Below are 72,089 nucleotides of genomic sequence, written 5' to 3'. Positions count from 1 at the left end.
TAATTCTGAATGGTTGTGTTGTTGTCACTTTTGTTTCTGTTTGGCCTACAGCTGCAATAAAAGAACTAACTAACTAACCAACCAATAATAATAAATAAGCGACAGATAGGGCTGACAATAGGGATGTGCACAGACTGCAATCAGACCACCATGAACCAGGCTAGTTTGAGAAGTTCAATAGTGAACAGGTTCGAACAGGTTTGAGCTGGTTCATTGAACCAACCAGCCCAGCTGATTGGTTCAAAAGAACCAGTTTGAATATCTGTGGTTCAGTCCAAATTTGGGCCAAACCATGCCAACCAGTCAGCACACACCCCTAGTTGAAGAATACCTCTGTTGGAAACATCTGAAAGCTATCACCAGTCATTACTGACCTAGATGGACCAATGGTCTGACTCCATATAAAGCAAGTTCATATGAATATTGTAATTCCTAATCTCCCATTCCTATATACTGAGACATTATCATATCTCAGGCAAGCAAGCCCTCTACAGAGAACTCTGGGCCAGTCATGTATCTCTCAGCCTAATCTATAAGAATATAAGAACAGCCCTGCTGGATCAGGCCCATCTAGTCCAGCATCCCGTTTTGCACAGTGGCCCACCAGATGCCGCTGGAAGCCACAGGCAGGAGTTGAGAGCATGCCCTACCTCCTGCTGTTACTCCCCCTCTCACAGGGTTGTCGTGAGGATAAGATCCTCTCACAGGGTTGTTGTGAGGATAAGAAAAATAACCATGAACACCACTATGAGCTCCTCAGAGGAAGAGCAGGATATAAATGCTAAATGAACGAATGAATGAATGAATGAAGTGATTCTTTTCCACTTTGTAGTCATCATAATAAAGGTCCATGAAAGAGATAACTTTACTCCTGTGAACTTCACTTTTGTCAAGTGATCACTCAGCATTGGCACACAATGAGGTGGTTCCCACAATCAGTGGGAGCCGCCTGGGGAGAGTAAGCGGGGAGAGCGGGCTTAGCCTGCTCTCCCCGAACATGAGCAGGCAGTATGCTCCGGGCAGCCCAAACCCATGACTGCCAGCTCTGTTACAGAGCCGGCAGGGGCTGGGAGGATCGGGGGCCGCGCGGCCCCTGGAAGCTCCAGCATGCCCTGAGCAAGCACACAGGGCATGATAGAGAGACCCCCGAGCCGGGAGGCTACTTTTCAGCCTCCCGATCGAGGGTCTACTCATGAGTTGCCTCTGCACGGAACCACACCATGGCAACTCACGATCACAGAGCCCGGGTTAGCGGAGCACTCGCTCCGCTAACCTTTGCTTAGGGGAGGATTACTTTAGTGGGTTAACCCCTTGGAGGCCACCAGGCTTGCGTTGTGGGACACAGGAGGACCCAGACTGCTTTTCCCCCTCATCCTCACTGGTCCCAGAGTGCTTCTGGTGCTATAGAGCCTGGGAGCAGCTCTGATCATATGGGTGAAGGAAGGCAGGCAGGCAGGCAGGCAGGCTCCTAATTCCCACTAGCCCTCTCTACTCTCAGTGATTTTGGTCTTGAGAATGATTTCATAGACTAAAAGCAGATATGAGCAAGTGAATTAAACCAGGAATTCCTTTCCATGCACAGAACTATTATTACTATGAATATGTACATACTGCTTTTCAACAAATGTTCTCAAAGTAAGTAAATAAATATGATGGTTCCCTCCCCCCAAAAGGGTTTGCAATCTAATAAGAAAGATAAGGTAACCAGCAATGACCATGAGAGGGATGCTGTGCTAAGGTTGGACAGGGACAGTTGCTCTCCCTCTCCTAAATAAGTGAATCATCACTTTAAAAGGAGATCCTTTGCTCAGTTAGCAGAGGCCATTAACCTCTGCTAACTGAATATCCAGTAATGGTAGATATACACATGGATGTTCTCCACAGTGGATGTAACCTCAAGTATTGAGCCGTATGTGCCAGAGAACCTGACAGAATGCCACAAGCCAACCTTTCAAATCACCTCTCACACAGTACATTATATTCACATGAACACACATTATATTCATATGAACACACAGCTCATATATTCATCTGCAAGTGATTGAGTAATGAGTAATTCAGCGATGAGATACAACTATGTGTATGTATGCACTCCTATTAAGACAGTATGTTGTTCAAGTGTTCAGATGTTTGTACATACAGACATATTTTTGTGCGAGGGACTGAATATTTATTTATTTATTTATTTATTTATTTATTTATTTATTTAACACATTTATATACCACCCAAAACTTGTGTGTCTTGCCAGTTTGCAATTAAAATCATTTAAACATTAAACATCCTTAACATTAAAACCAGTTATAACCCAACATTAAAAGTATTAAAACTATACATCTAATTAATGCTATAGAGCCTGGGAACAGTTCTGGTTATATGGGGAAAGCAGGCAGTTCCCCCCCAGCCCTCTCTACCTCCAGCTTTTGCCACCTCTGTTGCCATCCCTGCCTTGGTCACCCCTCTCCGCCGCCAGTGCCACACCCCACTGGTGGCATCCAAACCGCCATCTCCACCACCATGCCCATCACGGACTCCCCTCTCTGCTTCCCGCACAGCTGGAGCACTGTGCCCCACTGGCCACGTTATCATGGGTTTTGGTTGCCATTGGGGGCAGGGCTTGCCATGTACGACCTAAGCATTTTATACAGATAGATATGTGTATTCCACATAACTTGTGAATAAGGTTTGTGTGCATCACTTCTGAATTCATAAATCAAACATTTTTCATTCATCATTTCATGTAGCTGCTATCCTAAAAGCAAGCTTTTGGGAATCAAACTGACAGTGATTTAATGCACAATTTATTTTATTTTATTTTTGAATATACATACCCCAACTTTCCTTCCATTGCTTACAATATAATATAAAATATATACACAAAATATCAGCATATATCAATCACAAAATCAATCAATATAAATGCAAATGTAATTAACATGAATGTAATTGGTGCACATGTTCTTCTTTCTTATAGATATATGGTGTGGTGTGGTCCAGGCCACATCTGGCCTCAAAAGAAAGACTGGTAGATGATGTGATTGCTATCCCTTGCATGTCTTTTTTCAGATACATACCTCTCCTTGCCTCTTCATTTAACACCTTATAAATACTGAAGGAATCTCCCTTCATAGGTTGTGTTTAAACTGTGATACCCACATCCTTCGACAGTAATCTCCAGGAAAGCAGTTGCCTTCCCAACAGTAGAACCACACATTTCTGTCTCAAGAGCTGATTATTCTGCTTCTGCTCACTTGCGAACATTCTCCCCTTAGGTTAGCATCCTGTCAACACAGCTTCTTTTTGTTATGTGCCAAAAGATGCTTTCCTCAGCAACGACCTTCATTTTTATTTTTACCTTCTCAACAATCTAAACCTACTTCACCTCTTGGCAGTTTCCATATTGTCATTTTTTCCACACACTAAAGTAAACCTCCTTTACACATTTGGAATGCCTGCACTCACTCTATTTTGTCTCCTTTCTTTCCCCTCTCCCTTTCAATTTGTCAGGGTAGAGAAAATGTTTCTGACTCTTCAGGCCACATTGCATTAGTACTGTAGACTATGGATTAAAGGCATTGTCATCCATTCCTGGGCTATTTTTCACCTAGAAAGCAGAATTACTTGCATGTACTCCATTCTCCAAATTGTTCTTCTTTAGCTGTTTGTGCTCTTTTGAGAAACGAATTACCATCCTAAAGTGAAGAAATTATAAGATAATTTAATATAAACCGGACCTGCAAAATGGGATTCTTGTTAGCTAACAGCAATAAACAACTCTAACATTTTGGGATAAACAACTCTCTGGTTACTTTTTCAGTTGTTTCAAAAGCCTTATTATGCAAACCCAGATAAAGGCTTCTGCCTGAGAAAAGGCTATTCTTTCAATATCCCAGCATCTTTATATTAACTAAAATGCATCCAGTGATTTAAACCTATTTTTACAATTCAGTATCCTGCCTGAAGCTCACATGCAGAATAACTGAAATGGTTTTAAATCCTTTATCAGATCTGGAACTTAGGTCTTTTTCCCCCTTCTTTCCCTGCACAGAAACCATATAAATGCAGAACATATGATGGGGGAAACTTCTACGTATGCATTCTATAGATTAACTCCTAGGTCACATAATGGAAGCTATCAGGCCCTGCTAACTAGGCAAAGAGGTGCCTTTCTAAGTGGTGAATCTCTTCTTTTTGGTGTGTGGGAAAGCAGTTGTCCCTCTCCAACCCCAGCACAGCATTCCTCCAGTGGCTGTTGCTGTTAGGGGTGTGCATAAAACTGGAATACCCGGTTTGGTTCGAGTCGGTTTGGTTCGAGCCGAACTAGGCCCGGTCCAGTTTTGTGCACAGCTGGAGCTGGGCACCACTCCGGTTTGCGTCTGAACCAGTTTGGGCCCAGATCGATGGGGGGGATATTACACACACACACACACACATACACACACACACACACACTTACCACTTCAGCAGCCTCAGGGGGTCCTGCCGTGGCCACACAGTAGGTTCTCTGGAGGTTCCCTCTTCTCCTGCTGGCCTCCCCCCCCCCGTCTTAAAAAGGGCCATTTTGGTCTGTTTTGAGGCTGTTTCAGCCCTCTCTGTGCTGGCAGTGGGCATTTTGGAACGGCCTTCTTTTAAGACTGGGGGAGGCCAGTGGGGGAAGAAGTAACAGCCAGAGACACCAACCCATGACCAAGGCAGCACCCCCAAGAATGCCAAAGGTGGCAATTTTTTTTTAAAAAAAACTGTTTTCCATGTAGAACCCCCTAGCTAGCCCTGAACCGGTCTGGGGAAGGGGGTTTGGCTCGATGTCAAACTGACTCAAGGTCCGCACATCCCTAGTTGCTGTTGTCTCCTTTGTATTTCAACTTGAACTGAGAACCTTTGGGGGATAGGGAAGCATATTATTATTATTTATTTCAACAGTCAAGACAGGTGTTATTGACTGGTTTGTTTTATCCAGATATCGAGTCCTTTCCAAGGACCTGGGATGGCTGAATTTTATTATCAATATTGTTGCTGTTATTATAGATATCATCTCAGAATATAGGCTGTTCCCAGTAAAGTTGCTTTTTGTAATTGGCTGATGGTGATTTCTGTGGCCCCTGTGGTGTTGAGTTGCTCTTCAAGGTCTTTTGGAACTGCACTCAGGGGGCCAATTACCACTGGGATTATTTGGGTCTTTTTCTGCCACAGCCTTTCAATTTCAATTTATAGATCTTTGTATTTGGTGATTTTTTCTATTTCTTTTTCTTCTATTCTGCTATCCCCTGGTATTGCTATGTCGATTATTTTGACTTGTTTTTCTTTCTTCTCGACTACAGTGATATCTGGTGTATTGTGTGGCAGATGTTTGTCTGTTTGTAGTCGGAAGTCCCAGAATATTTTTGCATCTTCATTTTCTACAACTTTTTCAATTTTATGGTCCCACCAATGTTTGGCTACAGGTAGCTTGTATTTTTTGCAGATTTTCCAGTCTATAATCCCTGCTACCTTGTCATGCCTGTGTTTGTAGTCAGTCTGTGCGATCTTTTTACAACAGCTGATCAGGTGGTCCACGGTTTCATCTGCTTCTTTACAAAGGCGGCACTTGCTGTTTGTTGTTGATTTTTCTACTTTTGCTCTTGTTGCATTTGTTCTTAGTGCCTGTTCTTGTGCAGCCAATATTAAACCCTCTGTTTCTTTCTTCAAGTTGCCATTCTTAAGCCATTGCCAGGTCTTGGTGATGTCTGATTTTCCACTTATATTGTGCAAATATTGACCATGCAGTGACTTATTTTTTCATTTTTCTGCCCGGGTCTTGACATGTTCTTTCTTGTAGGCCTGCTTTGTTTCATTGGTGTTGAATAGTTTCTTGTTCTTGACCATTTTAAGTGCATCTTCTTCACTGTCCTTGATAGAGGCCTCAAGGCCTCTTTTCTCCTCCTCTACTGTTTGATGGACTTGCAGCATTCCTCTTCCACCTGAGCTGTGAGGGAGGTATAGCCTATTGACATCACTGCGGGGCTGCAGAGCATGATTGATGGTCATTATATTCCTGGTCTTACGATCTAGCATCTCTAACTTTGCCTGGGTCCAGTCTATTATTCCTGCAGTGCATTTGATAACAGGTATAGCCCAGGTGTTTATGGCTTGTATGGTGTCCCCGCCATTGAGTTTGGACTTGAGGATTTTTCTAACTCGCCTGATGTATTCACTTCCTATTTTTCTTTTAACTTCAGTGTGTGCGATGTTATCAGCCTGGAGAATGCCCAAGTATTTGTAATGTTCTTTCTCTTCCAGGTTCTTGATCTTGCTTCCATTGGGCAGTTCTATTCCTTCTGTTTTTGTTATTTTTCCTCTTTTCATTATTAATGCAGCACACTTGTCTAGTCCAAACTCCATTGCTATATCGCTACTAAATATACGGACAGTGTTTAGCAGTGATTCGATTTCTGACTGGGACTTTCCATACAACTTCAGATCGTCCATGTACAGCAGATGGTTGATTTTACTTGATGTTTTAGATGTTTGGAATCCGAGGCCTGATTTGTTTAGTATTTGTGAAAGTGGAGTCATGGCGATTACAAACTACAGAGGGGATAGTGAGTCCCCTTGGAAAATACCTCTTTTAATGCTAACCTGTCCAAGTGTCTCGCCATTGATTGTTAACTGTGTACTCCACATGCTCATTGCTTTTTAAAAATAAATATCTAAATGTTTTTGCTGACACCAGTTGTTTCTAAACATTTTAGTATCCAAGTGTGAGGCAATAAGTCAAAGGCTTTCTTGTAGTCAATCCATGCAACACTTAGATTGGTTTTTCTTCTCTTGCCATTTTCTAAAATCATTTTGTCAATCAGCCCCTGGTCTTTTGTGCCTCTGGTGTTTGGGCAATTTCCATTCTGTTCAACTGGAAGCTGTTTGTTAGTTAATAAGTGTTGCATTAATTCATCTGCTATTATTCCAGTTAATAATTTGAACATGGTTTGCAGGCTGGTGATCGGTCTATAATTACTTGGAACTGCACATTTTGCTGGGTCTTTCATTATGAGATGAGTTTGGGTTGTCCCATAATTTCTGCCAGAATTGCACTGTTTCTTCTTTATTTGATGTTTCTATGTTTCTTGTACTTTCTCCTTCTATGCTTTGGTAGAAACGTCTCTGTTTCTATTGGAATTGGAGATTCTTCCTGCGTTGTGTAATTCTGGCTTTGTATCTGCTAATCTTCTTTGACATTGCTATTATTTGCTGCTTTATTATTTCCAGGACTTCTCTAATTTTCCTTGAATCTAGGTGGTATTTTTGGATCAGATACTGTTTAGTGTTTTCATTCTTCAGCTTCTTGTCTTTCATATCTTTCAATTTACTAGCATCTGATCTAAGCCTGGCGATTTTATTTTCTAATCTAATCTTCCATTTAGGTGATGTACTACTTTCTTTTTTTACAGGTCCACTGATCTTATATCCGAGCTCTTGTGTTGTTATTGTTGCTGCACTGTACATTAGTTGGTTTGTTTCTTGCAAATTCTTGGTTGTTATTTCTGCAAGTGCAGCATTGACATCTTTTAATGCCTGAGCAATTTTTGGCAACTGTTTTTAGAGCTGGAAGTCGAACCCTCATGGTTGTTTGGTTCATGCGCTCAGTTATTTTTTGTTTTAGTTCTCTTGTTGCTTTTCTGTTAAATGCTATTCAGGTTTTTGAGGTGAAGGCAAAGGGGAGGTTGCCTGGTTTTGATTTTGGAACAGTTCAGCAACAGTGGCATCCTCTATTTCCAACACCTCCTCCACCTGTACCCAAGCAACTGCTTCAGTTGATGGTAATTCTTCTTCCATATCTTGAGCCTGTGTTGCTCTTTGCAGTTCTTCCAGCTCAACTTCTGTAAATACTTTATTTTTTATTATGAATCTTCTCTGGTCTGCTAGCCTTTGTTCTGTTATTTCTGTATCTGGATGCTTCTCTTTCCAAATTTGGTACATTCTTTGTAAATAACCTCTTCTAGTTGGACTAGACTTGTAATAGCAGTTCATTATTTCCTTGCTGGCATTTTTCATATATTTTTTCTGGTTAAGCGACGTTTCTTCCAGTAACTTTGCAGTCTTCAGTCCTGTTTGCTCAACTGAAGATCCTGAATCCTGTAGCCCACTTGCCACCAGATGTCCAGGGACTTCAGCACCTGGTGCGGTTCTTTTTGACCCAGGTGACAACCAATCCAGTATAGATTTATTAAAGTTACATCTCACCATATTGTTGATGGGAGAGGCACTCTTTGTCTGGCTCCTCTGGTGAGACCTGTACAGTATGGTTGGACTTCTGGCATAGGTCTCACCTTCCTCAGAGCACGCAAGCCCCACAACCTCGCCAAGGTAGTGCCTCACTGGGGGTTGTTGTTGTTGTTGTTAATCAAAGTAAGCCACTTTGAAAAGTGATTTATAAGCAGAAGTAATACCAGGATAAAAGTTCATATGGCTAGCTGTCCCACACAATGGCATCCAGGAATGTATAGGGCTTTAAGAAGACATGTGACCTGGTCAAGATTGTATGGAGATGCCAATTGAAATGACTTGTGCCTCAACATGGAGGATAAATGTGTAGCCACCATGATTTTATCATACAAATTGTGCGTGAGTGCACATATCAGATGAGCCATGTCCAACATATATGTGGAGGAGGCATTCACACATGCTTCCATACATGAACTCATGAGCAGCTCCACACTCTGCTGTAGGTCATTGCATGGAGGTTACTGGTTGCATAAATGAACCTGTGACAGAATGGAGTGCCACCCTGCCAATATTTTAAAATGAAAGAGGAAGTTTGGTATATATATATATATATATATATATATATATATATATATATATATATCTTTTCTGCCCAGAAAAGAAAGGCCCTCAGGGTGGTATAAAACTAAAGCATAAAAGTACATTTTAAAATAGCATTAAAATAATGAAATAAAGCAAACAATTAACAATCAATGAAATCTTGTGATGACCCTAGCATGAATAGTGGTTCTGAGTCTGACCTTGAGGGGGCAGGACCAGCCTTAGACTCAGCTCCAGGCCCTGACACCATTTCAGGGCCACCAAGTGTCTGAGAATTGGAGCCCCCTGAAACAGCATTCTTGGAACTGGTCTCCCCCCCCACCCCACCCCCACAGAAGAGTTGTCCCCTCCCGCACCATTGCACTCCCTGATATCTGTGTACAATCACGGGCAACAGTCTAGATAGAATCCGATAGAGAAGTGAAGGAATGCCAATCTCTGCACCTGGAAGCCCAAGAGGGATTTCCTGAGGTAAGAAATATTCAAGAGCTTGGTCTCTATCTGACTGCTTTTGAAGCAATTTGTCCTGCAGAGCTGTCCATGGTGCTGCAACCTAGCTTGCCTTACTTCACCTCACCTCATTTCACCTTGTCATCTTCCAGACCTCATGGGCTCTAGTCCATGGGAGGGAGCAGAGCTTAAGTAGCACATAAGCAGGAGCAGAAATTAAAAACCATAAATCCCATCAACATAGATTGTGAAGGAAGGACAACTGAACTGATATTGAAGGCATGTCTAAAGAGAACAGTTTTCATGAAATGTCTAACGGTTGCCAGAGAAGAGACCAGATGAGCCTCCTGGTGAAGGGAGTTCTATAGTCTGGGTAATGTGACTGAGAAGGCTCTGTCCCACATTCCCACATGTCACACCTTGAAGATGGTGGGATGGAGCAGGGCCTCCCCCAAATATCCCAATTGCAAGGAGCAGCATGAAGGAACAGGCACAAAATTTATTTTGGGCTCCTGTCTTATGCAACCACCCCATATTGTACTTTGTTTTCTGTAAACCAGTTTACAGATTTACTATAAACAGGACCAGTGTCTGATCAAGACTAAACAGTTTTCTCTGTGCTATTCCTAGAGAGCACACAACCTTTTGGTTAGCAAATAACTATTTTACAAGAAAGTACTGGACAATGACCACCACGTATATGTTTGTCACAAAGCCAGGTGTCCTAGTGAAGTGCTTTGAAATGCTGTTTCTTAATATGTGCAAAAAAGCTGAATTCCATGGCCACACAACTGTTCCACTATAACATAGAAATGACTGGGAGGCAGTACAGCAGAGTTTTCTCACAGCCACCAGAGGCCCAGATGGACACATGAATAGATCCAGAATTGGGCATCATTTATTTATTTATTAAATTTCTACCCCGCCCAAACTTACGTCTCTGGGCAGCTAACAACAATTAAAACACATATAAAAGTTAAAACAGTTCAACATATAACAACACATATAAAAGTTAAAACAATAGAATAATTTAAAAACCATATAATTAAACAAAAAATATTTTTTATTAAAAACATGAGAAAGCTTGGGTTTAAAAAAAGCGCTTTCAAATGTTTTTTAAAAATAGCCAGAGATGGGGAGGATTGTAACGCAGCAGGGAGCGCATTCCAGCATCACGGGGCAGCAGCCGAGAAGGCCTGTCTCCGTGTGACCACCAAATGAGTTGGCGGTAACTCTAGACAGACCTCCTCAGATGACCTCAATGGGCAGTGGGGCTTGTAATGAAGAAGACACTCTCTTAAATACCCAGGACCTAAGCCGTTTAGGGCTTTGATGTATCAGGGTAACCTTGTCCCCAATAAGGAGGTTCGTTCCTGGGCAGATGGAGTCAATAATCAGCCAAATGAGAGGACTTTAAGATCAAAGTGTTTTATTCTGCCTTAAGAACAGAGGTGTTACTTTGGCTTTTGCTCAAAGCAAGACAAAGGAATATTCAAACATCCATACCTTTATACAAGACAAATGCAAAAGTCATCCTCACAAGAAAACAGCATATTGATGCCAAGGTGCCTAACCAAGGCCAGAAAACAAACTCTAAACACATACGCAGGCAGACTGCCAACATCTTCCTAGTCATATCAACCCCTTCTACATATCATCTTCACTACATTCCATAGTCGGTTGCTGTAACCTATGGGGGATGGAACATTACCAGAGAAACATAGTTGTGACAGTGCTTTGCACTGACAAGCAAAGAAACATCTCTTGCAGAGAACCATTATTTCAAACTAATTCAGGCTGTGCAATTCTATGCATTTCTAATTTACTATACATCAGCTTTATACATTATAATTAGCACTTTGTATTTTGCCCGGAAACCAAATGGCAACCAATGTAACTCCATCAACAAAGGAGTAATGTGGTCTCTCCGAGATGACCCAGAGACCAACCTGGCTGCCGCATTCTGAACCGACTGAAGTTTCCGGACTACGTAGAAAGGCAGCCCCATGTAGAGCGCATTACAGAAGTCAAGTCTGGAGATTACCAACAAATGTACCACTGTTTTGAGGTCATGGATCTCGAGAAACAGACGCAGATGGCGTATCAGCCAAAGCTGATAGAAAGCACCTCTGGCCACCGCCTCAACGTGAGAAACTAAGGAGAGGTGCGGATCCAGGCGTACTCCCAGACTACGTACCTGTTCCTTTGGGGGAAGTGTGACCCTATCTAGAACAGGTAGATCAAGATCGTCTGACCCTGCACAATAATAAGTACCTCCATCTTATCTGGATTCAGCTTCAGTTTATTCTCCCTCATCCAGCCCATTACTGCTTCCAGGCAGGCATTTAGGGAGGATATGCCATCACCTGAAGAAGCTGACATGGAGAAGTAGATCTGGGCGTCAGCAGCGTACTGATAACACCCGGCTCCAAATCCCGATGATCTCTCCCGGTTTCATGTAGATGTTAAAAAGCATTGGAGAGAGTATGGAGCCTTGAGGGACACCATACTTAAGCTCAGATTTTGAAGAGCAACAATCTCCAATCGACACCATCTGGAACCTGTCCTAGAGGTAGGAGTGGAACCACTGTAAAACAGTGCCTCCCACCCCCAACCTCCTCAGATGCTCCTGAAAGATAATATGGTCAATAGTATCGAAAGCCACCAAGAGGTCCAAAAGGACCAACATAGTCACACTTCCTCTGTCAATTCTCAATTGGAGATCATCCATCAGGCTGACCAAGGCAGTCTCCACCCCATAGCCTGCCCCAAAACCAGTTTGAAATGGGTCTAGATAATCAGTTTCCTCCAAGACCGTCTGGAGCTGAGAGGCCACCACCCTCTCAGTTATCTTGCCCAGCCATGGGAGGTTGGAGACAGGCCTATAGTTGCTCAACTCTGAGGGATCTCATGCAGGGTTCTTTAGAAGAGGTCTAATAATCGTCTCCTTAAGACAAGGAGGCATCCTGCCCTCCCTCAGAGAAGCATTTATGAATTCTACCAGGCCGCCTACAAGAGCCTCCCAGCTAGATAGAATAAGCCATGTTGGACAAGGGTCAAGAGAACAAGTGGTAGGCTTCACTGATCCAAGCAGCTTGTCCACATCCTCAGGAGTCACAAACTGAAATTGATCTAGTCGAATCACATAAGAGGGATTGTTGGACCCATCTAGTTCAGACATCAAATTAATTGTGGAGTCTCCATCTAGGTTGACCCGAATCCGAGAGATTTTGTCTGTGAAAAATTCATAAAACACATCACAGTGGGTGACTGATGCTTCCAAATTCGGGTTCAAGGGAGGGGGCAGATACTAGCCCCCTCACAACCCTGGACAACTCCACCAGATGTGAACTCACAGAAGCAATACAGGCAGAAAAGCGTTGCTTCTTTGCTGCACGTATTGCCTGAGCATAGATCTTTAAATGTGCTCTATGTCGTAATCTGTTGGATTCGAGTCGAGTCTTTTGCCACTTGTGCTCCAGTCACCTACCTTGCCACTTCTTCTGTATACCAAGGCGCCAATTTTGAAGCGGGTCAGAGGGGACGCATAGGAGCAATCGTGTCTACTGCCCTGGTGAGCAAGTTGTTCCAATTCTCAACCAGGGCATCAACAGGATCACTGACAAAACCAACATTAAATCCTTCCAAGGCTTCTTGGAATCCTGCTAGATCCAATAACCTCTTCGGGTGGACAATTCTAATAGGCCCCTTGCTCCTGCGGAGGTGGGAAGTGGTTGTAATCCCAACATTAACCAGATGGTAGTCCGTCTAAGACAATGGGGAAATCACAGGAGTCCCCACCCACGGAACACCTCCCTGATCAGAGTAAAAGACCAAATCAAGCGTCTGACCTGCAGTGTCCGTCAGTCCAGAGACCACTTGAGATAGGCCCATAGTTGTCATGGCAGCTATGAACGCCTGAGCTGCCCTGGACAGATTGGTCCCGAAATGAACATTGAAATCCCCCAGCACCAAAAGTCTGGGAGACTCCAATGCAAGTCCCACGACCAAGTCCATGAGCTCAGTAAGGGACTTAGATGGGCAGCGGTGCCCTGGTGCCCAAACATAAGTACACACATTCAATATGGTCCGATACCCTAACAGGGGCCCTGGTAAGGGAAATGTCATCCTTATAGACCACAGCCACTCCACCTCCCTGCCCACGTCACCTTACCTGCTCCTCTACAGAATATCCTGGAGGGAGTAACTGGGACCAAACTGGACCACTAGCTTCCCCCAACCAAGTCTCAGTAATACATACCAGGTCAGCCCCTTCATCCATAATCAAATCTCGGATGAGCTCTGGCTTATTTTAGACTGACCTGGCATTGCAGAGGAGCAAGGTGAGGCTTTGTGGGTTGTTGGCAATGCTCCCCGAGGTCAAAAAGCTGGGAATAATAGAAATGATCATTGGAAAGTTCTTGGAATCTGTAAGGTTAAAAGGCAAATCCCACAGAGATTATGTTGCTTTTGTTCCTCATGGTTCCATAGAGATTCCCAGTTTTCTCTGCACTTCTGTGTTGAGAGTTCTCTGTTTGCCTAAATATAATGTCATCTTTCAAGGCCTCCAAAGGAGCTTGTGCGCACTTTCATCCCAATGCAATAAACATTCACAGACTGGAAGGCATGCTTGCGGGTGCCTAAGCCCTACTTATACAATTGAATTGCCATAAACATCCACCTTTATTGTCTCATGAGGAATTTTCTCCTTCTTTCTGTCTCTTCAGCAAATTATTTGGAAGAAAACATTATCACTTCCCACCAAGAGAGACATTCCAGAATAAAATGAAAGAAACACCTACATAAAACAGAAAGGATGAAAACTATATTAGAGGGATTTCAGCAGGAATCATGTGAGTGCACAGATTTCTGACAGGTTTGCTGTCTTTGTTCTGCTTGGCCTGCCTTACTACATGGATAAATGTAGATTTTTACTCCTAAACTGTCAGCTGAATACAATTCACCCATCAATAGCTTTTACTGTACAAAATGGTCTGTACTTGAAGCATTCGTAAATGGTTTCTGCATGGTGTGCTTAGAGAGAAGTGCTGCAATATTTCTCAGTTTCTCACTTTGCAAATTCCCTGATTCCAGAAACAGGAAGCTGACAAAGGCCTGTGCACATTCATAACATCAGGCCTGTGCACATTAATAAAATTTGGAATCGGATTCAACCTGATCTGAATTTGACAATATAGGATTCAGATTCTATGGGCTCTGGTGATGTTGGATATTGGATTGGATTGGATTCAGAATTTGAATTTGAACTCCGACATAAATTCTGCTATGGACTAAACCATATGGTCATAGTGGATTGAAAAAAAAAATCATCAGAAATCACAGGTTGATTCTAGAATGTTGAAACATGCCACACGTTTGGGGAAGGAGATAAGAGATGGCTGTAGTTCATTTGAAGATATTTGGTCAATCCACTGATTTTTGGTGAATTTTTTGGAAAATTCACTTCCCACCTTTGCAGGAGTGAGGGACCTATTAGGATGGTCCACCCAAGAAGGTTATTGGATCCAATATGATTCCAAGAAGCCTAAGAGGAATTTAGTGTTGGCTCTGCCAATGATCCTGTTGGTGTCCTGGTAGAGAACTGGAACATCAAACTTACCAGGCAGTAGACATGTTTGCTCCTAAGAGTCCTCTCCAACCCACTTCAAAACTGACCCCTTGGTATACAGAAAAATTATGGGAGCTGACATGGCAAGGTAGACGACTGGGGCACAAGTGGAGAAAGACTCGACTCGAATCTGACAGACTGCAACATGGAGCACATTTGAATGAACATCTATGCTCAGGCAACGCATGCAGCAAAGAAGTGATTCTTTTCTGCCCATATTACATCTGCATGTTCACATTCAGCAGAGTTGCTTAGGATTGTGAGAGGGCTAATATTTGCCCCTCCTCCATTGAATCAGAATTTGGAACCATCAATTATCCACTGTGACTTGTTTAATGACTTATATGTGGGGGAAATCTCTTGTATTCAGGCCGACTTAGACTGTCTCCACAATTATTTCAGCGCCCAATGTGAAGGTGTCCAGCGATGCCTCTTGTGTGTTTAGGTTGGATCAGTTCCAGTTTGTGACTCCTAAAGCAAGCTGATTAGAATGGTGCAGCCTACTACCTGTTCTCTTGACCCTTGGCCGACATAGGTTATACTATCTGGCAGAGAGGTTATTGTAGAAGGCCTGAGGGAGGGCAGGCTGTCTTCTCTGAGGGAGAGAGATTAATGTTTCTCTGAGGGAGGGCATGCTGCCTCCTTGTCTTAACAACCACAACAAATATTTATATACTGCTTTTCAACAAACGTTTCCAAAGTGGTTTACATAGAGAAATAATAAATAAACACAGTGGCTCCCTGTCCCCAAAGGGCTCACAATCAAAAAAGAAACATAAGATAGACACCAGCAGCAGTCACTGGACGGGTACTGTGCTGGGGGTGGATAGGGCCAGTTACTCTCCCGCTTCTAAAAAAAGAGAATCGCCATGTTAAAAGGTGCCTCTTTGCTCAGTTAGGCAATTATTAGACCACTTCTGAAGAAGTCTGACTTGGATCCCTCAGAGTTGAGCAACTACAGGCACGTCCAACCTTCCGTAGCTGGGCAAGGTAGTTGAGAGGGTGGTGGCCTCCCAGCTCCAGGCAGTCTTGGAGGAAACTGATTATCTAGATCCATTTCAGACTGGCTTTTTGGGTGGGCTATGGGGTGGAGACTCCCTTGGTTGGCCTGATGAATAGTGTCCAATGAGGAATTGACAGAGGAAGTATGACTTTGTTCGTCCTTTTGGATTTCTTGGTAGCTTTCGATACTATTGACCATAGTATCCTTCTGGAAAGTCTGAGGGAATTGGGAGTGGGAGGCACTGCTTTGCAGTGGTTCTACTCTTACCTCTCGGGCAGGTTACAGATGGTGTCCCTTGGAGACTGTTGTTCTTCAAAATCTGCACTTTTGTATGGTGTCCCTCAGGGCTTCATATTGTCTCTGATGTTGTAGGGATGTGCGAAACGTTTTGGATACAAAACGTTTTGTACCCAAAACAGCCTGTTTCAGGTGTTTTGTAGACAAAACAAAACACCCATTTTCCAGATCCAAAAGTTTTGTATACAAAACAAAACGTCCCTGTTTCAGCTACAAAATGTTTTGTTGTTTCGGACCTCCATTTTGTGTTTGACATCTCTTTGAATTTCCCACCCTTCCAGCCTTCTGATCGGTGACCTAAATCATGGGCTGACCTGCTGACAATTCCCTCCTTGTTCCGCATTGGCTCTTTTGCTTCTTGCCACTCTTTACTGACTCCACATTGGCCAAGGGGAGGATCGCTAACCCATGGGGTGCTGGGTTCTGTTGATTCTGTGGTGTTCTGAGTGTAGATTTTCTGGTAGCATATGAGAGTGGATTCTTGTTTTTCACTGAAAATCTCATATGCTACCAAAGAATCTACAGTGAACACCTCAGAAACAACAAAACCCAGTACCCCATGGGCTTGTGTGTATGGGGGTGGTTGGCACCCTATGTGCACTACACAACCCCTCACTCTGGGCAACCCCAGTGCCCCCCAAGTGGAATTATGGGGCTGCTGAAACCTAAACCTCCATTATTCCCTATGGGAGAAATCTTAGACACGTAAACTTCATCAAATCACAACAAATCAGCCCTTTGCCCAATTTCTTTGAAATAATTCTGGAAGTTTCCTTGCCCCTATTGGGCACTACCACCCACCACACTCCACTCTGGGTCATTCCTTTCCCCTTGATTTGAAGTGATACACTTGCTGCATTCTCCATTAGTCCCTATGGGAAAATTCTTAAAGATGTGTAAACTTAAAAAATTCACAAAAAATCAGCCCTTTGCCTAATTCCTTTGAAATTTGGCTGCTAGCTTTCACCCATTGGATGCTACCACCACCACCCACTCTTTTTGCCCTGGGACCCTGTTAAAAAATCCAAATCAATTCAGATTCGGATTCGGAAAATTCGGCTACAAAACAAAACAGGGCTGATTCGGATTCAGAAAATTTGGGTACAAAACAAAATGGGGGTGTTTCAATTCGGATACAAATCAAAACAAGAAAATTCCAAAATGCACACCCCTACGATGTTGTTTAACATCTACATGAAGCAGCTGGGAAAGATCATCAGGGGATTTGGTGCAGGGTGTTATCAGTATGCTGATGACACCCCAAGCTATTTTTCCATCTCAACATCATTGGGAGAGGATATAACCTCCCTAAATGCCCGCCTGGAGGTGGTGATGGGCTGGATAAGGGATAAGAAATTGTGGCTGAATTCAGATAAGAAGGAGGTACTCATTGTGTGGAGTCGAAACTCAGGAGATGGACCCTATCTAGGTTCCCCCTCCCCCCGGCTCCCCTTACTTCAGAAATCAGCCAGCTGTTCTTTGGTCAGTTTTCGGCCTTCCCCCCCTAAGTGTGGTGGTCATTTTGGAGGCCACAGCACCTGCGCAATAGCCCTCTGCATGGCCTGTGCCATTTCTGAAGTAAAGGAGGCCAGTGGGGGGAGGGGGAATGTCTGTGGACCCCCACTACCTTGGACAACTTTCCTGGAGGGGGTAAGATGTTTTTAAAAGATTTTTTTTTTAAAAAAAAAAAAACCTTTGCAAACCCCCGGGGGTTTTCAGTCTGGGGTCAGACAAAAAGGGGGGTGGTTTGGTTTGATCCTGAACAGTCAAGCCAAACCGGTTCAACGCCGAACACGTCAAACCTGTTTGCACATCACTACTATAAAGCCCTAAATGGCTTGAGCCCTGTGTATTTAAGAGAGGCCAGGTTATGGGGTGGAGACTGCTTTTGTCAGCCTGATGGACGATCTCCAATGGGGAACTGATGGAGGGAGTGTGACTGTTTTGTTTCTCTGCAAAACATACTCTATGGTTGTTTCCTTGCAGTGCCTTCAATTTGTCTGGGCCTACCTCTTGCGACTTCTAAGCAACTAGAGGAGAGCTAATGATGTAATGAGAGTTCCCAGTGTACTGGTGGTGCAATGCATGATGGGACAGTTTTTTTAATCCTCAGCAGACCCAGCTCCCTATTTCTGCAGTGGAGACATGGATACCTCAGTTGTCTGGGTGCAGGGATTACAGAGCCAAATGGGGGCTCTGCTCATCTGCCTGCAACAGAGTTGGAGACCTTCTCCACTCCAAACCACCCCATATGGCCGTGTGAATGGGCCTATAATGTGAACAGGCCTATTATGTTTTAATGTGTACATATGTTTTGCTATGAATGGGGAGGTTTGAATGATATTTCATTCAATGGCCCAATCATGTGCAATAAGGACATGTACACACTGAATATTTGTAGCGCATGTAAAGGTGCAGTCATTCATTTAATTATCACATCATATTGCACAGCTCTGTTATTTTTTTGAGTTCTCTTCAGGATGGGTGATGTTGCTGCCTATAAATTCCAGTCCCAATGGGGCATTCTTGCTGAAACACAGCACATCCAAGCCATAGATATCATCCCACTCTTGAAATTTTAAGACACTTCTGGAAGAGCATAAAGGCAAACTGTGAAGCATTTTGTATAGATTTTATCCCATGAGGCAGAGAAACCAAGCTCCCTCCAAGAAGCAGCAAAGTCTTGTGCTGGGAAAACAAATGGATAACTGTTAGTCCAGACAGTAGTGTTAAGACATAAAGAGGATTGGCAAGACTCAGTATTTATTTTGTTTCTAGAGTTTAAATAGTTACTAATATTTACTAAAAGAGAGAGTTGAAATAAGCAAGCCTGGTTGAGTTTGTGAAGAATGTCTGCATGTATTGAGAATGGTATGCGCTGGTGTGAAGAATATTGTCATAAATATGCACTGAGCTGCTTCACAAGACAGCTGATCATGTAGCATGTTCTACATGGCAGCTACTATGTGTACATCAATTCCTCAATGGTTTGGCACAGAAAGAGGAATTCTCAAGCTTTGAGTGTCATAACAACGCCACAAGAAACATACCACTACAAGACTAGTAGCATACAATCCAGGACTCCCTGACGTTATAGGATGGACAGAGCATGGGGTATCTATCTATCTATCTATCTATCTATCTAATTTGTAAACTGCCCCAAATTTCCATCTCTGGACAGTTTACAACAACATAAAATAAATTAAGACAAAAATGAAAATCTTAAAACAATTTAAAACTAGTCTCTGGGCAACAAGAGAGAAGAACCATCCCTGTGTAGCCACCTCATGAGATATTGGCAACTGCAGACTAAGCTCTCCAGATGATCTCAGTGGGTGATGGGGCTCATGGTGAGGAAAATGTTCTCTTAAATACCCAGGGCCTAAGCTATTTAGGGCTTTATAGATAATAATCTACCTATAATAACCCCTGCTAACTTGGCAAAGAGGCGCCTTTTAACGTGGTAATTCTCTTTATTTAGCAATAACTGGCCCTAGATTAACTGGCCCTATCCACCCCCAGCATAGTACCTCCAGTGACTGTTGCTGGTGTCTATCTGATGTTTCTTTTAAAATTGTGAGCCCTTTGGGGACAGAGATCCATCTTATTTATTTGTTATTTCTCTGTATAAACCGCCCTGAGCCATTTTTGGAACAGCGGTATAGAAATTGAATATACATACATACATACATAATCAGCACCTTGTATTTTGCCCAGAAACCTATTGTTAGCCAGTGTCATTCTTTTAGGATAGGAGTAATATTATCTTTCCAAAGTGAATGAGAGAGCCACATGGCTGCTGCATTCTGTACCAACTGCAGTTTCCAGACTACCGGTATGTACAAAAGCATCTCCTCATAGAGCACATGGCAGTAGTCAAGTCTGTACCAGCATATGTACTATTCTTCTGACACTGTTTATCTCAAAAAATGGACACAGCTGGAGCATCAGCTGAAGAAAGCACCTCTGGCCACAACCTCAACCTGGGACACTAGGAAGCGGTTTGGATCCAGATGCATGCCTTCCATCTGGGGAAGTGTGCCCCTTCCCCTGCTCTCTCGTCCACATTCAGATGTTCAGGAGAGCAGCCTCTCTGCAGGCAGTAAGACTGTAGAGAGGTGGGGGAGCTGGCTGTGCGGGCTGTCCTTCTGTAAAGAAGGACAGCCTACACAGCCAATCAGAGAGGGAGGAGTGGAGCTTCCTCCCTCAACTCCAGTTTGGGTGAATGTAGCCTCCAGTGCTGCATTTGGATGAAAAGGAGGCTCCCTGAACCCTCGATTTGGAGCAACAAATCTCACTGCAAACCAAGGATTCTAACTGGAGTCTCGTCAGCACAACTTCAGGTCACATTACCGACGGGACTGGAGTTGGCAGGGTTTGGATGTAATGCTAAGCAAACCGTGGGCCCCTCCATCTCTGGTCCCCCGTTACATGAGGACATGGCCTATGTTGGGATGTTGCTTCCTTTCACATAGCATTGCAAACTAGTTGCCAAGAAAGAAAATGATGTTTTGAAACAATGCTGCTGCTGCAGATGGCAGGGCTTAAAGGAAAGGAAGCCCACTGCTCACCTTTCAAGCAAGGCCCCCACCAATTAATTGAGCTGCTACACTGTATTGAAGCATACAACCCCCTGTGCATCATTAACCCAATGTATATAATTGGTACTGGATCTAGTCCAATCCAATCCAGTACTGATTATTTCTTCAATGCACAGCTCTGTTTGTTGTACTGCAATGCAACCCCCAATACATTGTGAAGATACATCATGATTCAGCACTATGGGAACTGGGAAGTCTATCACTTGCACAAGGGTTCATAATGTAATTTTTTGTGTTACTTTCTCCTTCTATTCATAGAATAGAAATAAACTGATTTTAAGGTTTTAAATTTTTACAGAATGTTATTGTATTTTAACTTTTCTAAACCACCCTGGGATGCTTTATGAAAGGCAGTATAAACACTGAACAATAAACAAACAAACAAATTTGAGGGAGCAGGAAACTATTGGGCAAGTGAAGGTGGTGAAGTTGGAGGAGCAACCATCATAGGAACAGAAGAACATAGGAAGCTGCCTTATACTGAGTGAGACCATTGTTCCATCTAGCTAAGTACTGTTTGACTGGCAGTGGCTCTCCAAATTTTCAGGCAGGGGTCTTTCCTAGACAAACCTGGAAATGCCAGGGATTGAACCTAGGACCTTCTGCATGCAAAGCAGATGCTCTCCCATTGAGTTACAGCCCCATTCCCAACGTTATGGGCAAGGATGCATTGGGCTATATGAGTGGGGAAATGGTGTAAAGGTAAGAAGAGGAAATGGATCCAGAAGTGGCCAGGAAGCCAGAGTAGAGAGTAAAGGAGGGGCATAATGTGATCAGAACAATGAGAAAAAGCAGAGTTTGGTGAGGGGATAGAAAGAAAAGGACACGTTTTTGCTATGTTGTAAAGCAAGAAGTGACATAAATTTGTGCTAATCGCCTAATCACCTCAGTCACAGTGCTTCTGAGCTTATGATCTACATATTATGCAGAATGAGGTCCTGGTAGACTGTGGTGTAAGATTTCTAGTTTGAACCACTTCAGACTGCGGGTGGCGAATTACATTTTTAAGTGATTCCTCACAGTGAAGAAAACCCTGCATGGGGCAAATGAGCATATCAGAGAGAGAGGTTTATTTGAAACCTCTCCTTGATCATGGTAGCTTACTACACAGAAACAGCAGAGTATTAAGCAATATGACCCCCTGCTTACTGTCAGAAATGGTATAGTCCAGAATTCTTTCAGTTCAGTCTACCTCTTCCTTCTGTATAATGTGTGGCTAAGCTCTTTCAGTTTTAGCACTCATCAAGAAGCTATTCTGACGATCACCAGAAAGTGGTCAAAGAGATCCTAGCCCACTTCCTGGTGATCGTTGGAACCACCAGGCTTGCGGGTGAGCCTGGTGGTTCCAAGGCAGCTAGCCCACCTAATTTTCCCTCCCCTTAAATAAGTTTAATGGAGCAAGCACTCTGTTAACCTTGTTAAGGACAAGCAGCCTCCTGGGCTTGGGGGTCCCCCAAGGGCATCCTGGGACTTCCAGAGGCCAAGCGGCCCCTGATCCCTGCAGCCCCCACTGGCTCCGTGACAGAGCCTGTAGTTGTATGGGTGGTTGATCCAGCTGACCAGGGCTCCATGGGAGATCATCTGTGGGGGGAATGGGCTCAGCCCGCTCTCCCCACAAACCATGTTGAGGTGCTTTACACTAATCATGTGAAGCGCCTCCAAGTGTTAAATGATGGGATATCAACTGTTTTTCATGTAGGCACAAATAATCCTTAAGGGCAGGATAAAAAGAAGCTAAGACATTAAACAGTAAAAATCGCTACTTGTTGAGATGGGTCTCACAATCAGTGAGGCCCGGTTTGGGAAGCTAAGCGGGGAGAACGGGCTAAGCCTGCTCTCCCCGCAGATGAGCAGGGTGGGAGCCCTGGGAGGCTGGATTGGCCACCCACATGACTGCTGGCTCCATGATGGAGCCGGTGGGGGCTGGGAAGATTGGGGGCCACTGGCCCCCAGAAGCTCGAGTATGCCCTGCACGAGCACGCAGGGCATACTGTAGAGACCCCCGGAGCCCCCGGAGCGGCTTTTCGCCTCCCCTCTGGGGGTCTACTCGTGAGTAGCCATGGCACAGAGCCATGCCACGGCTACTCACAATTACAAAAACCGGGTTTGTGGAGTGCCCCTAGCCCAATTTTGGTTGATCATGGGAATCGCCTCGTTGTCATCATAAACAAACCAAGAAATTAATGATGAACAGTAAATATATTTCTCTCTTTTGCTTTTCTTTTTTAATAGCATATTTACTTAGAATAATTACTTTGCTTCACAAAACATGAATCAGTGGGATGTGTTGCATTCACTAAAATACAGCATGCACACACATGCACATGCTTACACACACACACACACACACACACACACACACACACACAATGTCTTGTTTACCACTTAAAATAGTTCCATATTTATTGGGATAGTCATAGTACATTGACTGATCATTGTTCTTCATGATTTTGTTTCTGTTATTAAAGCCTTTCTTTCTTAGTGCACTCTGTGATTGTGAAATTGTGAAGAGATGCTAGGATGATTAGGCAATATTGACATGAGAAAGAATTCTTCAGGTTTCCCCCAAAGATTCCTGTGCTCTGTCCTTGTAAAGAAGAAAATGGTGGAGCTATTCACACGGCCTACTGGGCAGGTGGGCAGAAGGCTGCGCAAACTTGACCTTCCCCCCAACCTATCATTAAAAGTGTGTTGGGAGCATGGACCACATTCCCAGACAATCAAGCTCTGGAGGGCTGGAATGATGCATCCCAGCTTCCGGGAATCCCACAATGCACTGTGTGCTGAGTGCAGTGCATTGGGGGATTCCCCCAGGATACAGTTGCTCTAGGCACTCATCTCTGTGTCTCCTCAGGCTGTCTGCAACCCAAGGAAACGCATGATCCCGGAGCACAGGTTAAGGGCGTGCTCACTCCCTTAACCCTGGCTAAAAGCTGGATTGCAAAGCTGGGCTAGGTGGCACTGCCCCCGGCAGTTCTTATGTGCATCCTAACCCAGGCTGGGCTTCCATAGCCTGGGTTAGGCTGTGCATGAGAACAGCCTCAGCACCTTTTAAAAGGTAAAGTTTGGAAACAGACTATGGAAACAGAAAAAAGTCAGATTCTTAGACCTCCCAATTTTTACTGTGTTTCTTTAAAATAATAATTAGAACATATTACAGGTGGCTATGTTTTAATATGAACTTATAACTCAGAGGTAGTTCTCTTTTGTTATTTGGAAAAGGACTTTTAACAAGTTCAAATATTTATGTTTCAGAGAGAGTTGATGGGGATTTTTTTCATACTTATTTTTTAATGAATGCCTAAATTGTTTTTTTCTTACTCTTGCATATAATATCATTGCCAAGAACATATAGTATGGTAAGCAGAAGGGGAAGAAATAGGTAATTTACACCTTTGCCCTAAATATAATTTATGGAAACAACCCCCACTGATGTCACAACTTTTGCCAAAGTCTAAGTATTTTGTTTTGGAAAATTCAGATTAGGATGAAAAATCTGGTTTATTTTAAGTGAAACGCATTGTAGCAGGCTGGTTCAGATGTCACTTGGAACCTTGGTTAAAGTTGGGTTCTGTGTGACATCCCTGCACTTTGGGAACATGCCCCACCTCAAGAATAGGGATGACTTCTCACTGAGTACCATGTTTGATTAAAAGGGAGTAATCAATCAGACCTTAAGATTTGGGAGCTCTTCTCATGATCAATGAGAAGAGCTCCGTGGAGGTCTGTACGGAGAGCAGGTTTGACTCACCCTCCCCGCAGATGATCTCATTGCCTTCCCTGGGTGGGTGGCTCACCCACCCAGATGAGCAGTGCCCCCTGCTGCAGCTCCTGGGGTTGGGGTGCCAGGTTGCACCCCCATGTGTTGCCCTGCAAGCAGCTGCGGTTGACACATGATTGAAAAAATGAGGTCAAGGGAACACTCACTCCCTTAACCTTATTTAAGAGAGAGACTTCACAGATGGGTTTGCTGCTGTGTAGCTGCTGGGATCAGGCCCAATCCCAGCAGTTCAAATGAGCATGCAAAACCAGGCTGGGCTCCCTTATCCCAGTTATGCACACTCGTATGAATAGCCTCTTGGTGTTACAAAAGATAGAATTGGGTCTGTACCCTACTTTGATGTCACCACCAACCCCAAAGGCTGAACTGATCACGGGGTGGGTGGGTTCGAGACCTCTGAAATTACCCTTAGTTGCCTTAGGAGTCAGTGATGATGAACAGGGATTTGATCTGCTAGTCTGAACTAGGTCGTGATCACCCAAGCAATCTGGGGAAATGAGGCTATTGCCTAACTTCTTACCTGAGTGTAATGTCTGCTGTGTTTGAGGAGCAGAGACTTAGACCTACTGCAGTGATCACAGTTACCTATGATCACAGTTACCTATGCTACTTATTTTTCTCTTCTTCCCCACCTTTATTTGTGTGTGAATATATATATATACACACAGACCTAAGGAAGGGTTTTGTAAGACTCATAAGAACAGAGGAAGCTGCCTTATACTGTGTCAGACCATTGGTCCATCTAGCTCAGTGTTGTCTACACCAGGGATGCATAATGCCCCGATGGACTGGAATCAACCATGCTTTGTGTGTGGCAGCTGACGTTAAAACTCAGTGCATCATTACATTAAAATTAATTAATAATATGAATTAAAGCAGTTTCTAGCTACTGGTGGATCTTTTCAAATCCTTTCCTTTCCCTAAATGTCTGTTGCTTTCAGGCTGTAATCCTAGGCTTATTTGGAGGAAGCCTTACTGGGTACACCGTGGGATGTATTTCTTAATAAACATGTATAGGTAGGAGTTTTAAGGCAGTTTCTGGAGAGCACAGAATATGGCCACCCTCGGAGAAGAGGGAACTGACACAAAGAGCGGCCCTCTAACTTTCTGGGATGCTCTCCGCCTGTGCCTGCCTGACGAAGATGCTGCCCCACCTACACCGTGCATTGCTACCACTTTTGATCAAGCAGCATCAACTAGCTCATTCGCTCATTGGTCCATCACTGCCACATGCATCTCAACTGGTGTCAAGTGCCCAACTGCACTGAGTTGCTGCTGCTTGTCAGCAGGACAAGCAGAGAGATCTTCATGGCTCTTGCTGTAGGATATTCCTACCTGGGGTCCAGAGAAAATGTCCCCGAGGGCCATATCCAGCCCCGGGGCCTTATGTTGTGTAGGCATGGTCAACACTGATGGGCCGGACCATTGGTCCATCTAGATCAGCATTGTCTACATTGACTGGCAGTGGCTATTCAAGGTTTCAGACAGGGGGCTTTCCCAGCCCTAGCTGGGGCTTTCCAAGCCCTAGCATTGGTTCAATCACCAATGTTGGTGATTGAACCTGGGTCCGTCTGGTTGCAAAGCAGATGCTCTGCCACTGAGCTACGGCCCCCATTTTCTATATCACAGCTTTGTGAATAGGAACTGCCCTAATAATAAAGGTATGATCTCCTACGAAGTGGGTTCTGATCTTTCTAATCTTCCTTTTGTTAGCTAAATACTGTATTAAATCAAGGAGACTTGAAGCCTCTGTGTATTGCATAATTGGAGTTTGTAAGATGAGCATTGTGTATTTATGCTGTTCCTCCTGATGACAGTCCATTATTTCTGATTAATTTAAATTAAGCCAGCAATTGGCCTTTTATATCCAAGCTTTTAGAGGCAGCTTCGCACTATCTTACATTTGTTTGAATTTAGATTTTATAAATAACTCCTGCTTAGCCCCTACAGCAGTAGCTTGAACCAGCATGGTGATAATAAAGATGCGTGGAGATAAAAAGGCAGCAGGAGAATATTAGAGCAAAACGGATTAAGCCTGTTATGCCAGGAAAGCTCTGACGAGCTGGCATAACTCAGTTAGCTCTATGCAATCCTGGTCTGCATAAACAACACATTATGTACAGCATGATCCTATATCTTTGCTGGAAATTATTCATTATGTGGGACAGAAACTCATTATTCAGTATGTGGGGTAGAAACTTCTCGTTGTATCCCACATTAGGGATCTGCAAACCTCCCCTCCCCCAAATCCATCAATATCCTTCAAAAGTTTCTCAAAAGGAAGAAGCCCCTAATTTACCTTGAAAATTTTGCTTTAGGGAAAATGAGGTGCAGCACTATTGAAATCATTACCTTTGCCCGTAGGAGGAAGAATTTGTTTTCCACTAGTCCAACAGCAGAGCTTGACTAGGAGCTGCAATAGTGTCTCTTACAGCTTACAGTTCTCACCACCAACTGTAATTAGAGAGCTGTATTGCAGTAGGGCAATAGTGCAGACCTCCGTGGTGGTCTCTGGTAGGAACCACAGAATTCTCATTGAAAACCCTTTTGCTTCCTTGGAAATTCTTTTCATTTTTAATATTTTTATTAGTTATATTTCATACCACCTTTCCTCCAAGGAGCTCCGGGTGACATATATAGATCTGCTCCCTAACCCCATTTAATGCTCACAAAAACCCTGCAAGGTAGGTTAGGTAGAGAGTGTGGACATCTGAATCCAGGTTTCTTTAAGCCAATTGCAATACTCTAACCATTAATGTTTTAGCCCAAACAAACCTCTCCAAATTTGCTTTGAAATTCTACATTAGAAGAATTTCAAAATGGGGAGCCAAAAATCCCTTTGAAATTCTGTATTAGAAGAATACATTTTGTTGAAAAGGGATACACATACTCTACTCCAAGAATTTGGTGGCAAGTTTAGCCCTGCTTCTCATAAGCAGTGCTGAATTATACTGCTGGTCTCAGGTCCTGGGATGATTAAGAATATTTATATATTACTTTTCAACACACACACACACACACACACACACACGTTGTCTAAACATAGAAAAACAGAAAAAACAAATGAAAAGGATGATAGGACTCACAGTCTAAAACACACACTCCCAAAGGAGATACCAGCAACAGCTATTGATGTTGAGGGGAAACTAAATTATGCAGAAGAAGAGTTTGTGAGGTGATTAAAGAAAGGGCGAAGACCGAGTGACTGAAAGGAGAAGAAAGTGGCAGCCTTCTGCCCTTAAGGAGTAGTCATCTGGACCGCAGGGGCAGGTTAGGAGTCATGGAGATCGAGAACTGCAGATAAGCCCGAGGATCTTCTGCTTCTTCAGTCATTGGTAGATTACAAAAATCTGTGGGATTCCTTCTTCTGCTTCGGCTTCTGCCCTTTTGAATATAAGTCTTTGGGGGGATTGCGGGCCGTGTGTGTGTGTAGTGGTGGTGAGAGCTGTAATTAAACCACCAGTCATTCATCCAGGATCGCAACATTGTGATTCAAAACAATAGACCACCTGTATTTATCTCTGTTATAAACCTTGCTCCAAGAGTACTATGTGGTAGAACCTCTCAGATTAAATGGAACATCACCTGCAGATTCTGAATTGTGATTTATGGAACCAAATGCAAAAAACTAGGATGCAATACTATTATTATTATTATTATATTATTATTATTATTATTATTTTACATTTATATCCCGTTCTTCCTCCAAGGAGCCCAGAGCGCTGTACTACATACTTGAGTTTCTCTTTCACAACAACCCTGTGAAGTAGGTTAGGCTGAGAGAGAAGTGACCAGCCCAGAGTCACCCAGCTAGTTTCATGGCTGAATGGGGTTTTGAACTCAGGTCTCCCCAGTCCTAGTCCAGCACTCTAACCACTACACCATGCTGGCTCTCCAATATCCAATACATAGGTAAAACAATGGCCTTCATATACATTTTCCATTTTCTTAATCACATATCTACAATCACAACAACAACGAAAGAACAACCAGCAGACAAACATTTTAACAACAACCAGCACAAACTATCCAACTTGTCAATCATCACAATAGAGATGCAGTAAAACTGGAAGCAAGAGAGAAACCAAGATACATACACTCAGGACATTAGCCCCATACAGCCTGAGTCTTGAAGACAGCACCTGACATCATCTCAGCAGCAGCCAATCCAACACGGCTGAACACTCCATAACAGACTTCCATAACTGTCTTACCCATATCCATATCTGTTATGTTAATCAACAATACATTTAGACACATCCACATGGTAATATATGGTATATAACGGTGTAATACCTCATGCACAGTAGAAGAACCAAAACTTGTTGCTGGTAGGGGGGCACTATAACAGCAGTCAGAAACTGCACCTAGGGCCAAAGTAAGGTCCTAGCATGAGTGAAAAGGGATATGTCCTTGCTCTCAAGCAGTGCCTAGTAACACACTCTTGGATGCCTGGAGGTTTTTATAACATTCTCCTCGATTTTTTCTCTGGTCTAAGCATTCCCCATACTTCCCCTCTTTTCTCATGTCATGCATTCCCAGCTCATCACCAACCATCATGAGAAATTTACTGTGTCAGGGAGACTTTTAGAGTAAAATGAGGCATATACTCCTGATCTCCAGGCAGACAACTGGGCAATAATGTATCACATGGCTGCATTTGTGATCTAATGGCTGTGCTTGGCATCTTACATGGACCTTTGATGAAAGTTGTTTAGCATTCAGTAATTCCTCCCCCCCCGCCCTAGGAATAGTAGAGTAGGCTTTTAAAAAATGCTCCAGTCATAACACATTTGACTTGACAGAAAATACTTTTTTTCGCCGAAGAGATCTAAGACACTTGGTGGCATTTTGCTGGCACTGTTCCAACACTGTGACTGGCACCGTGAAAACATTACACATCTGGCTGTGGGTCAGCTTGCATCTCTTGCCCCTGGACAAAGTAATGATGGGACCTTGTGTGAAAAGAAATAGAGACTAAATGCATTGGAGTGAAGGGCCTATATTTATGTATGATCTCATTATATGCTGCATTACTCCCTTATGCTGCTATATTTATTAACATACCGAATCTTTTCAATGTATGAGGAGAGTTGGGGTGTTTACAGATTTTCACATGCTTTGAAAAGGAAGAAAATGGCAAGTGAAGGTGGTGCCTTGTTTCTTCAATCCTATTACTACCTGGTGCTGCATTATACCTGGCAAACCTCTCCCAAAATAAGACTTGCTCTTCTCTTACCTCTTTCATCTTGGAATGTAGACTTTTTGACTAGCTCTACTTCTTGATTCTCATCCCAAGGGCTCTCTTTTAGTGCCAATGCTAATATACCACTGTGTTTGAAAAATGGTTTAGAAGAAAGCTCACACATCCAAATGAAGGAAGCATATCTGCTGAATTAAAAGGGAAACTTATTTTAAATGAAATCATGTCTTTGAGAGCAGGGGAAGCCTGAATAAACTTTTTCATAACAAAGATGACTCATTTGTAAGTTCTGAAATGCCAGGTTTATTTATTCAGGTATAAAACACATGGCTCCTTGAATAATAACATATTTGCCAAGTCATGAGCTTTTGTTGATGATATATGAGATATATTTTATTTATTTATTTTTATATTTATATCCTGTTTTTCTTCTGAGGAGCTCAGAGTGGTGTACATGGTTATGTTTATCCTCACAACAACTCTGTGAGTAGGTAAAGCTGAAAGATAAGCGACTGGCCCAGAGTCAACCAGTGAATTTCATGGCTGAATGGGGATTTGAACTCGAATCTCCCCAGTCCTAGTCCAACCACTACACCACACTGGAAGTGGACAGTGAGAGTGCATATGCATGCATGGTTCTCTTTGAAGAAAATAAAATCTCGTTTACAAGGTGAGATTTAAAAATTTTAAAAAAAGAGCACATCAGGAAAGGAGAGATAGCATACATTTTACTGTCCTAATCCAAATGCTGTGTGCATGCTTCTAACAACAGCACACCCATATATGATGATGGTGGTGGTGGTGGTGATTGATTGATTGATTGATAAATCAGCTGCTTTGAAACATTTCCAAGCAACTGAGACAGTTAAAAACAATTAAAACAATACAAAAAATATTAACTAAAAACCTGAAGAAACAGGTGTGTCTTAAGAGCTTAGGTACGGGCAGTCAGAGAAAAAGCATGTAGCACTGGTTGCCACACTTCTTGCACAACGGTGTGGCTATATTGGGCACTGTCCCCACACTTTGGAAGTACTCTGTTACAGCAGAAACACATCTCTGAGGGTCAGCAACATCTTTCTGAACTTCTGGAGTGCAAGAAGAATGCCAAAACTAGTTGCACGGTTGCATAAGAGCTCCTGTGCTTCAGAAGCTGCATGCACGGTTAGAAGCATGGCCTTGTGGTAAAAAGCATGAATTGCCCCCTTTGTTAAACAGGGTCCTCCCTGGTTTACATTTGAATGGGAGACATGTGTGAGCACTGTGAGATATTCCCCTGAGGGGATGGGGCCACTCTGGGAAGAGTATCTGAATGCTTGCAAGTTGAAGGTTCCAAGTTCCCTCCCTGGCACCTCCAAGATAGGGTTGAGACAGACTCCTGCCTACAACCTTGGAGAAGCCACTGCCAGTCTGATAGACAATACTGAGCTAGATGGTCTAACCCAGTAGAAGGCAGATTCCTATCCTTCTACAAATCAACCAGAAATTTAATAAATATTTTCCTCCAGTGAATAAAAAGAGCTGGAGATTTGTACTACCCAATGGCACTTTCCTTCTTAAATACAGGATTTCTATACCTGAATTGGTATAATGGTCTGACTCGGTATAAAGCAGCTTCCTATGTTCCTAAGCATGCACACAGCATTAGTCCGGAAAGAAGAGTTAGGGTAGATGACAGTGTCCTACTCAGCTCTCATACCCAGCACTTTACTGTGGTAGGAGGAAACCTCATCCGACCTACCTCCTTGCTTCCAATCACCTCCCCCGCCCCTGACCTTACTTTTCCCTTTGCACATAATCACAAGTTAGGAGTGAGCACAGCTTCCAAACTAGGGTAGGACACTTCTCCGAACCTAATTATCATTGTGTGAGCTGCCTTACTGAGTTTTCTTAAGCTTTGCTTGTTTCAGAATCATAGATTTCTGTGTGTGTTGATATGTATAAAAACCCTACAACCTCATTCCAGAACAATGCATCAATGCCCATTTTTAGGAGTCCACAAGGCAAATTGGCTTTTTAAAAAATTAACAGAATTCTGGCATGAAGCTTAAATTTGAAAGGAAAAGAAGACATAGATTTTGCAAGCAAGGAGAGGCTTCTTAACAGCATTTGCTCCACTCTAAAGCAAACAGTGCTTGTGCCAGTTGTATCAAGCAGATTTCCTTCTCAAGTTTGGTGCCAGTTCTAATCAATAATGAGCTGACGTTGCCATCCAAGTGGCTGGATCTCTTTCAAGCCTTCTATAAAAGGAATTCATAAGGAATATAGAAATCCCCATGCCTCTACTGAGCCAAAAGGCCTGTCAAGTCCAAGACTTGGCTTGCAGGGTGGTGAGTGCCAGAGAGTTCATCCAAGTGGACTGATCTCAGTAATGCAAACAACTGCAGATGACTGTATTCTTGTAAGTGCACATATTCCATAACCCCACCATGGATAAAAGTCTTTGCCCCAAAGCATCAACGCTTTATAACATTTACTGTAATTTGGCAGACATGCTGTTCTGTAACAGATGCATGCCCTTTTTTGTTCTCATAAATGTGCCATGCTTAGAGGCAACCTATTTCCCTGCGATTTCTATGGGCTAATTATTAGCTGCATGAAAAGAAAAGAAACATTGAAAGAAAGCCTGCACAACTTGTGACCCACATAGACAAACATAGCTCAGCAGCCATGAATTGTGGCCTGCCAAAGGCTTAATGACCCTCCTGTTTTGGCAGATCCCAGGCAAAAAGGGGAGGTTTATTGATTCCCTAACTTGTTGCCATGTGTGGTTGTTAACAATGGCAGCTGATGAGAGAAAGGGAGGAGGGTGCTGCCACTGAGCAATAACCAGAGAGGAGGAATGTCCCAATGCCCTAACATTGGTGGTTGTTACCAGGGAGTAGGGTTGTAGCTCATTGAAGGAACATCTGCTATGCATGCAGAAGGTCCTGTGCTCAATCCAGGCATCTCCAGGTAGGGATGGGAGATAATTCTGCCTGAAACTTTGGAGAGCCGCTGCCAGTCTATGTAGACAACAACTGAGCTAGATGGTTTGTTTCTGAGGTGTTCTGAGTGTAGATTCTTTGGTAGCAAATGAGAGTGGATTCATGGTTTGTCACTGGAAATCTCATCTGCTACCAGAGAATCTACACTCAGAACATCTCAGAAACAACTGAACCCAGTACCCCATGGGTTAGCAACCCATGGGAGTGGTTGGCACCCTCTGTGCACTACACCACCACTTGCTCTGGGCCACCCTAGCACCCCACCAAGTGCAATTATGGGGCTGCTGACACCTCCATGCTTCTTTATGGAGAAAAACCTTAAAGATGTGTAAACTTCAAAAATCACTTAAAAATCAGCCTTTTGCCCAGTTCCTTTCAAATAATTCTGATAGGTTCCTTGCCCCCCTTGGGAACTACCACCCACCACACTCTGCTCTAGGCCACCCCTTTCCCCCCGATGTGAAGGTATACATTTGCTGCAATCCTCATTATTCCCTATGAGGAATTCAAAAATACTTTTAAAATTCACCAATAATCGGAGGAGTGTCTGATTGCCTTGGGGTTTTGTGGGTGGTAGGCACCCCTGTCTGTCTACCACCCTCCCCGCCTTTGTGCCCCTAGGTGTGCCACAATAGGGGATAATGGACTGGTTCGGGTCCCTTTATAACCTATGAGAAAAAAAGAAAGATAAATTTCAAAAATTCATAAAAAATTGTACGAGTGTCCGAATCCTTTGGAGTTTGGGTGGTAGGTACCCATGGGTTCCAGATACCACCCCACCCACTTTTTGAAGTTCAAACCAGTTCAAACCAGTTTGAATTTGAACCAAACCAGTGGGGGTTCAAGCAAAACCAAAACTGAACCTGGTTTTGAACCCGTTTCGAATTCGAACCAAACCGGGCAAACTGGTTTTGTGCACATCCCTAGTAGAGCATCTGCTTTGCATGCAGGAGGTCCCAGGTGCAATCCCAGGAATCTCCAGATAAGGTTGAGAAAAACTCTGTCTGAAATGCTAGAGATGTGCTGCCAGTCAGAGAGTAAAAAATATGAGTTAGATGGACCAATGGTCTGACTCAGTATAAGGCAGCTTTCTATGTTTCATATGACTGCATGGTGCTGCTGCAGCTACTCCTTGCTTTCATGGCTGCAACGACATGCCCCCTGGGCTGGAAGAGTTTGAGATTAACCAAGATGAATGCAAATCACCAACCAGCTTTCATCGTGGTATAATGGTACATCTGCATGGCCACAGCTTGTGCTCTGGATCTGGTGCTTGTTTCCTAAGTTGGAACTTTGTGTGGAAGGAGAATTCTGGTGACATGAAAAACAGGTAAGTTTTGCTGCTATTGTTTTGGTTTGGATTTTGGTGACTCAAAGAAAGATTCCCGCCATGTAATTATCACCTGTCAGACTCCCAGGCAACGGGGTAGGCTCCTAGCCCTTCTTGGACTCCAGAAGGACTGGGTCAGCACCAAAAAAGGGGTCAGCTTCAGGAACAGCCAGAGGAGGAGGTTAGTTTGTCGCTTGAGTTGTCCTCCTGGCTTGCTGTATTCAGCCACTTCCCTCTCTGGGAGAACTCCTGGCTTCCATACTCAGAAGCAGCCCCTCATCATCAGCTGCCTTGTCTTTAAATACCCCAGTGCAGAGCTGACAGGGCTTAAAACCTACTTCCAGCCCCACCCACTTCTTGAATTTGCTTCCTGTTTCCTGCCACACCCAACGTAGCTGTCTCCCCGGAGCTGCTTCCTGCTTTGCTCTCTCAACCCCACTGTGATCCAAGCAGCCTGGACCCTTCTCATCCCTACTGTCCCCTGAGGGGAACAAAAGCCCCACAGGAGGGATGCCACGCTCTTATCCAGACTCCACAGGGCCACCCAAGCAACCAGGTAACATGGCATCCTGACATCACTACTTATACAATGGGAAAGGACAGGCATGGGACCAGCATGAGAGGGTTGTGCAACCCTCAGGGCCATATTTTCAGGTGGCATAAAGGACTTCCTGGGGAAGGGAAGCTCATCAAAAATTTCTGCTTTCCTGTTGCAGCTAGTAAATTACATTTGGCTGTTCTCTTGCTGCATTGGTGCATTCTTGCTGTGCATGTCAGCCCATATCATAGGAACATAGGAAGCTGCCACATAGGAAGTCAGACCATAGGTCCATCTAGCTCAGTATTGTCTACACAGACTGGCAGCGGCTTCTCCAAGGTTGCAGGCAGGAATCTCTCTCAGCCCTATCTTGGAGATGCCAGGGAGGGAACTTTGAACCTTCTGCTCTTCCCAGTGCAGCCCCATCCCCTAAGGGGAATATCTTGTAGTGCTCACATGTAGTCTCCCATTCATATGCAACCAGAGCAGACCCTGCTTAGCTAAGGGGATAAGTCATTCTTGCTACCACAAGACCAGCTCTCTAATACAGATACAGGGCCCATGTATCTGCTATTTACCTTTCAAGAATGAAAGGTATAACGCTCTGAGCCAATAATAACCTATATCATAAATGGGAGGAGAGCTGTTTGTAGCAAGCATTAACTGCCCCATTTGCTATGCAGGGTTCATCCTGGTTTGCATTTGAATAGAAGACAACATGTGAGCACTGTAAGATATTCCCTTTAGGGGATGAGGCCACTCTGGGATGATCATCTGCCAGGAGTTCCCAAGTTCCCTCTCTGGCATCTCCAGATAGGGCTGAGAGAGAATCCTGCCTACTACCTTGGAGAAGTTTCTGCCAGTGTAGACAATACTGAGCTAGATGGATCAATGGTCTGACTCAAAAGAAGGCAGATTCCTATGCTCCTATAAATCAACCAGAAATTTAATAAATGCTTTCCTGAAGTGAATAAAAAGAGCTGGAGACTTGTACTACCCAATGGCACTTGCCTTCTTTAATACAGGATTTCTAAATAGATCAGTGAACAAGAAAGTGTTGATAGTGATAGCAACCATGCTTAGCCTTTTGAACATGTTGCTCCATGCCAGGCACTGCCTAATGACTGAATTTTAAAAAGCCTCATGAAGTGGAGCAACACACTGTACATTCAGCAACATTGTCCCAAAGGTATCGCCATGCGACACTGGGTTTTGCTTTGTACGCTAAATAATCCCACATGTACAACCAAGTTAGGTCATTGTGATTAATGCTATCACTATGCAATGAATACCAGTGGAATTAGTAATGATCAGCCACTTGTTCCAAAGTGTTACTAATATGCTTTTTGGACACTCACACAATGGAAGATGAAGCTGTATTGCAAAAGAGCCTTGATTTGATTGACTACACCTGGATATTTCTCCACCCTTCCTAAAGTACAATCTCACTGCTCTGACTTACTATAAGTGGAAGCATTGCTCAGAATCCAACAAAGAGGAAATCAAAACAAAACCTAATACTGGAATGATGCCTAATTTTCCTTAATTGCATTCACATTGCACAGCATACAAACGTAATTTCATTTCTTGCTATGGTTTCCTGAACTCCTACATGTTTAAAGGCCCCAACCACAATAGAAGAATGAATGAATGAATGAATGAATTTATTTAGCATATTTCTATACCACCCAAAACTTGCATCTCCGGGTGGTTTACAATTAAAATAATCTAAAACATTAAATCAATTAAACAATAAAAAAATCATTTAAACATTAAAATCATTAACATGAAAATTATTTAAAAGCTTAAAAATGTTAAAACTATGAATAAATATATATTCATATATTTGGGTGAATAAATATGTCTTCAGTGCCTTTTTAAAAGTTGCCAGAGATGGGGAGGCTCTTATTTCAACAGGGAGTGCATTCCAAAGACCAGGGGCAGCAACAGAGAAGACCTGTTCCCGAGTAGCTGTCAAACAAGTTGGCGACAACCACAGACGAACCTCTCCAGATGATCTTAACAATTTAACAAATTGCCAGGCATGTGGTATCTTTCCCTTGAGTTGGCCTGTAGGGGGAGTTTCCTTAACTTTCATGGAGGAGTAGCAGCAAAGAAAAGAACATAGGGAAGCAAGCTGACCTAGCATGGTGGTTCAGAGACTGGATAGCAAACCTGGAAGTGCCTGCATCAATGAAGACACACAACTTAAATTGGAGGAAAGGCCCACAACTTTATTCAATTAACAGTCACATCAAACAACAACAAAGGCATTGCCTCCATTTTCAGAGGCAGGAAACCTCCAAATACCAGCTGTAGAAGTGTGGTGGCCGAGAGGGAGCATACACTCAACTCCTGCCTGTAGGCTTTCAGCGGCATCTGGTGGGCCACTGTGTGAAACAGGGTGTTTGAATAGTTAGGCATTAGGTCTGATCCAGCAAAGCTGTTCTTATGGCTCACCACCCACCACCTCACAGGACCTAAGGACTCACCACCATACATGCAAGTTCCTAACTCACAACATGTCAGGCTCAGAGCAGTATCATGGCTGGCCGATTATGTTAGAATATAACAAAAGAACATAAGAACAGCCCTGCTAGATCAGGCCCAAGGCCCATCTAGTCCAGCATCCTGTTTCGCACAGTGGCCCACTGGATGCTGCTGGAAGCCACAGGCAGGAGTTGAGGGCATGCCCTCTCTCCTGCTGTTACTCCCCCACAACTGGTACCCAGAGGCACCCCGCCCCCGAGGCTGGAGGTGGCCTACAGCCCTCCGACTAGTAGCCATAAATATACCTCTCCTCCATGAAGTTATCCAAACCCCACTTCAAGCCATCCAGGTTGTTGGCTGTCACCACATCTTTTGGCACAGAATTCCACGTTGATTATGCATTGTGTGAAAAAGTACCTCCGTTTGTTGATCCTAAATTTCCTGGCAATCAATTTCATGGAATGACTCCTGGTTCTAGTGTTATGTGAGAGGGAGAAGAATTTCTCTCTATCCACTTCCTCCACACCATGCATGATTTTATAGACCTCTATCAAGTCTCCTGCAGTCATCTTTTTTCTAAACTAAAAAGCCACAGGTGTTGGAGTAGCCTTGCCTCATAAGAAAGGTGCTCTAGGCCCCTGATAATCTTGGTTGCCCTCTACTGCACCTCTACCAGTTCAACAATGTTCTTTTTTAGATGTGGTGACCAGAATCGTACAGAGTACTGCAGGTGTGGCTGCACAATCATTATACTATTAGCCGTTTTATTTTCAATCCCCTTCCTAATGATCCCTAGCATGGAATTGGCTTTTTTCACAGCGCTGCACATTGAGTCAACACTTTCAATGAGCTGTACACCACAACCCCAAGATCTCTCTCCTGGTCAGTCACCGACAGCTCAGATCCCATCAGCATATACCGGAAGCTGGGGTTTTTCGTCCCAATGTGCATCATTTTACACTTGCCAACACTGAACCACTTTTGCCATTTTGTTGCCCACTCACCCAGTTTGGAGAGATCCTTTTGGAGCTCCTCACAATCCATTTTGGATTTCACTACCCTAAATAGTTTGGTATCATCTGCAAATTTGGCCACCTCGCTGCTTACCCCTACTTCTAGATAATTTATGAATACATTAAAAAGCACTGGTCCCAGTAGAGATCCCTGAGGGACTCCACTTCATCTTGCTTCCCTCCATTCTGAAAACTGTCCCTTTAGACCTGCCCTCTGTTTCCTGTCCTTCAACCAGTTAGCAATCCACACATGTACTTATCCCCTTATACCATGAATGCTAAGTTTCCTCAGAAGTCTTTGATGAGGAACTTTGTCAAAAGCTTTTTGGAAGTCCAAGTATTATATGTCAACTGGATCACCTTGATCCACACACTTGTTGACACTCTCAAAGAACTCCAAAAGGTTTGCAAGGCAAGATTTTCCTTTGCAGAAGCCATGCTGGTTCTCTCCCAGCAGGGTTGTTCTTTTATGTGCTTTACACATTTGTCCTTGAGGATGCTTTCCATCAATTTGCCTGGAATGGACGCTAAGCTAACTGGACTGTAATTTCCCAGATTGCCCCTGGATCCCTTTTTGAAAATCGGTGTTACATTTGGTACTTTCCAGTCCCCCAATACAGAGCCTGATTGCAGGGATAAGTTATATATTTAGCAAGGAGGTCGGTAATTTCACATTTGAGTTCTTTGAGGGCTCTTGGTTGGATGCTGTCCTGCCCTGGCAATTTGCTCATTTTCAGTTTTTCAAGACAGTTTAGAACATCATCTCTTGACACTTCTATCTAACTCAGTTCTTTAGCCTCCATCCCCCAAAAGCCTGATTCAGGAACAGGTATATGCTCAGTATCCTCTGCCATGAAGACAGACACAAATAACTCACTTATCCTCTTTGCCGCCTCCATATCCTCCTTTTCACTCCCTCATTGTCTAATGGTCCAACTGCCTCCCTGTCAGGTTTCCTGCATCTGATGTATTTAAAGAAGTTTTTGTTATTCCCTTTGATGCTATTAGCTAAATGTTCCTCAAACTCTCTTTTCGCCTCCCTTATTGTCACCTTGCATTTCTTTTGCCAGAGTTTGTGTTCCTTTCTTTTATCTTCATTTGGACAGGCCTTCCAATTTTGGAAGGAAGTCTTCTTCCCTTTTATGGCTTCCTTGACAGTACCCGTTAGCCATGCTGGCATCCTCCTGAACTTAGTGATACCTTTCCTCCTTTTGGGTATACAGTCTAACTGGGCTTCTAGTATTGCGGTTTTGAGTAAACTCCATGCATTCTGGAGCGAAGTGACTCTCCTGGTTTTCCCTTTTAGCTTTCTTTTCACCATACTCCTCATTTTGGAGAAATTTCCTCTTCTGAAATTCAAAGTGTCTGTGTTAGACTTCCTTGGTGATTCTCTCCCTGCATGTATGCTGAATTTGATCGCACTATGGTCACTGTTCCCTAAAGCATCGATGGCACTGACATCACACACCAGGTCCTGGATGCATACGTTACCTGGCTGTGAATTTACCCAGTCAATGTGTGGGTAACTGAAGTTACCCATTATTACTCTGTGAAGCCTCCCTGATTTCCTCTTGCAACTCCCAGTCACTGTCAGCGTTTTGATCTGGAGGGTGATAGCATGTCCCCAGCAGCATATTTCCTTTCAGGCCTTGTATTGTCACCCACAGGGTTTCTATGGAGGACTCCAGTTCACCCAGGTTTTCTAGCTTGTTAGATTCTATCCCTTCTTTAGCATACAGTGCTACTCCACCTCCAAGGTGCCCCTCCCTGTCCTTTCTATAGAGTTTATATCCAGGGATAACAATGTCCCACTGGTTCTCACTGTTCTGCCATGTTTCTGCTATGTCCACTATATCAATTTCTGTGTTAGCAACTAAGCTCTCCAGCAAACCCATCTTGACTCAGAGGCTTCTGGCATTGGCATATAAGCACCTATATGCTGAATCTCTTTCCTGGTGTCTGCTATCTTTCTTTTGACTCTTTGACCAGCTGGCACAGGCTCCTGTCTGCTCTTTATGTGGTTCTGCTCTGTCCCCTTCTGTTTGATCTGTATTCTTTGCACCCTCACACTTTAAAGAATGGCATTTGCCTAACTGGATACTGTCCAGCTCCTGTTGGTTCCTCTTATCCAACCAAATGGGTCAGAGATCTACAGGAAGCTGCACAGCCTTTAAGGTTGGTAGTCCCCCAGCAGACTGGAGAAAGCCCTCAGGAAGAACTCTCTGAGCTGTCAAATACCTAGGGACTCACCAAGGACTCCTACGCACACCAGACATATGCCTTAGGGTGCTCATCAAGTAAATTCCTAAATCCCACACTGTACCTACAGTTGTGAACAGGAAATGAACCTAACTATAGAAATGAACCGCTAACTAACTATATCAAGGCAAAGATATGCAGCCCTCAGAATATTGGAATAATGATACTGCCCTACCTTACATGGTATTACATGGTATTATCCTTACATAGGGATTATGATTACAACATATATTTATCCATTTTGATTCAACAAAAGCTGCCCAAGCAGTTTACATAGAAAAATAAACATAAATAAATAAATAAATACATACATACATACATACATACAATGGCTCCTTTTCCCCAAAGGGCTCACAATCTAAAAAAGAAACATGATAGACACCAGCAACAGCCACTGGAGGGATTATTATTACAAAAGATAATATAGGTGAAATAATTTGAGTACTTGAAACTGCTGAACAAATGCTAAGTAACTAAATCCCAGTGCTATCTCTTGCCTGGGGAAAGAAGAGAAACCCCACCAGTGGTGAACATCACAGTCTTTTTCTCTTCAAATATCCATTTACCTCAGACATATAAGGATCTAGTGGGGCTTGGATTGGCATTATAGAAAAATCAGGACATCTAGATTTGAGGTCCTTGCAGACCAACAATAATGTCTACACTACCATATGAGCTGCACCTGGGCACAACAATGCTGCAGATTAGAAAGCAGTTTTGTGGTACTGTAGTTTGGTGTCACAAAAGGTTACATGACAACACTGCTTCTCCACACCAAATTACTCTCACAGAGCTGCTTGTGATACAAGCATTTGTGTGTAAGATGCAGTTAGGCCTGTAGAAACAGCATACTCCATAGTGCTGTGAGAATTGTAAGGATTGTCATAGCAATGACAGCTGCTTCAATCATGCAGCCTAAGACCTAGGAGTTTCATTGTGGCTTACAAAACAGGAATTACATCCTTTGTACAGTTACCGTGAAAGACCACAAAGAATGCTTTCATTCTTGAAAGCAAGTCTGTTATAATTTCACATCCTTTCAGTAGAAGTATAAATTCTAAACTCACTCCTGGATGAACAGAGGCTGATATCTACACCAGCACTGTGTCGGTGCTACATTGTTGACATGCATACTGCGAGGGGACAAAAGGGCAATTTTCAATAATCTTCCTTTCCTTCTGAAGTCTACAGTGCCTTCTGAAAACATGTCTGTTTTATAGCTGCTTCCCTCACAAACACAAAGTAATCTTATATAGATTTAACTAAGAATTTATTCAGAAACAACTTCATCTTCTCCTTCTCCTTCTCCTTCCCCTCCCCTTTCCTTTCTGAAACCACCCCCCACACTTTGTCTCCCCCCCACACACACACACACTCTACAGGATCCCCACTGGGACAAATTGCTAAATAAGAAAACATACAAGTTACTGGATAGGATACAACACAACTTTCCCCTTTATAACAAGCAAAAATTGAATTGATTTGAAATCCAGTGACAAAGTCTTGAAGATATTTAGGTGGTCTCCTGTCACATACACTTCTTCTAATTATTGGGTTCTCCGACCAAGGAGCTGTTCATAATATTCTTTCTGGTACAAAGGTTTGTCCATCACTTTCATCAGCCTCCTCTGTGAGAACAAAACTGGAGGCAAGATCAAAGTCCTCTCCAGTTCTTCTCTTGAGATGAGATTCCCTTACCTCTTTTCTCATCATAGGCTTGCTGGAAAGTCTTGACCTGTTCCATTTGTCCCCAGACCCCAACCCAAAAAGACATAGACATAGTGTTGGGTGTAAGGTCCACAACTTTTATTAATCATTAACAGAAGGCATAGTGGACTGGAACACAGGGGAGATTAATCACCCCTAACAACAATGCAGGCCTAACAAGGCCGGGTTCAGACTTCCTAGTCCTTCACCATGCCTTTCAAGGCAACACACCCTGGCTCAGGAAACAGGCAAGTGTAACTTATCAGTTTCCTTCAAAGTCAACCACCTAGGAAAAGAGGGCCTGGATACTTCTAGGGCTTCACCCGCCCCGGACCGCTCAGCCCAAAGGTTAGTGAAGTCCCAAAGCCAGTTTCATGGCAAGTTATTCTCCCTGGGCTGCACAAACCACAAGGGAGTGACTGACCAATCCACCTCTTAAATATCCAAAGGTGCGCACCGATGTTCTATTTCTCAAATTACCACCCAGCCTGCACTGTTCCTGCTAAGCTGTGACCTGCCTAGCTCCAAATAACCCCCCCAACATAGAATGGAGTAGGCAAAAAAAACAAAAAACAAAACCAACAGTAGCCAATGCATTGGGAGCAAAAAATTCCTACTCAGCCCCCGCAAAGGCGACCAATCTCTAGATCCACACTGCACCAGGGAAGGGAGGGTGGGCGATGCCTGGCTAGGGATGTGCATGGAACCGTCTGGCCCAGTTCAGATTGAGGCTGGACCAGCTTCGAACGGAACCAGGCCAGTTCAGTCCAGCCCCCAGCGAACCATCCCCCCTGTTCCAGTCCTGGACCGGTCCACAAACTTAAAAAAAATAAATAAATTAAAAGTAAGCACCTGTAGCCCCTTCGAGGGGGCTTGTTGTAGCTGCAGGGGGTCCACGAGGGTTACCTCTCCCCCCGCCGGCCTCCCTCATCACCACCGCAGCAGGGTCAATGTAGCCTTTTTGGCCCTTTTGGACCTCCATAAAGGCGAGCGGCTGCCATTTTGGCAGCCACGGCACATGCGCAAATGCCTTCTGTGAGGCCATAGGACCATCCTCACAGGGGGCATTTGTGTACACACCACGGTGCCAAAATGGCAGACACTCACCTTTACGGAGGCCCAAAAGGGCCAAAAAGGCTTCATTGATCCAGCCGTGGTGGTGATGAGGGAGGCTGGTGGGGGGAGATGGAAACCTTGTGGACCCTCACCCCCACCCCTGCAGTTAAAACAAGCCCCCTGAAGGGCCTACAGGTACTTACTTTTAATTTAAATTGTTTTTGAAAAGTTCACGGACCTGCCGGACCGGACCGGCGGTTTGGTTCCGGTCTGAACGGAACTGAGGGTGGTTGTGTTCCGTTCCGTCATGAACCCATGAACCCCTGGACCAAACCGTCGGACCGCAGACCTCCGGACCGGTTCTGCACATCCCTATGCCTGGCCCAGACTGAGAATTTGGGGCGGGTCCAAACCCTGGCCCCACACTCTCCTCGACCAATGGGCCTGCTTTTGGGGCCTCGTGTGGTGCGTGGCTAGGACAAATGGCCCTCCCCTCTGCACGAGGCCAAGGGAAGGGGCATTCTTTCCATCATACAATATGACAGAATCCTCTTGGATTTTGATTATTTGTTTTGGTCGAGAATATTAGGAACATCCCTTTCTAATGTTATAAGGCAGCCGTACTTGAACAAAGTCCCCCACCTAAAATGTTTGCTGTTTTGCACCCCATTTCTTATCCACATACAATTTATATTTTTGTTGCTTCTCCCTTACCTGATCATGAATATCTGCATCCTCAGAGTGCAATCGTATGGAAAGCTCTATCAGTTGTTGCCTTTGGGAAATTTGGTGGTAGCTTTGCGTCCTCTCAGCAGTTTAAAAGGTGGTTTTCCTGTAGTGGAATGAGCAGTAGTTCAATAAGCAAACAGATTTTCACAGATTGCTTTTTTCCAGAATTGTTGTTGCATAGTGCTAGAAGGGAGAGATTCTCCCTGTCGCTCGTCTCTTGGTTAGGTAATTTCCACCGGACACCAGCATCAAAGTTTCAAACAAAGCTTTATTCATTGCTAGAAAAAAGCTTCTGGGTGCGACCGGATCCCTCTCACAGTTCATCAGTCTTTTATACTGTGTACTCAACAAATTTCGCACCTGTGCATTGTATGCAAGTCAACATGTTACTTTAACCACAGAGGTTCTGATTTGCCTCCAAGTGCCACACTTCCCATTTACACTCTAAAGATATCTGGCTTGGTTCCCCCACTCTCCTCCAAGACATTCCATTAGCCATTGCTGTCATAAAATATCTTCAAGGCAAGGGGTGGGGGAGGGATCTACCAGCCACAGCAAGTGCCGTTGATAAGGCATCTGTGCAAACCAAGCATGATTTTTGGCTGTTTGAGAGCAAGTTGCAAATAATATTCCAACAATAGTAGCCAGATGTAAACTTACTATTACTAATCTGTTCATTCTTTCCACTAAGCCATTCGCTCAAGGATGATACAAGGAAATAGTCTTGTGTTTTATACCATGGTTTTGCAAATATTGCTCCATTTCAAATGAGGTAAGCTATGTCCCATTGTCCGTCACTAGGTCTTTAGTCTCTCACAAAAACTGCAGCCATGAGTAATGTCAGCAAATGAAAATTCTGTCTACCTGGTATAGTAATCCACTATCACTATAAAAATCTTGTTTTGTGGGTTGGTTATCAAGAGGCCCCATTATATTTGTTTGTTTGTTTAACACATTTCTGTACCGCCCAAAATGCAAGTTCTCTGGGCAGTTTACAACAAAACAATAAAAACAACCAATAAAAAGATTAAAACATTTAAACTATTAAAATTTAAAATGTTAAAACTATTAAAACACAATTAAAACAATATCTAATTAAAAGCCTGGGTGAACAAATGTGTCTTAACTGTCTTTTTAAAAGTTTTAAGAGATGGGGAGGCTCTTATTGCAGCAGGAAGTGTGTTCCAAAGCCTCAGGGCAGCAATGGAGAAGGCCCATCCCCGAGTAGCCACCAGATGAGCTGATGGGAACTGCAGACAAACCTCTCCAGATGATCTCAATGGGCGGTGTGGTTCATAGCAAAGTAGATGTTCTCTTAAATACCCAGAGCCCAAGCTGTTTAGGGCTTTATAGGTTATAACCAAAACTTTGTACTTTTCCTGGAAACTTATTGGCAGCCAGTGTAGATCTTTTAAGATACAGTGATATGGTCTCTCTGAGATGACCCAGAGACCAACCTGGCTGCTGCATTCTGGACTAACTGCAGTTTCTGGACTATGTACAAATGCAGTCCCACATAGAGTGCATTGCAGTAGTCAAGTTGGGAGGTGACCAGTAGATGTACTACTGTTCTGAGGTCATTTATTTCAAGAATAATATCCAGAGCAAGTGCTTCCCAGGTAACACTGGGATACTAGAGTCAAGGGGGTGGCAAACATCTACTGTGACCTATCAGATACAGAACAAGCTATTCAGTGCCAGTTTACATTTATCCGTTTTTCAGTTTACATTTCTCCGTAGCTGTGCACCAGAAACATTCTCTGATTCACCTTTTAGTCAAGCCCATGCCCAGGTGATCTTCATGGGCAATTTTGATCACTTTTGCTTGTAAGGAGGTTGGCACCACCAAATGATCAGACCTCAGCACCAGCTCATTGAGAAGAGACAACTCACTTGTTATGTGCATTTATGGTTGAAGATGCTCAGGTACCTTGTTTTTTTGCCTGGTCATCCATTAGTTATGTAAGGTTTCAGTTCAGTAAGCACTTGATCAGCACTGAGGACCACTTTTCATTCAGAAGACATGACTACTCAATGAGTGGTTGAAGCTATTAGTGCAGTTACGACTCATTCATCCTCATATTTTGGGATCTCCTCTTGGCCTTGAAGTGGAAGTTGAGATGTCAGGAACCCACCCTGATGCCCCTCCCAAGTCCAGGGAAGTGATTTTATATGATTTTATCTCAATAAGTTATTACTTTCTTTCACTGCCACCATATGATTTTATTACCCTGCTCTCAGTAATTAACTCTTTGGCCACGTAGCCTTTCGAGCACAGGATAGGCATGTTTGTTCAGTGCATAAAAAGAAACAAAGCTTAAAGTGTAGAAACAATTAAGAACAATATAATTATTTACAAGATATAGAAATAAAGATATCTTCAAAGCAGGGCACATCAACTTGACTATAATGTTGCCAAATAAGTCAGCTCTCTCAGAGTGTTTTGACCTTTTATACAAGCCTCTTTTAAATCCAAATGGAAATTGGAAATTACAAAAAAATATATTAGTATATGGATTCTCTCAAGATGATCTTATTAGATTAGGTTTCGACCAGGCTAAAAGAACAATTGTGCAACGTATCCATGACGTGGAGTTGAAGATGGAACATGCAAAGTTATCAAGTAACATTTACATAGGAAGTCAGAGCACTGAGCTCAAGCCTGCTACATATTTAAGTAGCATTCTAATTCCAAAGTTTAGATGAGCTCTAACACTTGCCCATGTAAATGCTCTCCCAACAGCTATACTCCATGGGAGATTCCAGAGTATATCATATGCATCAAACAAATGCTCATGTTCTTCTCTTTTGTGATTATTACAGAGACATAAGATGCCAACTAATTGCCCCACTTTTGATTAATTTCCTGGGTCATGGAGATGATTTTTATTTAAACTATTTGCTCACTAATCTTAATTTGGATGTTATTCATATTGTGGCCAAATATTGTTATATAATATGCCAAATGCATATAAATATAGTCTGATTTTAAGCAAATGAGATTTTCAATGAGACACCATGAATCCACTCTAATATGCTATCATAGAATCCACACTCAATACCTCAGAAACAACAGAACCAAGTACCCCATGGCTTAGAAACCCATGGGGGTGGTTGGCACCCTATGTGCACTACAGCACCACTCGCTCTGGGCCACCCCAGCACCCCCCAAGTGCACTTATGGGGCTGCTGAAAGCTCCATTATAACTTCTTATGAGGAAAAACCTTAAAGACGCGTAAACTTCAACAATTCACCAAAAATCAGCCCTCTGCCCAAATCCTTTGAAAAAATTCAGGGAGCTTCCTTGCCACTACCTGGCACTACCACCAACACCACACTGCTCTAGGCCACCCCTTTGCCCCCGACGTAAAGCTATACATTTGCTGACACCTCCATGCTTCTTTATGGAGAAAAGCCTTAAAGACGCGTAAACTTCAAAAATCACTTAAAAATCACCCCTTTGCCCAATTCCTTTCACGTAATTCTGATAGCTTCCTTGCCCACCCTAGGAACTACCAGCCACCACACTCCACTCTACGACACCCCTTTCCCCCTGACGTGAAGCTATACATTTGCTGCAATCCTAATTATTCTCTATGCGGAATTCAAAAATACTTTAACAATTCACCAATAATCAGAGGAGTGTCCAATTGCCTTGGGATTTTTTGGGTGGTAGGCACCCCTGTCTGCCTACCACCAATCCTGCTTTTGTGCCCCTAGGTGCTCCACAATAGGGGATATGGACTGGTTCATGTCCCATTACACCCTATGAGATAAATAATTAAAAATATTTCATATATTCATAAAAAATCATAGGGGTGTCTGATTGCTTCAGGGTTTACATGGTTGTTGGCACCCGTGGGTGCTCCACAATAAGGAATAATGGCCTGGTTCGAGTCCCATTATATCCTATGAGGAAAAAATAAAAATAATTTTCAAAAATGCATTAAAAATCGTACGAGCATCCGATTGCTTTGGGGTTTGGGTGACAGGTACCCCTGGGTGCCAGCTACCAACCTACCAATTTTTGGGTGTCTGAACTGATCCTAACCGGTCCGAACCATTCCAAATCGATCCACCCCCGGTTCGTTTCTAATTCGGATCTGCAGCCCGAACCTGATGGCTGGTTCGGTTCGGAGCCGAACCGCCGAACCGCCCCGGTTCATATCCGAACTGGTTCGCACATCCCTAGTGGGCCACTGTGTGATGCAGGATGCTGGACTAGATGGGCCTTGGGCCTGATCCAGAAGGGCTGTTCTTATGTTCTTAGGGATATTAAATGACTCAGGACATATGTGTTTTAACTTTTGTGGTACTTGATGTAATGACCCAGACCTTTTAGTCTGTTTTACCAGGAGTTTTTGCCTCTGGGCACCTTTCACTCAAAGGATCCCCTCTCAGGCTTATTACTCCAGGCTCCCAGAGTTCTGTACCAGTGCACCACTGGCTATTCCATCTCTGTACATCCACTGACCGAGAACTCTCACATACCTGAACAATTTTCCCTTGTTCGGTCACCACACAGAACCACTCTCGCTCTAAGTTTTGTTCTGTCCAACTGCTAACTGCTTCAAACTGCTTCAAACTGTCCTCACCTGTCATTATTTAAATCCCTCCCTGAATCCCTCCATGACAACCTCAGCTCACCCACTCTCCCTCTCTCTCTCCAACACTCTACATGTATGTTTCTTTACATGAGATAAACAATCTGCAGTTGTATTCTGAAGACCTGGAAGATATTCCACCTGGAAATCTAAATCCATAAGTCTGGTAATCCATTTCGCTATTCTTGGGGTTGCTCGTCTTGATCCCCAAGTAGTAAATAAAGCAGATAAGAGTTTATGGTGTGACTGTAAAGTAAATTTTCTGCCCCACAAGTAAGTCCTGAAGTGCCTCACTGCCCAGAAGAATGCTAGAGCTTATTTTTCAATGGCATAATACATCTTCTCTGATGCAGTTAGCACTCTTGAAGCAAAAGCAATTGTAACTTCCCTGTCCCCCTTTTGCTGGGTCAAGACAACACCCATATCATATTCAGAGGCACCAGTGGTTACAATAATGTGCCTGTTGTCAAAATATGTAAGAGCAGAGCTTCGAGCAATAGCCTTGCAAGATACATCCCAGTTAAATGCTATATTCTTTTTTTAAAATGGAGCAACTTTGGAGCAACAATGGAGCAACTTTGGAGGCAAATTGTCTAACAAATTTAGAGTACTAAAAATGATCACAGTGCATCCTTGTTGTGCGTCTCTGGTGCTTTCCGAATAGCTTTCACCAAGTCTGTTTGGGGATGTATGTGACTCAGAGATAGTAGTGAGGTCATTAACACAATCAAAAACTGTGTTTTATCCAAATTTAGTAGTGTGCAAACAGGTTCAACATTGAACGTGTTCGACATCGAACAGGTTCACTTTGACTGTTCGGGGTCAAACTGAACAGCCCTCTGTTCGGTCCAACTTTGGACCAAACCCCACTGGGGGTTTGCAATTTGTTTTTACTTTAAAAAAAATTAAAATCACTTACTCCCTTTGGGGGACTTCCTCTAGGTGGCGGTGGTGGTGGGTGTCTACAGGAGTCCCCCCTCCCCCTGCTGGCCTTCTTGCCACTCTAACCAGCCATTCGGCAGGCTCTTTGGCCCATTTGGGCCTTTCCCCTCTGGCACGGTGGCCATTTTGGAGGCCTTGCCATGTAGAGGCCAATTGTGCAGTTGTGGCAGCCTCCAAAATGGCCACTGTACCAGAGGGGGAAGGCCCAAATGGGCAAGGAGGCCAGTGGGGGGAAGGGGAACCGCCATGGACACCCACAACCACCTGGAGGAAGTCTCCCAAAGGGGGTTAATGATTTAAAAAATGATTTTTAAAAGATTAAATGATTTTTAAATGATTAAAAAACTGGGGGGCAGTTCCAAGGGGGCACCAGACCAAGCTGGCCCAGTCCAGTCCAGGTCCAGTTCAGACTCAAACCGAACTGGGCCAACCGGTTCCGTGCACACCCCTATCCAGGTTTGGGAACCGTGTGTGCTCCCAATTTTGGTGGGGGGGGGAAGGAGGAGGAAATTCTTAGTAGAAGTGACTATGTGGAAGCAATGTAGGAGGAAAAGCTACCCAGGCATTCATCATAACATGCTGCCACTAGAGTTGTGCAGAAAACTGGGTTGTGCAGAAAACTTTGCCCAGTTCAGTTTGAATCCAAACCAGATTCAAACCAGACCAGGCATGTTCGGTTTTGGAACTACTGAATGGGGGTCCCAGTTCAGTTTGAATTCGAACCAGTTCAGGCCCATTTGGGGGGTTCTGGGTGCCAATACATTTGTTTTATAAAAAGCTGAGGGTTTTATATAAAATGCCGCTGAGGGCTTCTGCAGCTCAGGGTGGGGCTGGGTGGGGGGTGCTGCTGTGGCAGAGGGATACAGAGTCTTTCCCTCCCCCCCACCAGTCTCTCCCATCTCCCCACAGGCTGGTTCGGTTAATTTCAGGGCTGTTTTGGCCATTTGCCTTCACGGTGGCCATTTTTGAGCCACCACACATGTGTGCAGGCCATTTCCATGAGCCAGCCTGTGGGGAGATGGGGAAGGCTGGGAGGGGGAGCCTCCAGAGCCCCTCTGTGGCTACAGCAGCACCCCCTGGGGCCACAAAAGCACTCAGTGGCAGTGTCAACCTTTATTTAAACCAAACTTATTGGCTTCCGGCACCCCCGGACCAGGCCCGATCCGTCTCAAGGGGTTTACTTCAACCTTGAACCAAACCAGCTTGAGATTGAGCCAGTTTGCACATCACTAGCTTCCACACAATCACTTCTACCCAGGTTTTACCCAATCACTTCTAGCCCATCACTTCTACCCACTTTTACCCAGCAACAATCACCTTGCTGCCACACAACCAAAAATTGGAAGCACACACTCTCAAACCTGGGCAGAACACAGAGGAGCTCCCAAACCGGGGTAGAACATAGTTTTTGATTGTGTGAATCTTTTATAGTGGCTTCCCTCACGAACACAAAATAATCTTATATAGATTTAGCTAAAAGCTTGTTCAGAAACAACTCCATTTTCTCCTTCTCTTTTCCCTCCCTTTTCCTTTCTGACTCCACCCCACCCCCACTCTCTACAGGATCCATACTGGGATAAACTTCTAAACAAAACATAAAAGATACTGGATAGAATAATCATCAGTGGTATCAGTTATCTGTCTTTATAAATGTCTTATTGGTTTTCCATATATATTTCATTATCAGTTGCTTATGTTTTGTCATTATCCATATATTTAAATCTCTTATGGCTGACCAAGTAGAGAACTGCATAGGGATGTGTGCAGGGGCATAGCTAGCCTGCCGGCGGCCTGTGTGCGGCCGTGGCGGGCACCCTGATAGCCCCGCCCCCTGCATCTGGCGTCAGATGCTGGGAATAGCCACACCCCCGCGTCTGATGTCAGACGCGGGGGGCGTGGTCTGGCTCCCAAACAGAGCCTTGAGGCTCCGTTCGGGAGAAGCAGCTTAACTGCTGAAGGGGCCATGCAGCCCCTTCAGCAGTTTGCAGCACAGCCCAGGAATGGCTCTTCCCTGCAGGGAAGAGCCGCTTCTGGGCTGCGTTGTAAACGCAGCACCAGTCTTAGCTCCTGAAGGGGCCAGGTGGCCCCTTCAGGAGCTAGTTAGGCTGGCGCTGCATTTGCAGCACCAGCCAGGAGCAACACTTCCCTGCCTTTGCAGGGAAGAGCCGCTCCTGGGTGGCACTGCGAACGCAGCGCCAGCCTTTGTTTAGCTCTCGAAGGGGCCGCGTGGCCCCCGCTTGGGAGCTAAACTCCCGCCCCCGCGTCTGACGTCAGATGCGGGGGGCGTGTCAGGGCCACTAATGGTGGCTCCTGATTGGGCACGGCTCGGGTTCTTTGAACCCGTTTGCCCAATTATAGCTACGCCCCTGGATGTGTGGGATGCATTTCAATGATTGGCAAGCCCCGCCCCCGCTCCTTGGCTGGGCTCTGGTTGGCTGGTGGAGGCGCCTGATTGGCTGGGCACCGGCCGCCAGTTGGCCCAGGCGCTGTGAGGTGGTGGCAGTGGCGGCAGCAGGCCTAGCCCGGCCACGGCCTGGTCTGGGAGGAGGCGGGAGGTGGGAGGCGGCAGGATGGACTGGCCCAGGCAGTGCCCGGGGGGGGGTGAGTGAGGAATGAGGCTGGGATGGGAGGAAAATGCCCATTGGAGGCTGGGGCAGAAGGGAGAAACAGAAGTGGGGAGGGCAAGAAAGCATGGGGCTGGAGGGCAGGCAAGAGAGACCAGGGGGAGGTGGAGGGGGGAACAGCCAGCCCCAAAGAGCACACAGATGCTCTGTGCAGGGTCAGCTAGTTTACATTTATCTCTCTAGTTCCATCACCTGCATATGATATTGGGGAGCAATTTGCAGGCCTTTAGATTACCATAGCATAGATAATATATCAATATCAAGGCCTTCTCTTTTGAAAATAATGTTGAAAAGCTAATTTTGTTTATATGTATGCTTAATAAATATCTACCCCACTTTTTCGTATAACCTCAAAGTGCCTTACATAATCCAGAAATTAAACCATAACAAAACATAATAAAACCAATAAAAGTTGGGCATGGGAACAGCAGACAATAAAATTATCAGTCAACAGAATGGTTGATCATTTAAAATATGTAAAGGACTGACTGGTGCATCACTCACAAGCAAGTGGGCAGCAACTATTTGTAAGAGATTTCTGAAGACGAGGTTCTGTAATGGGATCATAAAAACCCTGCTGTCTATAGGTGTACACTGAACAAACAAAATAATATGCAACAATAAACAATAAAATATCAGCAATACATTAAAATATCCCTGGTAATCCAGACCATGAGGCTCAATAATTCTCATCTGTTCTAAGAGGCTTTCTGATTTTTTTTTATTGTAATAGTTTCCACATGCCTTTTGAAGGTGGTATGGCAGGATGGATGAACCACATCTTTTCTTAAAGAACAGCAGCCTTTATTAGAACTGCATAGACTTCAGCCAATGATGAGGTGTCTTATCCTTACCTCCACTGGCGAGTAGTAGATGTGTGGTGGCTGCCATGCAGGATCACCCACTCAGGTACAGTTACCACCTTCTGAAGACAAGTACAGGTACCACCTTCTGCTTCAGAAGGCATCTCCTTTGCATCAGCATGGCTGAGGCCTGGTCGCAGGTACCAGATTGACAATGGGGCAACACACCCACTGGCCTTGTCCCTATTAGGATCCTTCAGTCTAGACATAGCGTCATGCAATGATCTGTGTTTACGGTTGAATAAAAAGGTGGTATGTAAATTTAAATAATAAATCACAATACATCTGCAGTTATATCGATCCCTGCTTCAAGTATTTCATTGCTCCAATGAAGCATCAAGATTGGGATCATTAGGAAGGGGATTGAAAATAAAACTGCTAATATTATAATGCTCTTATACAAAACGATGGTGTGGCCACACCTGGAGTACTGTGTACAATTCTGGTCACCACATCTAAAAAAGGACATTGTAGAACTGGAAAAGATGCAGAAGAGGGCAACCCAGATGATCGGGGGCCTAGAGCACTTTTCTTATGAGGCAGGGCTACAACACCTGGGGCTATTTAGTTTAGAAAAAAAGATGACTGTGGGGAGACATGATAGAGGTCTATAAAATCATGCATGGTGTGGAGAAAGAGGATAGAGAGAAATTCTTCTCCCTCTCAAATAACACTAGAACTGGGGGTCATCCCATGAAACTGATTGCCAGGAAATCTATGACCAGCAAACGGAAGTACTTTTTCACACAACACATAATCAACTTGTGGAATTCTCTGCCACAAGATGTGGTGACACAAGATGTGGATGGCTTTAAGAGGGGTTTGGATAACTTCATGGAGGAGAGGTCTATCATCGGCTACTAGTTGGAGGGTTATAGGCCACCTCCAGACTCAAAGGCAGGATGCCTCTGAGTACCAGTTGCAGGGGAGTAACAGCAGGAGAGAGGGCATGCCCTCAACTCCTGCTGTAGGCTTCCAGTGGCATCTGGTGAGCCACTGTGTGAAACAGGATGCTGGACTAGATGGGCCTTGGGCCCGATCCTGCAGGACTGTTCTTATGTTCTTATTGCCACATTAAAAGTGTGCTGTTCTGAAGCAGCTATTTAAACTGAGCTTCGTTTTGCTCTTATGAACTAAAAACAAAGTACTCAGCCTAAATAGAAGATGTGTTTTCCTTAGAATGCCTTCTTGTAACATTACAGTGCAAGTGTTTTCATATGGCTTGAATAACCTGTTTTTTGCTAGGTTTCTTTCTTTTCTTTTCTTTTTTAGCATTTCCACTGACTACTTATGGAACATTTGTACCATTTCCTGTGGGGAACGTTATGAGCTTCAATGAATGCCTTAAAGTGCTTATCCTGGTGCTTTAGATGGAAGGTCAGAACAAGTAAATATCACATTAAGAATCATGTCAAACATCATCAGAGCCTCTTTCTTCCCCCTCGCTTATTTTGAAAATCTGTTTATCAGGTTTTATGTAACGGAGTAACATGCAAAGCCATAGTGACATTGTTATTTCTAGTCATTGCCATTGCAGTTTGCAGAGTGGGAGACAGAGATTAGATAGCACAAAGCAAAACAGAGGCCCAGGTCCAGCCAGTTTAGATTGGCACAGTCCCATTGACTTTTCATGAGCCCTGTTGACTTACGTCGGATGAGGATGTGGCCACATATTGCATTCAGTCAGTCTGGAACTTAAAACATTATTTGTACCAATGCAAGTCCTCTTAATGTGAATAGGTCTTTCACCAGCCTTGAAGGTCAGTGTGTCTATGTGCCAGAATCCTGTTAAAGCACTCTGATATCTAATGGACTCCCCCCACTTCAGTCTGTGTAGATAAGGCTGAACCACTGTTTAGATATCAGTTCATATGCATCAATGAGTGTGAGAGTGCATAAAAAGCAGCTATCTCCATCTTGAGGGAAAGATGCTATCATACATGCAAGGCAAGAGCAATTAAGGCAGCAGCCCAAAGCATATTTGTGGGAGAGGGTTTTCTTTCTCTTTCCTTTTTTGCTACGTTTATTTTGGATCAAAAAGAACTGACCTGAAAGTGATTGTAATTGCCCTGAATAGAAACTGGTAACAAAAGTACTGTAAAAACAAGATTTTATGAGATTTGTTTTGCTAACTTCTTTCAGCTTTGTAATGAGTAAGGAACAGTTATTATGGGCTTTTAACACACAGGATGAAGAATCCTTGCTGAACCTAAGCAGGTCTTGGACAGGTACATGCCTGGGTGGAAGACTGCCTTGGAACCCTATGCCGACATCCTGCTACATGAGAAACACTGGTACATTAAGAAGCAACGGTGCTGATGATGGGTTCAACTAACACAGCACTGGCATGGCAACCTGCCCTTCCCCCAGAAGCCCTCTGTGCCACCTGAAAATTAAGGCATTGCATTGCCCCAGTAATAGGTTCTAAGGCAATTCATGCCTTACTGTGGCATTTTTCATTTGAAATGATTCCGATGAAAAATGGCTCTGATACAGGCAAACAATTAATAGATATTTGGTTTGAGTTCTTTGATGGAAGAGATTTATTTATTTATTTATTTTATTTTTACATTTGTATACCGCCTTTCGTTAAAAGAAAACCCCAAGGTGGTTTACAAAAATTAAAACATACAATAAAAGCAATAAAAACATCAGGCAATAAAAACATCGAGCTAAAAACGTATAAAACAAGCATGAAAACAAGACAACAGATAAAAACACACAGAAGCAGCAGTAAAAACGATTATGTAAAAGCCTGGGTAAAAAGCCAAGTCTTTAAAAGCTTTCTAAAAGCTGTGATGGAGTCTGAGGAATGAATGGTCACTGGGAGAGCATTCCAGGCTCTAGGAGCAGCAACAGAGAAGGCCCTGTCCCGAGTGCACGACAGCCGGGCCTCCCTCATTGTCGGCAACCGGAGCAGGGCCCCCTCAGATGTCCTCGTCAAGCGGGCAGCAACCCTTGGGAGCAGGTGGTCCCTCAAATACCCTGGGCCCAAACCGTTTAGGGCTTTAAAGGACAAAACCAGCACCTTGAATTGGACCCGGAAACGAACCGGCAGCCAGTGCAGCTCTTTCAAAATTGGGGTGATATGTTCCCAACGGGCAGCTCCGGATAAAACCCTCGCTGCTGCGTTTTGCACTAGCTGCAGTTTCCAGATATTCTTCAAGGGCAGCCCCACGTAGAGCGTGTTACAGTAATCCAGCTGCGACGTGACTAAGGCGTGGGTAACCGTGGCCAGATCTGCCTTCTCGAGAAAGGGACGCAGCTGGCGCACCAGCCGAAGCCGTGCAAAGGCACCCGTGGCCACCGCCTCCACCTGAGCTTCCAAAAGCAGAGCCGGGTCCAGTAGTACCCCCAAGCTGCGTACTTGCTCCTTCAAGGGGAGTGCAACCCCATCCAGAACCGGTAATATCTCCTCATCCTGATTGGCTCTCCTACTGACCAACAGTACCTCCGTCTTATCCGGATTCAATTTCAGTTTGTTAGCCCACATCCAACCCATCACGGCCTCCAGCCCCCGATTCAGGACATCCACCGCCTCCCTAGGATCAGATGACAAGGAGAGATAGAGCTGAGTGTCATCCGCATATTGCTGACAACTCAGCCCAAATCCCTGGATGACCTCTCCCAGTGGCTTCATGTAGATATTAAACAGCATGGGGGACAAGACCGATCCCTGCGGGACCCCACAGGCCAACGGCCACGGGGCCGAGCAGTAGTCCCCCAGCACCACCTTCTGGACCCTCCCCTCAAGAAAGGACCGGAACCACTGCAACGCAGTGCCTCCGATTCCCATACTTGAGAGGCGGCCCAGAAGGATACCATGGTCGATGGTATCGAACGCCACCTAGAGGTCCAGCAGAACCAACAGGGACGCACTCCCCCTGTCTAGTTCCCGGCGTAGGTCATCCACTAGAGCGACCAAAGCAGTCTCAGTCCCATACCCAGGGTGGAAGCCAGATTGAAAAGGGTCCAGATAATCCGTATCATCCAAGACCCTCTGCAGCTGGGACGCCACCACACGCTCCATCACCTTGCCTAAAAAGGGAAGGTTAGACACAGGTCTATAGTTATCCAGGTTGGAGGGATCAAGGGAGGGCTTTTTAATAGAGGTCTTACCACCGCCTCCTTGAGGCACGATGGCATCCTGCCCTCCCTTAATGAAGCATTAACGATCACCTGCAACCATCTGCCTGTCCCCTCCCTGGCAGCATTTATTAGCCATGAAGGGCAAGGGTCAAGAGCGCACGAAGTCGCCCACACACTGCCCAGAATCTTGTCCACATCCTCAGGCCGCACCAACTGAAAAGAATCCAACACAACAGGACCAGATGGTACCAAAGGCATGTCTGCCGGAACTGCCAAAACTCTGGAGTCCAGGTCAGCACGGATGCAAGCGACTTTATCTGCAAAGCAACAGGCAAACCGATCACAAAGAGCTGTAGATTACTACTCCCCCATTGTCTGGGGGGATGTGTGGAGCAAGGTTTTCACCACACGAAACAGCTCTGTTTGTCTGCACTGAGCAGACGCAATGGAGGCGGAGAAAAAGCATTTCTTCGCTGCCCCCACCGCCACGGAGTCGTCCCTAAAATGGGCTCTAGCCCGGTCGGATTCGTGATGACTCTTCCTCCAGCGTCGTTCCAGCCGTCGTCCGAGTTGCTTCATCGCCCTAAGCTCTGAGGAAAACCAAGGAGCAGAACGGGCTCCACCAAGCCGGAGAGGGCGTTTAGGAGCAACCATGTCAACAGCCCGGGCCATCTCTCCATTCCAGAGATCAACCAAGGCCTCGACAGGGGCACCGGCTCTGGACACTGGAAACTCCCCGAGGGCCGTCTGGAATCCAAGTGGATCCATAAGCCTCCGGGGGCAGACCATCTTAATCGGCCCACCACCCCTGCAGAGGGCAGACGGAGCAGTCAAACTAAACCCCACCAGGTGATGATCTGTCCATGACAAGGGAGTGGTCTCAAATTCCCCCACCTCCAGATCATTTATTTCCTGGTCGGCAAAAACCAGATCCAGAGTGTGTCCCGCCACGTGGGTAGGGCCCGATACCAATTGAGACAGGCCCATGGTTGCCATGGAGGCCATGAAATCCTGAGCCGCACCCACTAGGGGGGCCTCGGCGTGGACATTGAAATCCCCCAAAACAATAAGCCTGGGGGACCCCAAGGCCACCTCCGAGACCACCCCCGCCAGCTCAGGTAGGGAGACTGAAATTCAGCGGGGTGGTCGGCACACCAACAGAATCCCCAGCCTATCTCGGAGGCCCACCCTCAAGGACAAACACTCGAAATTCTGAGATTGCCTGACCGGGCACCTGGAAACGGGGAGGGTCTCTCGAAAGATGACTGCAACGCCTCCTCCCCGACCCTCGAGGCGGGGCTGATGCATGATCTGGATACCTGGAGGACAAAGCTGAGAGAGACCAACCCCGCCCAGCGCATCCAACCAGGTCTCCGTCACACATACCAGGTCAGCACGTTCATCCACAATCAAATCATGGATGAGAGATGTTTTTGCGTTAACTGACCTGGCATTCAGCAGCAGCACCCTAATCCTCGAAGGAGTGTTCACAGAGCTCCCTAGGGTCAGAGGGTTGGGAGAGGGGCTGGAAAAAGGAACAGGCCTCAATTGCCTGGACCGTTTTCCCCTGTAACGGCCTGCCCAGCTCATACCTCCCTCTGCCCGCTACCTGTGATATTGCTGCCCCCACTCCAGACCCACTTTTTTGCTCCCCCAGACACATCTCCCCAGACTAACCCACCATGGATTCTTAGCTTAATTTAAAAAAAACAAACCAGACTTGTGTAATCTCCTGCTGACTTCTTAATTGTGGGAAGACGGATCTTCAGGACAGAAGGAGAGAGATCTTCTGGACCTCAGGCAGCTCGCCCCACGGCAGAGAGCCACAAGGACGAGAGCCCTTGTGCTCTCGCCCTTCAGCTCGCGCCAAGAGGCCTGCCTTATATAGCAGCAGCAGCAGCAGCCAAAGCCCCAGCAGCAGCCCAAGGAGATGTTACACACACCTGAGGAAAGGTGGGGCAGAGGCAAAGACAGCAGTCAGTCAGTGCCCCACCCAAGCTGTTCCTTCTGTCTTCTGTGATGGTGGGATTAAATACTGAAAAATATCAGTACTATTTATATATTTCTCTTAAACATACCCGTCGCTAAACCCATGTGTGGCAGTTCTTGCGAGAGTTCCCGGGCAAGATGTGAATTAGCGACAGGGATGGGAGGAGAAACAGTGGCTGGCCACCAGGCCGGCAATGAAGGGGAAGCAGCAGCTGCCAGACCGGCCAGCCGCGCAGGGGAAGCGGCCACCGCCAGACTGGCCGGCCACGCAGGAGAAATGGCCGCAGCTAGACTGGCTGGCCATGCAGGAGAAATGGCTGGCGCCAGGCCGGCAGAGCAGGAAGAACAAAATGGGGCTGAGGGGGTGAAAGAAATGGGGCAGAAGGGAGGGGAGAAAGAAATGAAGATGGGGAGGAGAGACAGGGAGAACTAGAGGTATAGGTGCTCTGTGCCAGGTCAGCTAGTATCAAACATTATCAGAAGGTGAGTGCCGTGGTGGGCTTTTGACCCCTGCTAACTTGGAAAAGAGGCCCCTTTGAATGTGGTGATTCACTTTATTTAGCAGGGGGAGAGTAACTGGCCCTATCCCTCCCCAGCACAGTACCTCCAGTGACTGTTGCTGGTGTCTATCTTATGTTTCTTTTTAGATTGTGAGCCCTTTGGGGACAGGGATCCATCTTATTTATTTATTATATCTCTGTGTAAACCACCCTGAGCCATTTTTGGAAGGGCGGTATAGAAATCGAATTATTATTATTATTTTACACAGTCAGACAGGTGTTATTGACTGGTTTGTTTTATCCCTTCCCAAGGACCTAGGATGGCTGCATTTTATTGTCAATGTTGTTGCTGTTGTTATAGATATCGTCACAGAATATAGGCTGTTCCCAGTAAAGCTGCTTTTTGTAATTGGCTGATGGTGATTTCTGTGGCCCCTATGGTGTTGAGGTGCTCTTCAAGGTCTTTTGGAACTGCACCCAGGGCGCCAATTACCACTGGGATTATTTTGGTCTTCTTCTGCCACAGCCTTTCAATTTCCATTTGTAGATCTTTGTATTTGGTGATTTTTTTCTATTTCTTTTTCTTCTATTCTGCTATCCCCTGGTATTGCTATGTCGATTATTTGGACTTGTTTTTCTTTCTTCTTGACTATAGTTATATCTGGTGTATTGTGTGGCAGATGTTTGTCTGTCTGTTTCTAGTCGGAAGTCCCATAATATTTTACATCTTCATTTTCTTCAACTTTTTCAATTCTATGGTCCCACCAATCTTTGGCTACAGGTAGCTTGTATTTTTTGCAGATGTTCCAGTGTATCATCCCTGCTACCTTGTCATGACTTTGTTTGTAGTCAGTCTGTGCAATCTTCTTACAACAGCTGATTAGGTGGTCCACTGTTTCATCTGGTTCTTTACAAAGGCAGCACTTGCTGTTTGTTGTTGACTTTTCTACTTTTGCTCTTATTGCATTTGTTCTTAGTGCCTGTTCTTGTGCAGCCAGTATTAAACCCTCTGTTTCTTTCTTCAAGTTGCCATTCTTAAACCATTGCCAGGTCTTGGTGATGTCTGATTTTCCACTTACAGCTGAAACTCGGAAAATTGGAATATTGTGCAAAAGTCCATTAATTTCAGTAATGCAAATTAAAAGGTGAAACTGATATATGAGACAGACGCATTACATGCAAAGCGAGATAAGTCAAGCCTTAATTTGTTATAATTGTGATGATCATGGCGTACAGCTCGTGAAAACCCCAAATCCACAATCCCAGAAAATTAGAATATTACATGGAACCAAGAAGACAAGGAATGTAGGACTTTCCATACAACTGACTGGGACTTTCCATACAACTTCAGATCGTCCATGTACAGCAGATGGTTGATTTGACTGGATGTTTTAGATGTTTGGTATCTGAGGCCTGTTTTGTTTAGTATTTGTGAAAGTGGGGTCATGGCGATTACAAACAACACAGGGGATAGTGAGTCCCCTTGGAAAATGCCTCTTCTAATGCTAACCTGTCCAAGTATCTCACCATTGATTGTTAACTATGTATTCCACATGCTCATTGCTTTTTTAATAAATATCTGAATGTTTTTGCTGACACCAGTTGTTTCTAAACATTTTAATATCCATGTGTGAGGCAATGAATCGAAGGCTTTCTTGTAGTCAATCCATGCAACACTTAGATTGGTTTTTCTTCTCTTGCAGTTTTCTAAAATCTTTTTGTCAATCCACAGCTGGTCTTTTGTGCCTCTGGTGTTGGGGCAATTTCCTTTCTGTTCAACTGGAAGCTGTTTGTTTGTTAATAAGTGTTGCATCACTTCATCTGCTATTATTCCAGTTAATAATTTGGACATGGTTGGAAGGCAGGTTATCGGTCTATAATTACTTGGAACTTGACCTTTTGCTGGGTCTTTCATGATGAGATGAGTTTTCCCAGTTGTTAGCCATTGTTCAATATCACCTCCTTGCATAATGTGATTGAACTGTTTTGATCGTTGATTATGAAGGCTTGTTAGGTGTTTAAGCCAAAAGCCATGCAGTTCATCGTCACCTGGAGCAGTCCAATTTTTAATTTTCTTTGCTCTTTCACTTATTAATTCTGGTGTTATTATTAGATCTTTCATTTGTTGGTTACATTTTTGACCTCTTTCACCCAGCCTGCTTTTTTATTATAATCTATTGGATTGTCCCATAATTTCCCCCAGAAATGCACTGTTTCTTCTTTATTTGGTGTTTCTAGATTTCTTGCAGTTTCTCCTTCTATGCTTTGGTAGAAACGTCTCTGATTTGACTGGAATTGGAGATTCTGCCTGTGTTGTGTAATTCTGGCTTCATATCTGCTAATCTTCTTTGACTCTGCTGTTATTTGCTGCTTTATTATTTCCAGAACTTCTCTAATTTTCCTTGAATCTAGGTGGTATTTTTGGATCAGATAATGTTTGGTGTTTTCATTCTTCAGCTTCTTGTCTTTCATATCTTTCAATTTACTAGCATCTGATCTAAGCCTGGAGATTTTATTTTCTAATCTAATCTTCCATTTAGGTGATGTACTACTTTCTTTTTTGACAGGTCCACCGATCTTATATCCGAGCTCTTGTGTTGTTATTGTTGCTGCACTGTACATTAGTTGGTTTGTTTCTTGCAAATTCTTGGTTGTTATTTCTGCAAGTGCAGCACTGACATCTTTTAATGCCTGAGCAAGTTGTTTTTTGGCAACTGTTTTTAGAGCTAGAAGTCGAACCCTGGTGGTTGTTTGGTTCATGTGCTCAGTTATTTTTTGCTTTAGTTCTTGTTGCTTTTCTGTTAAACGGCATTTGGGTTTTTGAGGTGAAGGCAAAGGGGAGGTTGCCTGGTTTTGATTTTGGAACAATTCAGCAACAGTGGCATCCTCAATTTCCAACACCTCCTCCACCTGTGCCTGAGCAACTTCTTCAGTTGATGGTAATTCTTCTTCCATATCTTGAGCCTGTGTTGCTCTTTGTAGTTCTTCGAGCTCTACTCCTGTGAATACTTTATTTCTGATTATGAATCTTCTCTGGTCTGCTAGCCTTTGTTCTGTTATTTCTGTATCTGGATGCTTCTCTTTCCAAATTTGGTACATTCATTTTAAACAACGTCTTCTAGTTGGACTAGACTTGTAATAGCAGATCATTATTTCCTTGCTGGCATTTTTTGTATATTTTTTTTTGGTTAAGTGACATTTTTCCAGTAACCTTGCAGTCTCCAGCCCTGGTTGCTCAACTGAAGATTCTGAGTCCTGTTGCCCACTTGCCACCAGATGTCCAGGGACTATAGCACCTGGCGCGGTCCTTGTTGACCCGGGTGACGACCGATCCAGTATAGATTTATTAAAGTTACGTCTCACCATATTGTTGATGGGAGAGGCACTCTTCGTCTGGCTCCTCTGGTGAGACCTGTCCCGTATGGTTGGACCTCTGGCATAGCTCTCACCTTCCTCAGAGCACTCAAGCCCCACAACCACTCCAAGGTAGTGCCTCACTGGGGGTAATAATAATAATAATAATAATAATAATAATAATAATAATAATTATTATTATTATTAATCTGGAGTGTTACTGGGAAAGAATGGGTGCTTCCTTTATGTCATTAGAACCTTTCATGGCACATTCTAGGGCAATAGCAGGAAAGGTAAGGTGAAGATTTGAAATGTTGTGGCTGAGGCTGCTGGTGGACAGCCAGTTTCTTCACATAAGTTGGCTGTTCATTAAAAGTAGACACCCCATCCCCATTCTGATGCATTGAGCCAATATTAATTATTGGCTCAATGTGATCCAGACCATCCCTTGCAATGTGTGCATGATGCAAGAATGGCCTGGATCATAATCAAGATTGGGCCAGCAATTTGGCCTGTGCACAGTTCTGTCAGAAATATGTTCCTGAGAGTAGTGCAACCCTCAGGGACATATTTTCAGGTGGCATGGAGAGGGGAGAAAATTTGAAATTTGCACACACACACCACCCACCTGAGCACCAAAGCTGTATCAGTTGGGAACTCAGCAGCAGCACTGGTGCTTCTCATGTAGTATTTCCATTTTGATAGTAATAATGTCAATCTTTCTTTTTTGCTTTGAATTATATGATGGGAAGAGAGGTGATGAAGAGAGGCCAGAAGGTGAACTCGTGATTGATGGGAATTCAGCACATTTCTCTCAGGAGCATGGCAAGCACTGCACACTCAAAGCATTATCTGATATTGAAGAGAATAGACCAAGCTGTACTTGGATGGGCCTCCATATGCACCCTGGAGTTTGACTGGCACTAAGAATTAGTGGCCGCATTCACACATAGCACGGAACCACAGTTAAATGGGACAGAGGTTAGGACTCCATTTCATCCAAATGTGTGCAACCGCAGTTTCACGGCAAAAATGACCTTAGGTTTGCATCATCAAACTCCAGTTTTCACCTTCGGTTTGTAGTGGGTTTCACTGCCATAATCTCAGGTTTTCCGGCAGCAGTGTTACATCTGAATGTAGATGGCACCAAAACTGCAGTTTCATTCACTTTCTGGAGCCATAATCATAGAGATGGCAGTGCAGACCTGCCCAGAATCATGCCTGCTCCATGCTTGCAGTGCTTCTCACTGGCCTCCTCTCCGAGCACTTTCCTCACCCACCCCCGTCTCCATTCCAGCAATGCAGTTGCCTATCGACAGGGATGCCAAGATGTCCCATCCAAAGCTTATCAGCCTATCAAATGGCAAAGTCACACAGGGGCATTACTTCTTCCCACTCTGTCCCTTGCTTTCTTGCTCCCCTCGTCCCAACAATGAGAAGAGAAAGAGTATGGGATGACAAGACGGCTTGTCATCTAGTACTTTTCTCTCCAAAAATGAAGAAACAAGAATGTATGTTCACAAGCCCATGCACTCGAAGTGGTAACATAAACACAATGACCCCATTAGAGTTCTGGGACACCAACATATGGCATGGCAGTGATACCCAAGGTTGGGTTTAAAAGGTAGCCCCAGTCAGGAATTCCTGAATGGTCAAGGCCTATTTTTGTACAATGGTGTTGGGGAAGTGAGGCCAAGCCCCTTCTCCTTGGGGGAACATGCGCAGTCCCTAGGTTTACTCATGAGCAGTACCGGGTAGAAGGATCAGCACTGGCTCCTTTGAAAGGAGAAATTTGACATATGTGATGATGATGGATGTTGTTCCTGAGAGGACAGCTCATTCATGAGAGTGTAAGGCCATGGGGATACCCCTTCACAACACATGAGAACAACTCAGGAGAACCACCAACAATGGATATTTATATACCACTTTTCAACAAAAGTTCTCAAAGTGGTTTACACAGAGAAATAAAAATAAAGATGGATCCCTGTCTCCAAAGGGCTCACAATCTAAAAAAGAAACACAAGACATACACCAGCAACAGCCACTGGAGGGATGGTGTGCAGGAACTGGATAGGGCCAGTTGCTCTCCCCCTGCTCAATAAAGAGAATCGCCATTTTTAAAAGGTGCCTCTTTGCTCAGTTAGCTTCCCTGGAAGGGGGATGTTGCTGTGGAAAAGTTCTATGATTAACCAGAGTGAAAGGGTGCCCCACACAAGTGCAGCCCCCTTTGGGGGTTGGCTCAACTCAGTGCACAGTCCAATGGAAGATCGAAGATTTTCGAGCCTAAAGTCATCCCCAGTAGAATGGCCCTCTCATGAGAGGGCCAATCCCTAGGTGGCAAGCCACCATGGGGGCAAGAGTGTGGTTTGGTCTGCATGGACTGCTTTGCAGGGGTGAGCCATCACAAGGACATCCTTGGTCACAGTGGGCCTGACCCCAAGATCCTTTGCCCTCCCTCATATACATATCCCCTCCTAGTAAGTCATCATGTTCCCTTCCCTTTCCTGGGTAACTAGATAATAGTGTGTCCCCCGCCACCTGCATCCCTCCCTGCCAGAAATTGTGCTTGTGCAAGACAGTTTTGTTGCAGGTCTTTTATGAGGGCAGCAGTGCAATCACTGTCAGAAGAAGGGCTTGAATGGCATGACATATAATGTTATTTAAATACCCTTTCCCTGCTGTGGGCATGTGGACCATTCTGAAAATCACACTTGGCATGCCCCCTTGAAGATCGTGGCCAATGGCTGCTGCCCTGGAGACGTGCTGAAGCCTTGCCCACAGTTCAGTTATGTGAGCACTATGGAGCTTGCTAGGATGCAGCCTCATGGACCAGGAAGAGGGAGGGGCTCCCCTGCTCTGAATAGGGAGGTTGCCAGGCCATGGTTGTATGAACATCTGTGATACGATTCACAGTTTGAAAAATTAACCATGGGTTCAGCAACCTCCGGTTTCACTTTACATGCAAATGCGGCCAGTAAGTGTTCTCAGTTCTGCTTTGTGATTGTTCTGTTATCCCTTGAGATTCATTCCATTTGAATTCCACCAGGAATTCCAGATTTTGAAGTGTCTGGACAGATATTAAGCATGCACTCTGAATTATGAAAATAAATAAAGGGGAAAATGCAATTAAAAGAAACACAACTCATAGAATCGAATTGAATTGAATTGAATTGAATAGACAATTGCACTTTGCACAATCGCATATTGCACTATTTTAAAATAGCACAACAGTATGACATGAAGTTGTCTTATGAGGAGAGAGTTTATCCTTTAATTTACTCTCGGTGTACAATATTCTATAAATGTGAACAATTACAGACTCCATCATATTGAGTTCTACTTTGGTAAATATATCCAGCATAAAGGAAATTCTGAATCTGGGTCAAAAGATTTCCCAGATGGCAAAGTTAGAGTATGTAAGGATTCCTATTTGGCAAACTGGAACCAATGTGGCCATACGACCATAATCTACCACACAATTATTGCTGTAAAGTCTCACTGATTGTGCCCCATGCTTTCAATAATCTACAATAAAAATTAATGTTGAGTCTTGCTTAAATTTTTTTTGGACATGTTTCTATTTTTCTGAATAGAATAAATACATTTTCCATGTCTTTTTAAATAACAATAATGCATATTATATATTCACCCAACTTTTTCTTATTGGGTTTCAGTATTTCTTGACCTTGGAGAAACTACTTCCTATATTCAGCTCTGTCTTCTTTCTTTTCTCAGTCAGTTGCTTGAAACATTAATTTTAGGTTTGTTTAACTTTATTATCAGAAGCATGTAAAACACTGAACAAACCTCTGCTGCAAAGTTAAAGAAAGGAAAGAAAATATTAAATTGCCACTTCACATTACTGTCTTGGGGCCCCATTATTGTTGTTATTTTTAAAGTAGCTCTGTTTGGAATTCTTCTATCCAAGGAGCAATAAATCTACTCGTCGAGCAGATACTACAGTAACAAGCATAAGGCATTTAAGTTGGATTTATTAGGACAGGCGGAAAGCGAAAGCCATCTTAAAATACTTAAAAATGACAAAGTTATATGAATGAGGAGTGGAGAGTGGGGTGTGGGGAGACAGAGTAGGGAGGGGGGGAACCCAAACTTGGCCCCAGGTATAAGCAGAGAGATGGAATCATAAATCATATGAGACAGTTGTGTGCTTTTATCCAGGGATCCAGATGTTCTCCGCTAAATGTGTAACAAGTTTAGAATTATTTTTCACAGAGATGAAAAGGGCCAAGAAAAGATGGGATTTGCCTAAATAATGTGGGCAAGGGATGTTCATATACCAGCCGGAATCTTTTCTTCTATCAATATCTCCTATGGAACAACTCCAAGCACAATTCCAAAATTAACTAGGTTTTCTTTAAAACAAAAAACAAAAAACCACACCACATGATTGTAGAGCCATTTTGTAGAAGCCTAGCCATAGTTTTGAACTTTATATAGATTTCATTTCCTAAAGATATTTATCTAAGAGACAGAAGATTTCATAGGTCTATCTATCAGAAAGGAAGAACATTAATGGTTAAGACACTTAGCTTCAGTTTAGCTGGTTGTTCAGTCTATTTCTCCCCTTCTCATTTCCTCCATGACATAAGTTCATATTCAATGAAACTGAATTTTTTATATACAGCTTCTACCTTTTCACATGAAGAAATTTGTCAGTAGCAAGGACCAAAACTCAAAAGTGCCTTATGCCTGTTCTCATATTTCCACTTGTTTGATTCCCCCTCTCCCTATGCTTGGTCTCTGTACATGTTTGGGATTGCTGCCCTCCGCCTTGCTTGGTGGCTCGCCTCTCTCTCTGCCCTATGACGGGGACAACTGGGGGCAAAGTGCCAAGACAGCCCAGCTTCTGGTAATGAGAGAGGAGATCCTGATGAGGGACCTCAAGGAAACTGCCAGGTGGGCAATGCCTGGTTGCCATGGTGACTGGAATGCTCCACTCACAGCAGGCTCCAGATGCTGAATGCCTCTCATACTTGTGCACAAAATGAGACACTTGCTCTGGGACCAGGGTTTTTGTCAGTCTCTTCCTCTCCCATCTTCTGAGGCACTGCAGATGCGCAAGGGGGCCAGCTATGAGTGTTGATTAACCTCAGCCCTTGGTCCACAGTGGTTGGAGGCAAGTGTCAGAGTAAGGCCTGTGTGATGTGTACTTCAAGCACTGCCAAGCTATACTGTAATCAAATTGACATGGGACTATTGATTTACATATGCTTTCTCCCAAATAAGTTTCTTTTTTCATATGAATGCTCCTGGTCATACTTTGAGAAATCTAATGAGGCTGTTCACACGACCAGCCAAACTCAGACTTGGGCAGCCCAGCTTGGGCTTGGCTGTTTGTGTGAAGAGCCAGATCCCGGTGCTGCCTCGGCCCCAAGCCTGGGAATTTACCCCAGGCTTTAAACTTGGTTTAAGACACAAGCATGGCCTTAACTCCAGGTTCACGGCAGCCCACGCACAGAGCCAGGAGGCAAGATTGCCAACTGAGGGAGGATCCCTCAATGCAATGAAAGATATCAGAGGACTTCCTCTTCTGGCTGCCTGCTCTGCCATTCACTGTGGCATGGCTCGTATGCCTCCTTAGTGGCAGAGCCTGTAAACAAAAATCTCTTGTGTGTGGGGACGCCCACCAGCCCTCCACCCCACCAGCATTTTTGGTCATGTGCATAACCTAAATGTTTGATACAACAAAACTTAGATACACTCAACAAGCAATTTCCTTAATTTCAGCAATTCCAAACGGTGCTGCGGAATGCATCCATATATTATTAGATCTTGCATTACACAATGCATTTCACATTTGTGAATTTTTTACAATGCATTTTACATTTGTGAATTCAAATTATGAATTTGTGTATGCAGAGGGGCATTAAGAACCAATTGGCTGAAATTACAAGAAAGCAGATTCAGGCTGGACATCTATTATATTAATTCTCCTGGGTGTGCCTTGAAATGTGTCTCAGATCCCAGCTGATTGGCAGGGGGGCAGACGCGCCTGATTGGCTGAGGCGCACCCAGGAGATTTGGTTGCCATGGTAGTGGCCCAGCCATGGAGGCCAGAGGTGGTGGGCCTGGTCCAGCCACGGAGGCAAGGCCCAGGAGAGGGGAAAGAAGGGGGGGCAGAAGTTGCAGTGTGTAGGAGAGATGGCTGAACCCGGAAGCAGAGACTGAGGCAGAAGGGGCGGGGAGGTAACCGCCAGCCCCAAAAAGCTCACAGATGCTCTGTGCGGGGTTGGCTAGTTAGGAGGAATTTCCTAACTGTAAGAACTGTTCAACCATGGGACCGTCTATCTCATGTAGTGATGAATTCTGAGATTTTCAAGCAGAGACTGGACAACCATCTGTCAAGGATATTGTAGCAGTTTCCTGTGCTAAGCTGGAGGTTGAACTAGAAGATCTCCAATGAGTCTTCCAGCTCTAAAATTCAATATGTCTGCATCCATGGAGCAGTGGCGGAGGACGCTGGCAGCCCCTGTCCATCCCGCCGGCAGCAGCCACCGCCACCCAAGCCATGCCCCTTCATCTGATGTCAGGGACAGGGTGTGCGGCCACATTAGCAAAAAGGGCTACACACCCCATTTGCTAGTAAACTTCAGCTTGTGCTGCGTTTGCAGCACAGTCAGTAGTGCCTCTCCCTGCTTGCAAAAGCAGAGATGTGTTCCTGGCCAGACTGGGAACCCAGTGCTGGCTGAAGCCTTTCAAAAATGCACAGGACATGGCGGGGGCACCAGGCATGGCCCCTGTGCACGGCAGCCCAGGTTCTTGGAGCGGGGGGGGGGACTCTGCACAAGGGTTGCTCAGCCCCTACAAGGAGAGTGATAATCAGATGGTGAAAAATGACCTGCTGGATCCTTTTGTGAACTGGAGATTTCTGAAGAAAACAACATGCTCCTTTGTGTTAAAGAGTGTCACGCTGAACAGTTTACAAATGCAACCTCTTTAAGGGATGTGTGAATCACACACACACAGAGAGAGAGAGAGAGAGAGAGAAATACTGTTAGTCTTGTGATGCTTTTGTTGTTGCTGTTGCTTTCCTTAAAATTATTTGGATGCTTCTTTCTATGAGAAACCTTTCTTGACCTTGTCTCAACATTTTGTTTTAGATTATATTAGTTGGCAGCTTTCTGTTTGTTTTAATTAGTGCTCTGAATGCATTTCCAAAGCAGTTACCATAAACCAACTAACTGCTAATGAGACTTCACCTGCTAGGAAACAGAGCTGGACAGAAGGATGAAGGTGGAATAAATATCCTCCATGTAGGCCCACATCAAACTGTAACTAGGACTCCATTATAAGGGCTGATTATCATCTACTGTATGTTTCCCTCTGTTTGGAATCTGGAGGGTAAAACATGCTCTCACCCTGTATACACCAAGCTGATTTGTATTTGTTTTTGTTGTTTGTTTTAATGGAAAATATGTGTTTTGAATACAGGAAATTATTCTGAACCAAATATAGGGCATATTCAAGGGTATGTTCAGAATTGTCTTCTTCCATATGAACCTACCCACCCATTAAGTTTCTCTCCAGAGTCCTTTTTCTAGGTTAGGCCAGTTAGCAAAATGATGACCTCTTCTGTGGTGGCACCCAAATTATAAACTTCCCTTGACATCTCTACCTGGTGCCTTCACCATTAGGTTTCAGGTGCCAGGCCAAGTCTTTCTTCTTCTCTCGTATTTTGAATGGCTTGGCACTGATATTCCATATCACTCCAGCAGTATTGAGTATAAAACTGCTGAGAAAGTAACAACAGGAATCAAGATAGGGAGGAAAATTTAGACCAGGTGTTCTCAACCTGTGGTACTCCTCCAGATGCTGCTTGCAGAAGGATGTTGGGCTAGCATAAAACAGTTGTGTTAGCTAGTTGTGCGAAGTCTGGAGTTTGTGCTACATACTAGTATAGCACTACCTCAAGCATGCTTGCAGTTGTGCAATGGTTGTGCAACTCCAGCACACTTCATTTGTTTTAATGGGAACTTTTGCTCAACAGTGCTCTAGCACAATAACACTTTAGCACAAATCTCCATTTTTAGCACAACAAAGCTAACTTCTTATGCCAGCACAAATTAGCTCATTCTGCATGTCTGCCATGAGGTAATGCCTAACCTGTCCTTTTAACTTCAATGGGACTACTCTGAGTAATTTTCCTTATGTCAGCCAGTGAGAATTACTGTATTTGGAGTAAACATGCTGCATGTCAACAGTCTCAGCTGTGGTACCATGACACCTGCTAATTTGAACAAGGACTTCCATGCCATGACTGTTGCCAACAAAGAGACTCCTCTTGCTGCTTGGATGAAGTTCAGTTTTAATAAGAAGCACCCAAATCTGACACATGCTATCCTTTAAAAATCATCATCATCATCATCCTTGGCCACTGGATGCTACCAACAAATTATCATTCCTGCAGAAAAACAGGTGAGATAGCTTATTTTACTGGCTCTTTTCGGCAGACAAGTGGACCTACCAGCCTGCCTCCATTTAATTGGCAAGCTAAGTAATGACATGTTATGTAATGATACATTCTACTCCTTGGAAATGGCCTCAGGCAACTGCTTAAAAATGAGAAAACGGAGGAGAAAATCACATTCCACTCTTGTACCAGCAAATGCTCTGCTTTTTGTTTGTACTCTTTCTGCATCAGTGATTCTCTTTTAGTTGCTTGTCTGTTTTTTTTTATTGTATCACTGGAGAGCAAGGATTTAGAAGGAAGGCCATGAGGAAAGCAGGGATTTCAGCTGCTGCAGTCATTAAACTAATTTCTGTGGGAACCCTTTTGTCAAATTTCAGCTTCTTACCCTTTCCTCCTGTAGCTCCTAATTTGTATATTTGAAAATAGTCTTCTAAGAAAACTGTTCTAGGGGCTTGGCATTGACTGTAGCAGGGGGCGGGGGGAGAGAAAAAAAATAATAGGCTGCAGAAAATGAGCACTGCCTGAACAAATAAGCTCGCGGACAAGATTATAAGGGTGCCTGCTCAAGGTCACTTATAGTGGATGGTTCACTCCTTTAACTCTCTTTAACCATCCGAGAATCAAGTAAGGAATGAATACAGTCAGGGGTTTTCCTTCAACATATGCTTCTGTGCAAAGCAAGAATTCTAACATGTATTTGTATTTAGACCTGTTCAGACATTGTGGTTAGGAACTGAACTTACACACAGGGGATTGTGTCCACTGTCCCTTTCCTTGAGCTCTGTGCATCCCATACAGAGCATCCCTCTTGTATGTGGA

General features: G+C 44.2%; 1 long non-coding RNA gene across 2 annotated transcripts; it reads right to left on the bottom strand.

The window, feature by feature from the left end:
- Nucleotides 1-18,688: 18,688 nt before the first annotated feature.
- Nucleotides 18,689-67,715, bottom strand: LOC128339886 (uncharacterized). Of its 2 annotated transcripts, none has more exons than XR_008313295.1 (3): nt 67,492-67,715; nt 43,856-43,973; nt 18,689-18,864 (listed from the first exon to the last, which is right to left on the bottom strand). It is a non-coding gene; the product is annotated as an uncharacterized LOC128339886 (long non-coding RNA). The 2 variants fall into 2 exon arrangements; XR_008313296.1 differs by lacking the exon at nt 18,689-18,864 and adding an exon at nt 41,689-42,113.
- Nucleotides 67,716-72,089: the final 4,374 nt, after the last annotated feature.

This window comes from Hemicordylus capensis, chromosome 1 (assembly GCF_027244095.1).
Source record: "Hemicordylus capensis ecotype Gifberg chromosome 1, rHemCap1.1.pri, whole genome shotgun sequence".
Classification (NCBI taxonomy): domain Eukaryota; kingdom Metazoa; phylum Chordata; class Lepidosauria; order Squamata; family Cordylidae; genus Hemicordylus; species Hemicordylus capensis.
The sequence above is the reverse complement of the archived record's forward strand: the minus strand, read 5'-3'. Positions and strand labels throughout refer to the sequence as shown.